The following is a 72089-nucleotide window of genomic DNA, read 5'->3' as shown; positions in this document are numbered from 1 at the left end:
CCCATCCCCACACACTGAAACCCCTTCCCCACACACTGAAACCCCTTCCCCACACACCGAAACCCTTCCCCACACACTGAAACCCCTTCCCCACACACTGAAACCCTTCCCCACACACTGAAACACCTTCCCCACAAACTGAAACACATTCCACACACAGTGAAATCCCTCCCCACACACTGAAACAACGTCCCCACACACTGAAACGCCTTCCCCACACACTGAAACTCCTTCCCCACACACTGAAACCCCTTCTCCACACACTGAAACACCTTCCCCACACTCTGAAACCCTTCCACACAAACTGAAGCCCCTTCCCCACACTCTGAAACCCTTCCCCACATACTGGAAGCATTCCCCACACACTGAAACCCCTTCCCCACACAGTGAAACCCCTTCCCCAAACACTGAACCACATTCCCCACACACTGAAACCCCTTCCACACAAACTGAAACCCCTTCCCCACAAACTGAAACCATTCCCAACACACTGAAACCCCTTCCACACACAATGAAACACCTTCCCCACACTCTGAAACCCCTTCCCCACACACTGAAACCATTCCCCACACACTGAAACCCCTTCCCCACACTGTGAAAGCCCTTCCCCACACACTGAAACACCTTCCACACACAGTGAAACCCCTACCCCACACACTGAAACCCTTTCCCCACACAGTGAAACCCGTTCCCCACACACTGAATCCCGTCCCCACACACTGAAACCATTCCCCACGCATTGAAACCCCTTCACCACACACTGAAACCCCTTCCCCACACACTGAAACAACGTCCCCACACACTGAAACCCCTTCCCCACACACTGAAACCCCTTCCGCACACACTGAAACCATTCCCACACACAGAATCCCCTACCCTACGCACTGAAACCCCTTCCCCACACAGTGACACCCCGTCCCCACACAGTCAAGTACCATCCCCACACACTGAAACCCCATCCACACACACTGAAACCCCTTCCCCACACACTGAAAACCCTTCCCCACACACTGAAAACCCTTCCCCACACACCGAAACCCTTCCCCACACACTGAAACCCCTTCCCCACACACTGAAACCCTTCACCACACACTGAAACCCTTCCCCACACACTGAAACCCCTTCCCGACAAACTGAAACACATTCCACACACAGTGAAATCCCTCCCCACACACTGAAACAACGTCCCCACACACTGAAACCCCTTCCCCACACACTGAAACTCCTTCCCCACACACTGAAACCCCTTCTCCACACACTGAAACACCTTCCCCACACACAGAAACCCTTCCCCACACACTGAAGCCCCTTCCCCACACACTGAAACCCTTCCCCACACACTGAAACCCTTCCCCACACACTGAAGCCCCTTCCCCACACACTGAAACCCTTCCCCACACACTGAAACCCTTCCCCACACACTGAAATACTTCCCCACACACTGAAACCCCTTCCCCACACACTGAAACACATTCCACACACAGTGAAATCCCTCCCCACACACTGAAACAACGTCCACACACACTGAAACCCCTTCCCCACACAGTGAAACACCTTTACCACATACCGAAACTCCTTCCCCACACACTGAAACCCTTCCCCACACACTGAAACCCTTCCCCACACACTGATCCCCTTGCCCACACACTGAAAACCTTTCCACACACTGGAACCCTTCCCCACACACTGGAACCCTTCCCCAGACACTGAAATCACCTTCCCCACACGCTGAAACCCTTCCCCACGCACTGAAACCATTCCCCACACACTGAAACCCTTCTCCACACACTGAAACCCCTTCACCACACACTGAAACCCTTGCACACACACTGAAACCCTTCCGCACAAACTGAATCCCCTTCCCCACACACTGAAACACCTTTCCCACACAGTGAACCCCTTCCCCACACACTGAAACCCTTCCCCACACACTGAAACCACTTCCCCACACACTAAATCCCTTCCCCACACACTGAAACCCTTCCCCACCCACTGAAACCCCTTCCCCACACACTGAAAGCCCTTTTGCACACAGTGAAACCCCTTCCCCACACACTGAAACCCTTCCCCACACACTGAAAACCGTCCCCACACACTGAAATCATTCCACACACACTTAAACCCGTTCTGCACACACTGAAACCCCGTCCCCACACATTGAAACCCCTTCCCCACACTCTGAAAGCATTCCCCACACACTGAAACCCATTCCCCACACAGTGAAACCCCTTCCCCACACACTGAAACCATTCCCCACACACTGAAACCATCCCCAACACACTGAAACCCCTTCCCCACACACTGAAACCCCTTCCCCACACACTGAAACCATTCCCCACACACTGAAACCCCTTCCATACACAGTGAAACCCCTTCCCCACACACTGAAACCATTCCCCACACACTGAAACACCTTCCCCAAACACTGAACCACATTCCCCACACGCTGAAACCCCTTCCCCACACAGAGAATCCCCTTCCCCACACACAAAATCAGCTTCCCCACACACTGAAATCCTTTCCCCACACACTGAAACTATTCCCCACACACTGAAACCCCTTCCCCACACAGTGAAACCCCTTCCTCACACACTGAAACACGTTCCACACACAGTGAAACCCCTTCCCACACACTGAAACCCTTTCCCCACACAGCGAAACCCGTTCCCCACACACTAAATCCCGTCCCCACACACTGAAACCATTCCCCACGCATTGAAACCCCTTCCTCACACACTGAAACCGCTTCCCCACACACTGAAACCCCTTCCCCACACACTGAAACCTCTTCCCCACACAGTGTATCCCCTTCCCCACACACTGAAACCCTTTCCCCACACACTGAAACCATTCCCCACACACTGAAACCCCTTCCCCACACACTGAAACCCCTTCCCCACACTGCGAAGCCCCTTCCCCACACACTGAAACCCTTGCCCCAAACACTGAAACCCCTTCCCCACTCACTGAAACCCCGTCCGCACACACTGAAACCCCTTCCACACACACTGAAACCCCATCCCCACACACTGAAACCCCTTCCCCACACACTGAAACCCCTTCCACACACACTGAAACCCTTCCCACACACAGAAACCCCTACCCTACGCACTGAAACCCCTTCCCCACACAGTAAAACCCCGTCCCCACACAGTGAAACACCTTCCCTACACACTGAAACCCCATCCCCACACTGTGAAACCCCTTCCCCACACACTGTAACCTCTTCCCACAGACTGAAACCATTCCCCACACACTGAAACCCCTTCCCCACACACTGAAACCCTTCCCCACACACTGAAACCCTTCCCCACACACTGAATCCCCTTCCCCACACACTGAAACACATTCCACACACAGTGAAATCCTTCCCCACAGACTGAAACAACGTCCCCACACACTGAAACCCCTTCCCCACACACTGAAACTCCTTCCCCACACACAGAAACCCCTTCCCCACACACTGAAACACCTTCCCCACACACTGAAACCCTGTCCCCACACAGTGAAACACCTTTACCACACACCGAAACTCCTTCCCCACACACTGAAACATTTCCCCACAAACTGAAACGCATACCCACACACTGAAACCCTTCCCCACACACTGAAGCCCCTTCCCCACACACTGAAACCCCTTCCCCACACACGGAAACCCTTCCCCACTCACTGAAATACTTCCCCACACACTGAAATCACCTTCCCCACACGCTGAAACCATTCCCCACGCACTGAAACCATTCCCCAGACACTGAAACCCTTCCCCACACACTGAAACTCCTTCACCACACACTGAAACCCTTGCCCACACACTGAAACCCTTCCACACACACTGAATCCCCTTCCCCACACACTGAAACACCTTCCCCACACAGTCAAACCCTTCCCCACACACTGAAACCCTTCCCCACACACTGAAACCCCTTCCCCACACACTGAAACCCTTCCCCACACACTGAAACCCTTCCCCACACACTGAAACCCCTTTTGCACACAGTGAAACCACTTCCCCTCACACTGAAACCCGTCCCCACACACTGAAACCCGTCCCCACACACTGAAATCATTCCACACACACTGAAACCCGTTCCGCACACACTGAAACCCCGTCCCCACACATTCAAACCCCTTCCCCACACTCTGAAACCCTTCACCTCACACTGAAACCCCTTCCCCACACACTGAAAGCATTCCCCACACACTGAAACCCCATCCCCACACAGTGAAACCCTTCCACACACACTGAAACCATTCCCCACACTCTGAAACACTTTCCCTAAACACTTAACCACATTCCCCACACACTGAAACCCCTTCCACACACACTGAAACCCCTTCCCCACACACTGAAACCATTCCCCACACACTGAAACACCTTCCACACACAATGAAACCCCTTCCCCACACACTGAAACCCCTTCCCCACACACTGAAACCATTCCCCACACACTGAAACACCTTCCCCACACACTGAAACCCCTTCCCCACACACTGAAACCCCTTCCCCACACAGATAATCCCCTTCCCCACACACTGAAACACCTTCCCCACACACTGAAACCCTGTCCCCAAACGGTGAAACACCTTCACCACACACCGAAACTCCTTTCCCACACACTGAAACCCTTCCCCACACAGTGAAACACCTTCCCCACACACTGAGACCCCATCCCCACACTGTCAAACCCCTTCCCCACAGACTAAAACCATTCCCCACACACTGAAACCCCTTCCCCACACACTGAAACCCTTCCCCACACACTGAAACCCTTCCCCACACACTGAATCCCCTTCCCCACACACTGAAACACATTCCACACACAGTGAAATCCTTCCCCACGCACTGAAACAACGTCCCCACACACTGAAACCCCTTCCCCACACACTGAAACTCCTTCCCCACACACTGAAACCCTTCCCCACACACTGAAACACCTTCCCCACACACTGAAACCCTGTCCCCACACAGTGAAACACCTTTACCACACACCGAAACTCCTTCCCCACACACTGAAACATTTCCCCACACACTGAAACGCATACCCACACACTGAAACCCTTCCCCACACACTGAAGCCCCTTCCCCACACACTGAAACCCCTTCCCCACACACGGAAACCCTTCCCCACACACTGAAATACTTCCCCACACACTGAAATCATCTTCCCCACACGCTGAAACCATTCCCCACGCACTGAAACCATTCCCCAGACACTGAAACCCTTCCCCACACACTGAAACCCCTTCACCACACACTGAAACCCTTGCCCACACACTGAAACCCTTCCGCACACACTGAATCCCCTTCCCCACACACTGAAACACCTTCCCCACACAGTGAAACCCTTCCCCACACACTGAAACCCTTCCCCACACACTGAAACCCCTTCCCCACACACTGAAACCCTTCCCCACACATTGAAACCCTTCCCCACACACAGAAACCCGTTCCGCACACACTAAAACCCCTTTTGCACACAGTGAAACCACTTCCCCACACACTGAAACCCTTCCCCACACACTGAAACCCGTCCCCACACACTGAAATCATTCCACACACTGAAACCCGTTCCGCACTGACTGAAACCCCGTCCCCACACATTCAAACCCCTTCCCCACACTCTGAAACCCTTCACCTCACACTGAAACCCCTTCCCCACACACTGAAAGCATTCCCCACACACTGAAACCCCATCCCCACACAGTGAAACCCCTTCCAAACACACTGAAACCATTCCCCACACTCTGAAACACCTTCCCTAAACACTGAAACACATTCCCCAGACACTGAAACCCCTTCCACACACACTGAAACCCCTTCCCCACACACTGAAACCATTCCCCACACACTGAAACACCTTCCACGCACAATGAAACCCCTTCCCCACACACTGAAACCCCTTCCCCACACACTGAAACCATTCCCCACACACTGAAACACCTTCCCCACACACTGAAACCCCTTCCCTACACACTGAAACCGCTTCCCCACACAGAGAATCCCCTTCCCCACACACTGAAACACCTTCCCCACACACTGAAAACCTGTCCCCACACGGTGAAACACCTTCACCATACACCGAAACTCCTTTCCCACACACTGAAACCCTTCCCCACACACTGAAATACATACCCACATAGTGAAACCATTCCCCACACACTGAAACCCCTTCCCCACACACTGAAACCTTACCCCACACACTGAAATACTTCCCCACACACCGAAATCACCTTCCCCACATGCTGAAACCCTTCCCCAAGCTCTGAAACCCTTCCGCACACACTGAATCCCCTTCCCCACACACTGAATCACCTTCCCCACACAGTGAAACCCTTCCCCACACACTGAAACCCTTCCCCACACACTGAAACCCCTTCCCCACACACTGGAAACCTTCCCCACACACTGAAACCCTTCCCCACACACTGAAACCCCTTCCCCACACACTGAATCCCCTTTTGCACACAGTGAAACCCCTTCCCCACACACTGAAAACCTTCCCCACACACTGAAAGCCGTCCCCACACACTGAAATCATTCCACACACACTGAAACCCGTTCCGCACACACTGAACCCAGTCCGCACACATTGATACCCCTTCCCCACACTCTGAAACCCTTCACCTCACACTGAAACCCATTCCCCACACACTGAAACCATTCCCCACACACTGAAACACCTTCCCCACACACTGAAACCCTTCCCCACACACAGATACCCCTACCCTACGTACTGAAACCCCTTCCCCACACAGTGAAACCCCGTCCCCACACAGTGAAACACCTTCCCCACACACTGAAACCCCATCCCCACACAGTGAAACCCCTTCCCCACACACTGAATCCCCTTCACCACACACTGAAACCCTTCCCCACACACTGAAACATCTTCCCCACACACTGAAACCCTTCCCCACACACTGAAACCCTTCCCCACACACTGAAACCCCTGCCCCACACACTGAAACACATTCCACACACAGTGAAATCCCTCCCCACACACTGAAACAACGTCCCCACACACTGAAACCCCTTCCCCACACACTGAAACTCCTTCCCCACACACTGAAACCCCTTGCCCACACACTGAAACACCTTCCCCACACACTGAAACCCTGTCCCCACACAGTGAAACACCTTTACCAGTCCCCGATACTCCTTCCGCACACACTGAAACCCTTCCCCACACACTGAAACGCATACCCACACACTGAAACCCTTCCCCACACACTGAAACCCCTTCCCCACACACTGAAACCCCTTCCCCACACACTGAAACCCCTTCCCCACACACGGAAACCCTTCCCCACGCACTGAAACCATTCCTCACACACTGAAACCCTTCCCCACACACTGAAACCCCTTCACCACACACTGAAACCCTTGCCCACACACTGAAACCCTTCACCACACACTGAATCCCCTTCCCCACACACTGAAAGACCTTCCCCACACAGCGAAACCCTTCCCCACACACTGAAACCCTTCCCCACACACTGAAAACCATTTCCCACACACTGAAACCCTTCCCCACACACTGAAACCCTTCCCCACACACTGAAACCCCTTCCCCACACACTGAAACCCCTTTTGCACACAGTGAAATCCCTTCCCCACACACTGAAACCCTTCCCCACACACTGAAACCCGTGCCCACACACTGAAATCATTCCACACACACTGAAACCCGTTCCGCACACACTGAAACCCCGTCCCCACACATTGAAAACCCTTCCCCACACTCTGAAACCCTTCACCTCACACTGAAACCCCTTCCCCACACACTGAAAGCATTCCCCACAAACTGAAACCCCTTCCCCACACAGTGAAACCCCTTCCACACACATTGAAACCATTCCCCACACACTGAAACACCTTCCCCGAACACTGAACCACATTCCCCACACACTGAAACCCCTTCCCCACACACTGAAACCATTCCCCACACAATGAAATACCTTCCCCACACACTGAAACCCCTTCCCCACACAGAGAATCCCCTTCCCCGCACACTGAATCACCTTCCCCACACACTGAAATCCTTTCCCCACACACTGAAACCATTCCCCACACAACTGAAACACCTTCCCCACACACTGAAACCCTGTCCCCACACAGTGAAACACCATCAACACACACCGAAACTCCTTCCTCACACACTGAAACCCTTCCCCACACACTGAAACGCATACCCACACAGTGAAACCCTTCCCCACACACTGAAACCAATTCCCCACACACTGAAACCCTTCCCCACACACTGAAACCCTTCCCCACACACTGAAATACTTCCCCACACACTGAAATCACCTTCCCCACACGCTGAAACCCTTCCCCACGCAATGAAACCATTCCCCACACACTGAAACCCTTCCCCACACACTGAAACCCCTTTACCACACACTGAAACCCCTTCCCCACACGCTGAAACTCCTTCCCCACACACTGAAACCCCTTGCCCACACACTGAAACACGTTCCCCACACACTGAAACCGTGTCCCCACACAGTGAAACACCTTTACCAGTCCCCGAAACTCCTTCCGCACACACTGAAAACCTTCCCCACACACTGAAACGCATACCCACGCACTGAAACCCTTCCCCACACACTGAATCCCCTTCCCCACACACTGAAACCCCTTCCCCACACACTGAAACCCCTTCCCTACACACGGAAACCCTTCCCCACGCACTGAAACCATTCCTCACACACTGAAACCCTTCCCCACACACTGAAACCCCTTCACCACACACTGAAACCCTTGCCCACACACTTAAACCCTTCCGCACACACTGAATCCCCTTCCCCACACACTGAAAGACCTTCCCCACACAGTGAAACCCTTCCCCACACACTGAAACCATTCCCCACACACTGAAACCCCTTTTGCACACAGTGAAATCCCTTCCCCACACACTGAAACCCTTCCCCACACACTGAAAACCGTGCCCACACACTGAAATCATTCCACACACACTGAAACCCGTTCTGCACACACTGAAACCCCGTCCCCACACATTGAAACCCCTTCCCCACACTCTGAAACCCTTCACCTCACACTGAAACCCCTTCCCCACACACTGAAAGCATTCCCCACAAACTGAAACCCCTTCCCCACACAGTGAAACCCCTTCCACACACACTGAAACCATTCCCCACACAATGAAACACCTTCCCCGAACACTGAACCACATTCCCCACACACTGAAACCCCTTCCCCACACACTGAAACCATTCCCCACACACTGAAGCACATTCCCCACACACTGAAACCCCTTCCCCACACAGAGAATCCCCTTCCCCGCACACTGAATCACCTTTCCCACACACCGAAACTCCTTCCTCACACACTGAAACCCTTCCCCACACACTGAAACGCATACCCACACAGTGAAACCCTTCCCCACACACTGAAACCCCTTCCCCACACACTGAAACCCTTCCCCACACACTGAAACCCTTCCCCACACACTGAAATACTTCCCCACACACTGAAATCACCTTCCCCAATCGCTGAAACCCTTCCCCACGCAATGAAACCATTCCCCACACACTGAAACCCTTCCCCACACACTGAAACCCCTTCACCACACACTGAAACCCTTGCCCACACACTGAAACCCTTCCGCACACACTGAATCCCCTTCCCCACACACTGAAACACCTTACCCAGACAGTGAAACCCTTCCCCACACACTGAAACCCTTCCCCACACACTGAAACCCCTTCCCCACACACTGAAACCCTTCCCCACACACTGAAACCCTTCCCCACACACTGAAACCCCTTCCCCACACACTGAAACCCCTTCCGCACACAGTAAAACCCCTTCCCCACACACTGAAACCCTTCCCCACACACTGAAACCATTCCGCACACACTGAAACCCTTCCCCACACACTGAAACCCCTTCCTCACGCACTGAAACCCTTCCCCACAAAGTGAAACCCCTTCCCCACACACTGAAACCCCTTCCCCACACTGCGAAGCCCCTTCCCCACACACTGAAACCCTTGCCCCAAACACTGAAACCCCTTCCCCACTCACTGAAACCCCGTCCCCACACACTGAAACATCTTCCCCACACACTGAAACCACATCCCCACACACGGGAACCCCTTCCCCACACTCTGAAACCCCTTCCACACACACTGAAACCCTTCCCCACACACGGAAACCCCTACCCTACGCACTGAAACCCCTTCCCCACACAGTGAAGCCCCGTCCCCACACAGTAAAACCCCTTCCCCACACACTGAAACAATTCCCCACACACTGAAACCCCTTCCCCACACACTGAAACCCTTCCCCACACACTGAAACCCTTCCCCACACACTGAATCCCCTTCCCCACACACTGAAACACATTCCACACACAGTGAAATCCCTCCCCACACACTGAAACAACGTCCCCACACACTGAAACCCCTTCCCCACACACTGCAACTCCTTCCCCACACACTGAAACCCCTTCCCCACACACTGAAACACCTTCGCCACACACTGAAACCCTGTCCCCACACTGTGAAACACCTTTACCAAACACCGAAACACCTTCCCCACACACTGAAACCCTTCCCCACACACTGAAACGCATACCCACACACTAAAACACTTCCCCACACACTGAAACCCCTTCCCCACACACGGAAACCCTTCCCCACACACTGAAATACTTCCCCACACACTGAAATCACATTCCCCACACGCTGAAACCCTTCCCCACAAACTGAAACCCCTTCCCCACACACTGAAACCCCTTCCCCACACACTGAAACCCCTTCCCCACACTGATAATCCGCTTCCCAACACACTGAAATCCTTTCCCCACACACTGAAACCATTCCCCACACACTGAAACACCTTCCCTACACACTAAAAGCCTGTCCCCACACAGTGAAACAACTTCACCACACACCGAAACTCCTTCCCCACACACTGAAAACCTTCCCCACACACTGAAACGCATACCCACACAGTGAAACCCTTCCCCACACACTGAAACACCTTCCCCACACACTGAAACCCTTCCCCACACACTGAAACACTTCCCCACACACTGAAATACTTCCCCACACACTGAAATCACCTTCCCCACACGCTGAAACCCTTCCCCACGCACTGAAACCATTCCCCACACACTGAAACCATTCCCCACACACTGAAAACCTTCCCCACACACTGAAACCCCTTCACCACACACTGAAACCCTTGCCCACACACTGAAACCCTTCCGCACACACTGAATCCCCTTCCCCACACACTGAAACACCTTACCCAGACAGTGAAACCCTTCCCCACACACTGAAACCCTTCCCCACACACTGAAACCCCTTCCCCACAAACTGAAACCCTTCCTCACACACTGAAACACTTCCCCACACACTGAAACCCCTTCCCCACACACTGAAACCCCTTTTGCACACAGTGAAACCCCTTCCCCACACACTGAAACCCTTCCCCACACACTGAAACCCGTCCCCACACACTGAAATCATTCCACACACACTGAAACCCGTTCCGCACACACTGAAACCCCGTCCGCACACATTGAAAACCCTTCCCCACACTCTGAAACCCTTCACCTCACACTGAAACCCATTCCCCACACACTGAAAGCATTCCCCACACAGTGAAATCCCTTCCCCACACACTGAAACCATTCCCACACACTGAAACACCTTCCCCAAACACTGAACCACATTCCCCACACACTGAAACCCCTTCCACACACACTGAAACCCCTTTCCCACACACTAAAACCATTCCCAACGCACTGAAACCCCTTCCACACACAATGAAACACCTTCCCCACACACTGAAACCCCTTCCCCACACACTGAAACCCCTTCCCCACACAGAGAATCCCCTTCACTGCACACTGATTCAGCTTCCACACACACTGAAATCCTTTCCCCACACACTGAAACCAGTCCCCACGCACTGAAACCCCTTCCCCACACACTGAAACCATTCCCCACACACAGAAACCCCTTCCACACACAATGAAACCCCTTCCACACACACTGAAACCCCTTCCCCACACACTGAAACCATTCCCCACACACTGAAACACCTTCCCCACACACTGAAATCCCTTCCCCACACACTGAAACCCCTTCCCCACACAGAGAATCCCCTTCCCCACACACTGAAATCCTTTCCCCACACACTGAAACCATTCCCCACACACTGAAACACCTTCCCTACACACTAAAACCCTGTCCCCACACAGTGAAACACCTTCACACACACCGAAACTCCTTCCCCACACACTGAAAACCTTCCCCACACACTGAAACGCATACCCACACAGTGAAACCCTTCCCCACACACTGAAACACCTTCCCCACACACTGAAACCCTTCCCCACACACTGAAACCCTTCCCCACATACTGAAATACTTCCCCACACACTGAAATCACCTTCCCCACACGCTGAAACCATTCCCCACACATGAAACCATTCCCCACACACTGAAACCCTTCCCCACACACTGAAACCCCTTCACCACACACTGAAACCCTTGCCCACACACTGAAACCCTTCCGCACACACTGAATCCCCTTCCCCACACACTGAAACACCTTACCCACACAGTGAAACCCTTCCCCACACACTGAAACCCTTCCCCACACACTGAAACCCCTTCCCCACACACTGAAACCCTTCCTCACACACTGAAACACTTCCCCACACACTGAAACCACTTCCCCACACACTGAAACCCCTTTTGCACACAGTGAAACCCCTTCCCCACACACTGAAACCCTTCCCCACACACTGAAACCCGTCCCCACACACTGAAATCATTCCACACACACTGAAACCCGTTCTGCACACACTGAAACCCCGTCCGCACACATTGAAACCCCTTCCCCACACTCTGAAACCCTTCACCTCACACTGAAACCCATTCCCCACACACTGAAAACATTCCCCACACATAGAAATCCCTTCCCCACACACTGAAACCGTTCCCCACACACTGAAACACCTTCCCCAAACACTGAACCACATTCCCCACACACTGAAACCCCTTCCACACACACTGAAACCCCTTCCCCACGCACTGAAACCATTCCCCACACACTGAAACCATTCCCCACACACCGAAACCCTTCCCCACACACTGAAACCCATTCCCCACACACTGAAACCCCTTCCCCAAACAGAGAATCCCCTTCACGACACACTGAATCAGCTTCCCCACACACTGAAATCCTTTCCCCACAAACTGAAACCATTCCCCACGCACTGAAACCCCTTCCCCACACAGTGAAAACCCTTCCCCAAACACTGAAACACCTTCCACACACAGTGAAACCCCTTCCCCACACACTGAAACCCTTTCCCCACACAGTGAAACCCGTTCCCCACACACTGAATCCCGTCCCCACACACTGAAACCATTCCCCACGCATTGAAACCCCTTCCCCACACACTGAAACCCCTTCCCCACACACTGAAACAAAGTCCCCACACACGGAAACCCCTTCCCCACACACTGAAAGCCCTTCCCCACACAGTGAATCCCCTTCGCCACACACTGAAACACCTTCCCCACACACTGAAACCCTTTCCCCACACACTGAAACCATTCCCCACACACTGAAACCCCATCCCCAGCAAGTGAAACCCCTTCCCCACACACTGAAACCCCTTCCCCACACTGTGCAGCACCTTCCCCACACACTGAATCCCTTGCCCCATACACTAAAACCCCTTCCCCACACACTGAAACCACGTCCCCACACACTGAAACATCTTCCCCACACACTGAAACCCCAGCCCCACACACTGAAACCCCTTCCCCACACACTGAAACCCTTCCCCACACACAGAAACCCCTACCCTACGCACTGAAACCCCTTCCCCACACAGTGAAACCCCGTCCCTACACAGTGAAACACCTTCCCCACACACTGAAACGCCATCCCCACACAGTGAAACCCCTTCCCCACACACTGAAACACCTTCCCCACACACTGAAACCCTTCCCCACAGACTGAAACCCCTTCCCCACACACTGAAACCCCTTCCCCACACACTGAAACCCCTTCCCCACTCACTGAAACCCTTCCCCATACACTGAAACCCCTTCCCCACACACTGAAACACATTCCACACACACTGAAACACCTTCCCCACACACTGAAACCATTCCCCACACACTGAAATCCCTTCCCCACACACTGAAACCATTCCCCACGCACTGAAACCCCTTCCCCACACACTGAAACCATTCCCCACACACTGAAATCCCTTCCACACACAATGAAACCCCTTCCACACACACTGAAACCCCTTCCCCACACACTGAAACCATTCCCCACACACTGAAACACCTTCCCCACACACTGAAAACCCTTCCCCACACACTGAAACCCCTTCCCCACACAGACAATCCCCTTCCCCACACACTGAAATCCTTTCCCCACACACTGAAACCATTCCCCACACACTGAAACACCTTCCCTACACACTAAAACACTGTCCCCACACAGTGAAACACCTTCACACACACCGAAACTCCTTCCCCATACACTGAAAACCTTTCCCACACACTGAAACGCATACCCACACAGTGAAACCCTTCCCCACACACTGAAACACCTTCCCCACACACTGAAACCCTTCCCCACACACTGAAACCCTTCCCCACACACTGAAATACTTCCCCACACACTGAAATCACCTTCCCCACACGCTGAAACCATTCTCCACACACTGAAACCATTCCCCACACACTGAAACCCTTCCCCACACACTGAAACCCCTTCACCACACACTGAAACCCTTGCCCACACACTGAAACCCTTCCGCACACACTGAATCCCCTTCCCCACACACTGAAACACCTTACCCACACACTGAAACCCTTCCCCACACACTGAAACCCCTTTTGCACACAGCGAAACCCCTTCCCCACACACTGAAACCCTTCCCCACACACTGAAACCCGTCCCCACACACTGAAATCATTCCACACACACTGAAACCCGTTCCGCACACACTGAAACCCCGTCCGCACACATTGAAACCTCTTCCCCACACTCTGAAACCCTTCACCTCACACTGAAACCCATTCCCCACACACTGAAAGCATTCCCCACACAGTGAAATCCCTTCCCCACACACTGAAACCATTCCCCACACACTGAAACACCTTCCCCAAACACTGAACCACATTCCCCACACACTGAAACCCCTTCCACACACACTGAAACCCCTTCCCCACGCACTGAAACCATTCCCCACACACTGAAACCATTCCCCACACACCGAAACCCTTCCCCACACACTGAAACCCCTTCCCCACACACTGAAACCCCTTCCCCACACAGAGAATCCTCTTCACGACACACTGAATCAGCTTCCCCACACACTGAAATCATTTCCCCAAAAACTGAAACCATTCCCCACGCACTGAAACCCCTTCCCCAAACAGTGAAACCCCTTCCCCACACACTGAAACACCTTCCACACACAGTGAAACCCCTTCCCCACACACTGAAACCCTTTCCCCACACAGTGAAACCCGTTCCCCACACACTGAATCCCGTCCCCACACACTGAAACCATTCCCCACGCATTGAAACCCCTTCCCCACACACTGAAACCCCTTCCCCACACACTGAAACAAAGTCCCCACACAGGGAAACCCCTTCCCCACACACTGAAACCCCTTCCCCACACAGTGAATCCCCTTCGCCACACACTGAAACACCTTCCCCACACACTGAAACCCTTTCCCCACACACTGAAGCCATTCCCCACACACTGAAACCCCATCCCCACAAAGTGAAACCCCTTCCCCACACACTGAAACCCCTTCCCCACACTGTGCAGCCCCTTCCCCACACACTGAAACCCTTGCCCCACACACTAAAACCCCTTCCCTACACACTGAAACCACGTCCCCACACACTGAAACATCTTCCCCACACACTGAAACCCCAGCCCCACACACTGAAACCCATTCCCCACACACTGAAACCCTTCCCCACACACAGAAACCCCTACCCTACGCACTGAAACCCCGTCCCTGCACAGTGAAACACCTTCCCCACACACTGAAACGCCATCCCCACACACTGAAACCCCTTTTGCACACAGCGAAACCCCTTCCCCACACACTGAAACCCTTCCCCACACACTGAAACCCGTCCCCACACACTGAAATCATTCCACACACACTGAAACCCGTTCCGCACACACTGAAACCCCGTCCGCACACATTGAAACGTCTTCCCCACACTCTGAAACCCTTCACCTCACACTGAAACCCATTCCCCACACACTGAAAGCATTCCCCACACAGTGAAATCCCTTCCCCACACACTGAAACCATTCCCCACACACTGAAACACCTTCCCCAAACACTGAACCACATTCCCCACACACTGAAACCCCTTCCACACACACTGAAACCCCTTCCCCACGCACTGAAACCATTCCCCACACACTGAAACCATTCCCCACACACCGAAACCCTTCCCCACACACTGAAACCCCTTCCCCACACACTGAAACCCCTTCCCCACACAGAGAATCCTCTTCACGACACACTGAATCAGCTTCCCCACACACTGAAATCATTTCCCCAAAAACTGAAACCATTCCCCACGCACTGAAACCCCTTCCCCAAACAGTGAAACCCCTTCCCCACACACTGAAACACCTTCCACACACAGTGAAACCCCTTCCCCACACACTGAAACCCTTTCCCCACGCAGTGAAACCAGTTCCCCACACACTGAATCCCGTCCCCACACACTGAAACCATTCCCCACGCATTGAAACCCCTTCCCCACACACTGAAACCCCTTCCCCACACACTGAAACAAAGTCCCCACACAGGGAAACCCCTTCCCCACACACTGAAACCCCTTCCCCACACAGTGAATCCCCTTCGCCACACACTGAAACACCTTCCCCACACACTGAAACCCTTTCCCCACACACTGAAGCCATTCCCCACACACTGAAACCCCATCCCCACAAAGTGAAACCCCTTCCCCACACACTGAAACCCCTTCCCCACACTGTGCAGCCCCTTCCCCACACACTGAAACCCTTGCCCCACACACTAAAACCCCTTCCCTACACACTGAAACCACGTCCCCACACACTGAAACATCTTCCCCACACACTGAAACCCCAGCCCCACACACTGAAACCCCTTCCCCACACACTGAAACCCTTCCCCACACACAGAAACCCCTACCCTACGCACTGAAACCCCGTCCCTGCACAGTGAAACACCTTCCCCACACACTGAAACGCCATCCCCACACTGTGAAACCCCTTCCCCACAAACTGAAACCCATTCCCCACACACTGAAACCCTTCCCCACACACTGAAACCCCTTCCCCACACACTGAAACCCTTCCCCACTCATTGAAACCCTTCCCCATACACTGAAACCCCTTCCCCACACACTGAAACACATTCCACACACAGTGAAATCCCTCCCCACACACTGAAACAACCTTCCCACACACTGAAACCCCTTCCCCACACACTGAAACTCCTTCCCCACACACAGAAACCCCTTCCCCACACACTTAAACACCTTCCCCACACACTGAAACCCTGTCCCCACACAGGGAAACACCTTTACCACACACCGAAACTCCTTCCCCACTCACTGAAACCCTTCCCCACACACTGAAACGCATACCCACACAGTGAAACCCTTCCCCACAGACTGAAACCCTTCCCCACACACTGAAACCCCTTCCCCACACACTGAAACCTTTCCCCACACACTGAAAACCTTCCCCACACACTGAAACCCCATCCACACACACTGAAACCCCTTTTGCACACAGTGAATCCCCTTCCCCACACACTGAAACCCTTCCCCACACACTGAAACCCATCCCCACACACTGAAATCATTCCACACACACTGAAACCCGTTCTGCACACACTGAAACCCCGTCCCCACACATTGAAACCCTTTCCCCACACTCTGAAACCCTTCACCTCACACTGAAACCCCTTCCCCACACACTGAAAGCATTCCCCACACACTGAAACCCCATCCCCACACAGTGAAACCCCTTCCACACACACTGAAACCATTCCTCACACACTGAAACACCTTCCCCAAGCACTGAACCACATTCCCCACACACTGTAACCCCTTCCACACACACTGAAACGCCCTTCCCCACACACTGAAACCAGTCCCCACACACTGAAACCCCTTCCACACACAATGAAACCCCTTCCACACACACTGAAACGCCTTCCCCACACACTGAAACCATTCCCCACACACTGAAACACCTTCCCCACACACTGAAACCCCTTCCCCAAACACTGAAAACCCCTTCCCCACACAGAGAATCCCCTTCCCCACACAGAGAATCCCCTTCCCCACACACTGAATCACCTTCCCCACACACTGAAATCCTTTCCCCACACACTGAAACACCTTCCCTACACACTAAAACCCTGTCCCCACACAGTGAAACACCTTCACCACACACCGAACCTTCTTCCCCACACACTGAAAAACTTCCCCACACACTGAAACGCATACCCACACAGTGAAACCCTTCCCCACACACTGAAACACCTTCCCCACACACTGAAACCCTTCCCCACACACTGCAACCCTTCCCCACACACTGAAATACTTCCCCACACACTGAAATCACCTTCCCCACACGCTGAAACCCTTCCCCACGCACTGAAACCATTCCCCACACACTGAAACCATTCCCCACACACTGAAACCCTTCCCCACACACTGAAACCCCTTCACCACACACTGAAACCCTTGCCCACACACTGAAACCCTTCCGCACACACTGAATCCCCTTCCCCACACACTGAAACACCTTACCCAGACAGTGAAACCCTTCCCCACACACTGAAACCCTTCCGCACACACTGAAACCCCTTCCCCACACACTGAAACCCTTCCCCACACACTGAAACCCCTTCCACACACAGAGAATCCCCTTCCCCACACACTGAATCAACCTCCCCACTCACTGAAATCCTTTCCCCACACACTGAAACAATTCCCCACACACTGAAACCCCTTCCCCACACACGGAAACCACTTCCCCATACACTGAAACCCCGTCCCCACACACTGAAACCATTTCCCACACACTGAATCCCCTTCCCCACACACTGAAACCCTTCCCCACACAATGAAACCCCTTCCCCACACACTGAAACCAAGCCCCACACACTGAAACCCCTTCCCCACACAGAGAAACCCCTTCCCCACACACTGAAACCATTCCCCACACACTGAAACCCCTTCCCCACAGACTGAACCACAACTCCCCACACACTGAAACCCCTTCCACACACACTGAAGCCCCTTCCCCACACACTGAAACCCTTTCCCCACACACTGAAAGCATTCCCCACACACTGAAACACCTTCCCCACACACTGAAACCCCTTCCCCACACACTGAATCACCTTCCCCACACACTGAAACCCTTTCCCCACACACTGAAACCATTCCCCACACACTGAAACCCCTTCCCCACACACTGAAACCCCTTCCCCACACACTGAATCAATTCCCCACACACTGAAACCCCTTCCCCACACACGGAAACCCCTTCCCCACAGACTGAAACCCCATCCTCACACACTGAAACCCCTTCCCCACACACTGAAACCCATCCCCACACACTGAAACCCCTACCCTACACACTGAAACCCCTTCCCCACACACTGAACCCCGTCCCCACACAGTGAAACACCTTCCCACACACTGAAACTCCTTCCCCACACACTGAAACCATTCCCCACACACTGAAACCCATACCCACACACTGAAACCCTTCCCCACACACTGAAACCCCTTCCCCACACACTGAAACCCTTCCCCACACACTAAAACCCTTCCCCACACACTGAAACCATTCCACACACACTGAAACCCTTGCCCACACACTGAAACCCTTCCCCACACACTGAATCCCCTTCCCCACACACTGAAACACCTTCCCCACACAGTGAAACCCTTCCCCACACAGTGAAACCCCTTCCGCACACACTGAAACCATTCCCCACACACTGAATCCCCTTCCCCACACACTGACACCCCTTCCCCACACGCTGAAACCATTCCCCACACACTGAAACCATTCCCCACACACTGAAAACCTTCCCCACACACTGAAACCCTTCCCCACACACTGAATCCCCTTCCCCACACACTGAAACACCTTCCCCACACAGTGAAACCCTTCCCCACACACTGAAACCCCGTCCCCACACACTGAAACCCCTTCCACACACACTGAAAACCTTCCCCACACAGTGAAACCCCTTCCGCACACACTGAAACCATTCCCCACACACTGAAACCCCTTCCCCACACAGTGAAACCCCTTCCCCACACACTGAAACCATTCCCCACACACTGAAACCCCTTCCCCACACACTGAACCACATTCCCCACACACTGAACACCCTTCCACACACACTGAAACCCCTTCCCCACACACTGAAACTATTCCCCACACACTGAAACCCCTTCCACACACACTGAAACCGCTTCCCCACACAGTGAATCCCCTTCCCCACAGACTGAAACCATTCCCCGCACACTGAAACCCCTTCCCTACACACTGAAACCCCTTCCCCTCACAGAGAAACCCCTTCCCCACACACTGAAACCACTTCCCCACACAGTGAAACCCCTTCCCCACTCCCTGAAACCCTTTCCCCACACAGTGAAACCCCTTTCCCACACACTGAAACCCGTCCCCACACACTGATACCATTCCCCACGCACTGAAACCCCTTCCCCACACACTGAAACCCCTTCCCCACACACTGAAACCCCTTCCCCACGCACTGAAACAACGTCACCACACACCGAAACCCCTTCCCCAAACACTGAAACCCCTTCCCCACACAGTGAATCCCCTTCCCCACACACTGAAACCATTCCGCACACACTGAAACCCCTTCCCCACACACTCAAACCCCTTCCCCACACAGTGAAACCCCTTCCCCACACACTGAAACCCTTTCCCCACACACGGAAACCCCTTCCCCACACACTGAAACATCTTCCCCACACACTGAAAACCCATCCCCACACAGTGAAACCTATTACCCACACACTGAAACCCCTTCCCCACACACTGAAACCCTTTCCCCACACACGGAAACCCCTTCCCCACACACTGAAACATCTTCCCCACACACTGAAAACCCTATCCCCACACAGTGAAACACCTTCCCCACACACTGAAAATCCTTCCCCACACACTGAAACCCTTCCCCTCACACTGAAACCAATACCAACACACTGAAACCCCTCCCCACACACTGAAACTCCTTCTCCACACACTGAAACCCTTCCACACACATTGAAACCCCTCCACACACGCTGAAATCCTTCCCCACACACAGAAACCCCTTCCCCACACGCTGAAACCATTCCCCACACACTGAAACCCCGTCCCCACACAGTGTAACACCTTCCCCACACACTGAAAATCCATCCCCACACACTGAAACCCTTCCCCTCACACTGAAACCAATACCAACACACTGAAATCCTTCCCCACACACTGAAACTCCTTCTCCACACACTGAAACCCTTCCACACACATTGAAACCCCTCCCCACACACTGAAATCCTTCCCCAAACACAGAAACCCCTTCCCCACACGCTGAAACCATTCCCCACACACTGAAACCATTCCCCACACACTGAAACACTTCCCCACATACTGAATGCCCCTTCCCCACACACTGAATCCCTTCCCCACTAACTGAAACCCTTCCACACACACTGAATCCCCTTCACCCCACACTGAAACCCCTTCCCCACACACTGAAACCATTCCCCTCACACTGAAACCCCTTCCCTACACACTGAAACCCCTTCCCCACACAGAGAAACCCCTTCCCCACACACTGAAACCACTTCCCCACACAGTGAAACCCCTTCCCCACACACTGAAACCACTTCCCCACACAGTGAAACCCCTTCCCCACACACTGAAACCCGTCCCCACACACTGAAACCATTCCCCATGCACTGAAACCCCTTCCCCACACACTGAAACCCCTTCCCCACACACTGAAACCCCTTCCCCACGCACTGAAACAACGTCACCACACACCGAAACCCCTTCTGCAAACACTGAAACCCCTTCCCCACACAGTGAATCCCCTTCCCCACACACTGAAACACCTTCCCCACACACTGAAACCCTTGCCCCACACACTAAAACCATTCCGCACACACTGAAACCCCTTCCCCACACACTCAAACCCCTTCCCCACACAGTGAAACCCCTTCCCCACACACTGAAACCCGTCCCCACACACTGAAACCATTCCCCATGCACTGAAACCCCTTCCCCACACACTGAAACCCCTTCCCCACACACTGAAACCCCTTCCCCACGTACTGAAACAACGTCACCACACACCGAAACCCCTTCTGCAAACACTGAAACCCCTTCCCCACACAGTGAATCCCCTTCCCCACACACTGAAACACCTTCCCCACACACTGAAACCCTTGCCCCACACACTAAAACCATTCCACACACACTGAAACCCCTTCCCCACACACTCAAACCCCTTCCCCACACAGTGAAACCCCTTCCCCACACACTCAAACCCCTTCCCCACACACGGAAACCCCTTCCCCACACACTGAAACATCTTCCCCACCCACTGAAAACCCATCCCCACACAGTGAAACCTCTTCCCCACACACTGAAACCCCTTCCCCACACACTGAAACCCTTCCCCACAATCTGAAACCCCTAAACTACACACTGAAACCGCTTCCCCACACACTGAAACCCTGTCCCCACACAGTGAAACACCTTCCCCACACACTGAAAATCCTTCCCCGCACACTGAAACCCTTCCCCTCACACTGAAACCAATACCCACACACTGAAACCCTGTCCCCACACAGTGAAACACCTTCCCCACACACTGAAACCCCTTCCCCACACACTGAAACCCTTCCCCACAATCTGAAACCCCTAAACTACACACTGAAACTCCTTCTCCACACACTGAAACCCTTCCACACACATTGAAACCCCTCCCCACACACTGAAATCCTTCCTCACACACAGAAGCCCCTTCCCCACACGCTGAAACCATTCCCCACACACTGAAACCCCGTCCCCACACAGTGAAACACCTTCCCCACACACTGAAAATCCTTCCCCACACACTGAAACCCTTCCCCTCACACTGAAACCAATACCAACACACTGAAATCCTTCCCCACACACAGAAACCCCTTCCCCACACGCTGAAACCATTCCCCACGCACTGAAACCATTCCCCACACACTGAAACATTTCCCCACATACTGAAACCCCTTCCCCACACACTGAATCCCTTCCCCACACACTGAAACCCTTCCCCACACACTGAATCCCCTTCACCCCACACTGAAACCCCTTCCCCACACACTGAAACCATTCCCCACACATTGAAACCCCTTCCCTATACACTGAAACCCCTTCCCCACACAGAGAAACCCCTTCCCCACACACTGAAACCACCTCCCCACACACTGAAACCCCTTCCGCACACACTGAAACCCTTTCCCCACACAGTGAAACTCCTTCCCCACACACTGAAACCCGTCCCCACACACTGAAACCATTCCCCATGCACTGAAACCCCTTCCCCACACACTGAAAACTCTTCCCCACACACTGAAACCCCTTCCCCACGCACTGAAACAACGTCACCACACACCGAAACCCCTTCCCCATGCACTGAAACCCCTTCCCCACACACTGAAACCCCTTCCCCACACACTGAAACCCCTTCCCCACGCACTGAAACAACGTCACCACACACCGAAACCCCTTCTGCAAACACTGAAACCCCTTCCCCACACAGTGAATCCCCTTCCCCACACACTGAAACACCTTCCCCACACACTGAAACCCTTGCCCCACACACTAAAACCATTCCGCACACACTGAAACCCCTTCCCCACACACTCAAACCCCTTCCCCACACAGTGAAACCCCTTCCCCACACACTGAAACCCGTCCCCACACACTGAAACCATTCCCCATGCACTGAAACCCCTTCCCCACACACTGAAACCCCTTCCCCACACACTGAAACCCCTTCCCCACGCACTGAAACAACGTCACCACACACCGAAACCCCTTCTGCAAACACTGAAACCCCTTCCCCACACAGTGAATCCCCTTCCCCACACACTGAAACACCTTCCCCACACACTGAAACCCTTGCCCCACACACTAAAACCATTCCGCACACACTGAAACCCCTTCCCCACACACTCAAACCCCTTCCCCACACAGTGAAACCCCTTCCCCACACACTCAAACCCCTTCCCCACACACGGAAACCCCTTCCCCACACACTGAAACATCTTCCCCACCCACTGAAAACCCATCCCCACACAGTGAAACCTCTTCCCCACACACTGAAACCCCTTCCCCACACACTGAAACCCTTCCCCACAATCTGAAACCCCTAAACTACACACTGAAACCGCTTCCCCACACACTGAAACCCTGTCCCCACACAGTGAAACACCTTCCCCACACACTGAAAATCCTTCCCCGCACACTGAAACCCTTCCCCTCACACTGAAACCAATACCAACACACTGAAACCCTTCCCCACACACTGAAACTCCTTCTCCACACACTGAAACCCTTCCACACACATTGAAACCCCTCCCCACACACTGAAATCCTTCCTCACACACAGAAGCCCCTTCCCCACACGCTGAAACCATTCCCCACACACTGAAACCCCGTCCCCACACAGTGAAACACCTTCCCCACACACTGAAAATCCTTCCCCACACACTGAAACCCTTCCCCTCACACTGAAACCAATACCAACACACTGAAATCCTTCCCCACACACAGAAACCCCTTCCCCACACGCTGAAACCATTCCCCACGCACTGAAACCATTCCCCACACACTGAAACATTTCCCCACATACTGAAACCCCTTCCCCACACACTGAATCCCTTCCCCACACACTGAAACCCTTCCCCACACACTGAATCCCCTTCACCCCACACTGAAACCCCTTCCCCACACACTGAAACCATTCCCCACACATTGAAACCCCTTCCCTATACACTGAAACCCCTTCCCCACACAGAGAAACCCCTTCCCCACACACTGAAACCACCTCCCCACACACTGAAACCCCTTCCGCACACACTGAAACCCTTTCCCCACACAGTGAAACTCCTTCCCCACACACTGAAACCCGTCCCCACACACTGAAACCATTCCCCATGCACTGAAACCCCTTCCCCACACACTGAAAACTCTTCCCCACACACTGAAACCCCTTCCCCACGCACTGAAACAACGTCACCACACACCGAAACCCCTTCCCCAAACACTGAAACCCCTTCCGCACACAGTGAATACCCTTCCCCACACACTGAAACACCTTCCCCACACACTGAAACCCTTGCCCCACACACTGAAACCATTCCGCACACACTGAAACCCCTTCCCCACACACTCAAACCCCTTCCCCACACACTGAAACCCTTCCCCTCACACTGAAACCAATACCAACACACTGAAACCCTTCCCCACACACTGAAACTCCTTCTCCACACACTGAAACCCTTCCACACACATTGACACCCCTCCCCACACACTGAAATCCTTCCCCACACACAGAAACCCCTTCCCCACACACAGAAACCCCTTCCCCACACACTGAAACAATTCCCCACACACTGAAACACTTCCCAACATACTGAAACCCCTTCCCCTCACACTGAATCCCTTCCCCACACACTGAAACCCTTCCCCACACACTGAATCCCCTTCACCCCACACTGAAACACCTTCCACACACAGTGAAACCCCTTCCCCACACACTGAAACCATTCCCCACACAGTGAATCCATTCCCCACACACTGAAAACACTTCCCCTCACAGTGAGACACCTTCCCCACACACTGAATATCTACCCTACACACTGAAACCATTCCCCACACACTGAAACCATTCCCCACACACTGAAACCATTCCCCACATACTGAAACCCCTTCCCCACACACTGAATCCCTTCCCCACACACTGAACCCCTTCCCCACACATTGAATCCCCTTCATCCCGCACTGAAACACCTTCCACACACAGTGAAACCACTTATCCACACACTGAAAGCCCTTCCCCACACAGTGAAACACCTTCCCCACACACTGAATGCCCTTCCCCACACACTGAAACCCCTTCCCCACACACTGAAACCCTTCACCACACACTGAAACCCCTTCCCCACACACTGAAACCATTCCCCACACACTGAAACCCCTTCCCCACACACTGAACCATTCCCGACACACTGACACCACTTCCACACACACTGAAATCCGTTCCCCACACAATGAAACCATTCCCCACACACTGAAACCATTCCCCACACACTGAAACCCTTCCCCACACACTGAAACCCTTCCCCACACACTGAAATCCTTCCCCACAAACTGAAACCCCTTCCCCACACGCTGAAACCATTCCCCACACACTGAAACCCCTTCCACACACACTGAAACCCTTCCCCACACACTGAAACCCTTCCCCACACACTGAATCCCCTTCCCCACACACTGAAACACCTTCCCCGCACAGTGAAACCCTTCCCCACACACTGAAACCCCGTCCCCACACACTGAAACCCCTTCCCCACACACTGAAACCCTTCCCCACACACTGAAACCCCTTCCCCACGCACTGAAACCATTCCCCACACAGAGAAACCCCTACCCCACACAGTGAACCCCCTTCCTCACACACTGAAACCATTCCCCACACACTGAAACCCCTTCCCCACACACTGAACCACATTCCCCACACACTGAAACCCCTTCCACACACACTGAAACCCCTTCCCCACACAATGAAACCATTCCCCACACACTGAAACCCGTTCCACACACACTGAAACCCCTTCCCCACATACTGAAACCCCTTCCCCACACACTGAAACCTCTTGCCCACACACTGAAACCCCTTCCCCACACACTGAAACCCCTTCCACAAACAGATAATCCCCTTCCCCACACACTGAATCACCATCCCCACACACTGAAATCCTTTCCCCACACACTGAAACAATTTCCCACACACTGAAACCCCTTCCCCACACACGGAAACCCCTTCCCCACTCACTGAAACCCCGTCCCCACACACTGAAACCATTTCCCAAACACTGAATCCCCTTCCCCACACACTGAAACCCCGTCCACACAAACTGAAACTCCCTCCCCACACACTGAAACCCTTCCCCACACACTGAAACCCCTTCCCCACACAATGAAACCAAGCCCCACACACTGAAACCCCTTCCCCACACAGAGAAACCCCTTTCCCACACACTGAAACAATTCCCCACACACTGAACCACAATTCCCCACACACTGAAACCCCTTCCACACACACTGAAACCCCTTCCCCACACATTGAATCCATTCCCCATACACTGAAACCCCTTCCACACACACTGAAACCCCTTCCCCACACACTGAAACCCTTTCCCCACACACTGAAACCATTCCCCACACACTGAAACCCCTTCCCCACACACTGAAACCCCGTCCCCACACACTGAAACCCCTTCCCCACCCAGAGAATCCCCTTCCGCACACACTGAATCACCTTCCCCACACACTGAAAACCTTTCCCCACACACTGAATCAATTCCCCACACACTGAAACCCCTTCCCCACACACGGAAACCCCTCCCCACAGACTGAAACCACATCCCCACACACAGAAACCCCTTCCCCACACACTGAAACCCATCCCCACACACTGAAACCCCTACCCTACACACTGAAACCCCTTCCCCACACACTGAACCCCGTCCCCACACAGTGAAACACCTTCCCACACACTGAACCTCCTTCCCCACACACTGAAACCATTCCCCAAACACTGAAACCCATACCCACATACTGAAACCCTTCCCCACACACTGAAACACCTTCCCCAAACATTGAAACCCTTCCCCACACACTGAAACCCTTCCCCACATACTGAAATCCTTCCCCACACACTGACACCCCTTCCCCACACGCTGAAACCATTCCCCACACACTGAAACCATTCCCCACACACTGAAACCCTTCCCCACACACTGAATCCCCTTCCCCACACACTGAATCCCCTTCTCCACACACTGAAACACCTTCCCCACACAGTGAAACCCTTCCCCACACACTGAAACCCCGTCCCCACACACTGAAACCCCTTCCACACACACTGAAACCCTTCCCCACACACTGAAACTCCTTCCACACACAATGAAACCATTCCCCACACACTGAAACCCCTTCCCCACACAGTGAAACCCCTTCCCCACACACTGAAACCATTCCCCACACACTGAAACCCCTTCCCCACACACTGAACCACATTCCCCACACACTGAACCCCGTTCCACACACACTGAAACCCCTTCCCCACACACTGAAACCATTCCCCACACACTGAAACCTCTTCCACACACACTGAAACCCCTTCCCCACACTCTGAAAGCATTCCCCACACAGTGAATCCCCTTCCCCACACACTGAAACACCTTCCCCACCCACTGAAACCCATGCCCCACACACAAACCATTCCGCACACACTGAAACCCCTTCCCCACACACTCAAACCCCTTCCCCACACAGTGAAACCCCTTCCCCACACACTGAAACCCTTTCCCCACACACGGAATCCCCTTCCCCACACACTGAAACATCTTCCCCTCACACTGAAAACCCATCCCCACACAGTGAAACCTCTTCCCCACACACTGAAACCCCTTCCCCACACACTGAAACCCTTCCCCACACGCTGAAACCCCTAAACTACGCACTGAAACCGCTTCCCCACACACTGAAACCCCGTCCCCTCACACTGAAACCCATACCAACACACTGAAACCCTTCCCCACACACTGAAACTCCTTCTCCACACACTGAAACCCTTCCCCACACACTGAAACTCCTTCCCCACACACTGAAACCCTTCCCCTCACACTGAAACCCATACCAACACACTGAAACCCTTCCCCACACACTGAAACTCCTTCTCCACACACTGAAACCCTTCCACACACATTGAAACCCCTCCCCACACACTGAAATCCTTCCCCACACACAGACACCCCTTCCCCACACGCTGAAACCATTCCCCACACTCTGAAACCATTCCCCACACACTGAAACACTTCCCCACATACTGAAACCCCTTCCCCACACACTGAATCCCTTCCCCACACACTGAAACCCTTCCCCACACACTGAATCCCCTTCACCCCACACTGAAACACCTTCCACACACAGTGAAACCCCTTCCCCACACACTGAAACCATTCCCCACACAGTGAATCCATTCCCCACACACTGAAAACACTTCCCCTCACAGTGAGACACATTCCCCACACACTGAATATCTACCCTACACACTGAAACCATTCCCCACACTCTGAAACCATTCCCCACACACTGAAACCCTTCCCCACATACTGAAACCCCTTCCCCACACACTGAAACCATTCCCCACACACTGAAACCCTTCCCCACACACTGACATCCTTCCCCACACACTGAAACCCCTTCCCCACACGCTGAAACCATTCCCCACACAGTGAACCCCCTTCCTCACACACTGAAACCCGTTCCACACAAACTAAAACCCCTTCCCCACACACTGAATCCCCTTCCCCACACACTGAAACCTCTTGCCCACACACTGAAACCCCTTCCCCACACACTGAAACCCCTTCCACACACAGAGAATCCCCTTCCCCACACACTGAAACCATTCCCCACACACTCAAACAATTCCCCACACACTGAAACCCCTTCCCCACACACGGAAACCCCTTCCCCACACACTGAAACCCCGTCCCCACACACTGAAACCATTTCCCACACACTGAATCCCCTTCCCCACACACTGAAACCCCGTCCCACACACTGAAACACCTACCCCACACACTGAAACCCTTCCCCACACACTGAAACACCTTCCCCACACACTGAAACCAAGCCCCACACACTGAAACCCCTTCCCCACACAGAGAAACCCCATCCCCACACACTGAAACCATTCCCCACACACTGAAACCCCTTCCCCACACACTGAACCACAATTCCCCACACACTGAAACCCCTTCCACACACACTGAAACCCCTTCCCCACACATTGAAACCATTCCCCAAACACTGAAACCCCTTCCGCACACAGTGAATACCCTTCCCCACACACTGAAACACCTTCCCCACACACTGAAACCCTTGCCCCACACACTGAAACCATTCCGCACACACTGAAACCCCTTCCCCACACACTCAAACCCCTTCCCCACACACTGAAACCCTTCCCCTCACACTGAAACCAATACCAACACACTGAAACCCTTCCCCACACACTGAAACTCCTTCTCCACACACTGAAACCCTTCCACACACATTGACACCCCTCCCCACACACTGAAATCCTTCCCCACACACAGAAACCCCTTCCCCACACACAGAAACCCCTTCCCCACACACTGAAACAATTCCCCACACACTGAAACACTTCCCAACATACTGAAACCCCTTCCCCTCACACTGAATCCCTTCCCCACACACTGAAACCCTTCCCCACACACTGAATCCCCTTCACCCCACACTGAAACACCTTCCACACACAGTGAAACCCCTTCCCCACACACTGAAACCATTCCCCACACAGTGAATCCATTCCCCACACACTGAAAACACTTCCCCTCACAGTGAGACACCTTCCCCACACACTGAATATCTACCCTACACACTGAAACCATTCCCCACACACTGAAACCATTCCCCACACACTGAAACCATTCCCCACATACTGAAACCCCTTCCCCACACACTGAATCCCTTCCCCACACACTGAACCCCTTCCCCACACATTGAATCCCCTTCATCCCGCACTGAAACACCTTCCACACACAGTGAAACCACTTATCCACACACTGAAACCCCTTCCCCACACAGTGAAACACCTTCCCCACACACTGAATGCCCTTCCCCACACACTGAAACCCCGTCCCCACACACTGAAACCCCTTCCCCACACACTGAAACCCTTCACCACACACTGAAACCCCTTCCCCACACACTGAAACCATTCCCCACACACTGAAACCCCTTCCCCACACACTGAAACCCCTTCCCCACACACTGAACCATTCCCGACACACTGACACCACTTCCACACACACTGAAATCCGTTCCCCACACAATGAAACCATTCCCCACACACTGAAACCATTCCCCACACACTGAAACCCTTCCCCACACACTGAAACCCTTCCCCACACACTGAAATCCTTCCCCACAAACTGAAACCCCTTCCCCACACGCTGAAACCATTCCCCACACACTGAAACCCCTTCCACACACACTGAAACCCTTCCCCACACACTGAAACCCTTCCCCACACACTGAATCCCCTTCCCCACACACTGAAACACCTTCCCCGCACAGTGAAACCCTTCCCCACACACTGAAACCCCGTCCCCACACACTGAAACCCCTTCCCCACACACTGAAACCCTTCCCCACACACTGAAACCCCTTCCCCACGCACTGAAACCATTCCCCACACAGAGAAACCCCTACCCCACACAGTGAACCCCCTTCCTCACACACTGAAACCATTCCCCACACACTGAAACCCCTTCCCCACACACTGAACCACATTCCCCACACACTGAAACCCCTTCCACACACACTGAAACCCCTTCCCCACACAATGAAACCATTCCCCACACACTGAAACCCGTTCCACACACACTGAAACCCCTTCCCCACATACGGAAACCCCTTCCCCACACACTGAAACCTCTTGCCCACACACTGAAACCCCTTCCCCACACACTGAAACCCCTTCCACAAACAGATAATCCCCTTCCCCACACACTGAATCACCATCCCCACACACTGAAATCCTTTCCCCACACACTGAAACAATTTCCCACACACTGAAACCCCTTCCCCACACACGGAAACCCCTTCCCCACTCACTGAAACCCCGTCCCCACACACTGAAACCATTTCCCAAACACTGAATCCCCTTCCCCACACACTGAAACCCCGTCCACACAAACTGAAACTCCCTCCCCACACACTGAAACCCTTCCCCACACACTGAAACCCCTTCCCCACACAATGAAACCAAGCCCCACACACTGAAACCCCTTCCCCACACAGAGAAACCCCTTTCCCACACACTGAAACAATTCCCCACACACTGAACCACAATTCCCCACACACTGAAACCCCTTCCACACACACTGGAACCCCTTCCCCACACATTGAAACCATTCCCCATACACTGAAACCCCTTCCACACACACTGAAACCCCTTCCCCACACACTGAAACCCTTTCCCCACACACTGAAACCATTCCCCACACACTGAAACCCCTTCCCCACACACTGAAACCCCGTCCCCACACACTGAAACCCCTTCCCCACCCAGAGAATCCCCTTCCGCACACACTGAATCACCTTCCCCACACACTGAAAACCTTTCCCCACACACTGAATCAATTCCCCACACACTGAAACCCCTTCCCCACACACGGAAACCCCTCCCCACAGACTGAAACCACATCCCCACACACAGAAACCCCTTCCCCACACACTGAAACCCATCCCCACACACTGAAACCCCTACCCTACACACTGAAACCCCTTCCCCACACACTGAACCCTGTCCCCACACAGTGAAACACCTTCCCACACACTGAACCTCCTTCCCCACACACTGAAACCATTCCCCAAACACTGAAACCCATACCCACATACTGAAACCCTTCCCCACACACTGAAACACCTTCCCCAAACATTGAAACCCTTCCCCACACACTGAAACCCTTCCCCACATACTGAAATCCTTCCCCACACACTGACACCCCATCCCCACACGCTGAAACCATTCCCCACACACTGAAACCATTCCCCACACACTGAAACCCTTCCCCACACACTGAATCCCCTTCCCCACACACTGAATCCCCTTCCCCACACAGTGAAACCCTTCCCCACACACTGAAACCCCGTCCCCACACACTGAAACCCCTTCCACACACACTGAAACCCTTCCCCACACACTGAAACTCCTTCCACACACAATGAAACCATTCCCCACACACTGAAACCCCTTCCCCACACAGTGAAACCCCTTCCCCACACACTGAAACCATTCCCCACACACTGAAACCCCTTCCCCACACACTGAACCACATTCCCCACACACTGAACCCCGTTCCACACACACTGAAACCCCTTCCCCACACACTGAAACCATTCCCCACACACTGAAACCTCTTCCACACACACTGAAACCCCTTCCCCACACTCTGAAAGCATTCCCCACACAGTGAATCCCCTTCCCCACACACTGAAACACCTTCCCCACCCACTGAAACCCATGCCCCACACACAAACCATTCCGCACACACTGAAACCCCTTCCCCACACACTCAAACCCCTTCCCCACACAGTGAAACCCCTTCCCCACACACTGAAACCCTTTCCCCACACACGGAATCCCCTTCCCCACACACTGAAACATCTTCCCCTCACACTGAAACCCATACCAACACACTGAAACCCTTCCCCACACACTGAAACTCCTTCTCCACACACTGAAACCCTTCCACACACATTGAAACCCCTCCCCACACACTGAAACTCCTTCTCCACACACTGAAACCCTTCCCCACACACTGAAACTCCTTCCCCACACACTGAAACCCTTCCCCTCACACTGAAACCCATACCAACATACTGAAACCCTTCCCCACACACTGAAACTCCTTCTCCACACACTGAAACCCTTCCACACACATTGAAACCCCTCCCCACACACTGAAATCCTTCCCCACACACAGACACCCCTTCCCCACACGCTGAAACCATTCCCCACACTCTGAAACCATTCCCCACACACTGAAACACTTCCCCACATACTGAAACCCCTTCCCCACACACTGAATCCCTTCCCCACACACTGAAACCCTTCCCCACACACTGAATCCCCTTCACCCCACACTGAAACACCTTCCACACACAGTGAAACCCCTTCCCCACACACTGAAACCATTCCCCACACAGTGAATCCATTCCCCACACACTGAAAACACTTCCCCTCACAGTGAGACACATTCCCCACACACTGAATATCTACCCTACACACTGAAACCATTCCCCACACTCTGAAACCATTCCCCACACACTGAAACCCTTCCCCACATACTGAAACCCCTTCCCCACACACTGAAACCATTCCCCACACACTGAAACCCTTCCCCACACACTGACATCCTTCCCCACACACTGAAACCCCTTCCCCACACGCTGAAACCATTCCCCACACAGTGAACCCCCTTCCTCACACACTGAAACCCGTTCCACACAAACTAAAACCCCTTCCCCACACACTGAATCCCCTTCCCCACACACTGAAACCTCTTGCCCACACACTGAAACCCCTTCCCCACACACTGAAACCCCTTCCACACACAGAGAATCCCCTTCCCCACACACTGAAACCATTCCCCACACACTCAAACAATTCCCCACACACTGAAACCCCTTCCCCACACACGGAAACCCCTTCCCCACACACTGAAACCCCGTCCCCACACACTGAAACCATTTCCCACACACTGAATCCCCTTCCCCACACACTGAAACCCCGTCCCACACACTGAAACACCTACCCCACACACTGAAACCCTTCCCCACACACTGAAACACCTTCCCCACACACTGAAACCAAGCCCCACACACTGAAACCCCTTCCCCACACAGAGAAACCCCATCCCCACACACTGAAACCATTCCCCACACACTGAAACCCCTTCCCCACACACTGAACCACAATTCCCCACACACTGAAACCCCTTCCACACACACTGAAACCCCTTCCCCACACATTGAAACCATTCCCCACACACTGAAACCCCTTCCACACACACTGAAACCCCTTCCCCACACACTGAAACCCTTTCCCCACACACTGAAACCATTCCCCACACACTGAAACCCCTTCCCCACACACTGAAACCCCGTCCCCACACACTGAAACCCCTTCCCCACCCAGAGAATCCCCTTCCAAACACACTGAATCACCTTCCCCACACACTGAAAAACTTACCCCACACACTGAATCAATTCCCCACACACTGAAACCCCTTCCCCACACACGGACACCCCTTCCCCACAGACTGAAACCCCATCCCCACACACAGAAACCCCTTCCCCACACACTGAAACCCCATCCCCACACAATGAACCCCGTCCCCAAACAGTGAAACACCTTCCCACACACTGAACCTCCTTCCCCACACACTGAAACCATTCCCCACACACTGAAACCCATACCCACATACTGAAACCCTTCCCCACACACTGAAACCCCTTCCCCACACACTGAAACCCTTCCCCACACACTGAAATCCTTCTCCACACACTGACACCCCTTCCCCACACGCTGAAACCATTCCCCACACACTGAAACCATTCCCCACACACTGAAGCCCTTCCCCACACAATGAAGCCCTTCCCCACACACTGAATCCCCTTCCCCACACACTGAAACACCTTCCCCACACAGTGAAACCCTTCCCCACACACTGAAACCCTGTCCCCACACACCGAAACCCCTTCCACACACACTGAAACCCTTTCCCACACAGAGAAACCCCTTCCCCACACACTGAAACCATTCCCCACACACTGAAACCATTCCCCACACACTGAAACCCCTTCCCCACACAGTGATACCCCTTCCCCACACACTGAACCACATTCCCCACACACTGGACCACCTTCCACACACACTGAAACCCCTTCCCCACACACTGAAACCATTCCCCACACACTGAAACCTCTTCCACACACACTGAAACCCCTTCCCCACACACTAAAACCCCTTCCCCACACACTGAAAGCATTCCCCACACAGTGAATCCCCTTCCCCACACACTGAAACACCTTCCCCACACACTGAAACCCATGCCCCACACACTGAAACCATTCCGCACACATTGAAACCCCTTCACCCCACACTCAAACCCCTTCCCCACACAGTGAAACCCCTTCCCCACACACTGAAACCCTTTCCCCACACACGGAAACCCTTCCCCACACACTGAATCCCCTTCACCCCACACTGAAACCCCTTCCCCACACACTGAAACACCTTCCCCACACAGTGAAACCCCTTCCCTACACACTGAAACACCTTCCCCACACAGAGAAACCCCTTCCCCACACACTGAAACCACTTCCCCACACAGAGAAACCCCTTCCCCACACACTGAAACCACTTCCCCACACAGTGAAACCCCTTCCCCACACACTGAAACCCTTTCCCCACACAGTGAAACCCCTTCCCCACACACTGAAACCCGTCCCCACACACTGAAACCATTCCCCATGCACTGAAACCCCTTCCCGACACACTGAAACCCCTTCCCCACACACTGAAACCCCTTCCCCACGCACTGAAACAACGTCACCACACACCGAAACCCCTTCCCCATCCACTGAAACCCCTTCCACACATAGTGAATCCCCTTCCCCACAAACTGAAACACCTTCCCCACACACTGAAACCCTTGCCCCACACACAGAAACCATTCCGCACACACTGAAACCACTTCCCCACACACTCAAACCCCTTCCCCAGACAGTGAAACCCCTTTCCCACACAGTGAAACCCCCTCCCCACACAATCAAACACCTTCCCCACACAGTGAAGCCCCTTCCCCACACACTGAAACCCTTTCCCCACACACGGAAACCCCTTCCCCACACACTGAAACATCTTCCCCACACACTGAAAACCCATCCCCACACAGTGAAACCTCTTCCCCACACACTGAAACCCCTTCCCCACGCACTGAAAGCCTTCCCCACACGCTGAAATCCCTAAACTACACACTGAAACAGCTTCCCCACACACTGAAACCCTGTCCCCACACAGTGAAACACCTTCCCCACACACTGAAAATCCTTCCCCACACACTGAAACGCTTCCCCTCACACTGAAACCAATACCAACACACTGAAACCCTTCCCCACACACTGAAACTCCTTCTCCACACACTGAAACCCTTCCACACTCATTGAAACCCCTCCCCACACACTGAAATCCTTCCCCACACACAGAAACACCTTCCCCACACGCTGTAACCATTCCCCACACACTGAAACCCCGTCCCCACACAGTGAAACACCTTCCCCACACACTGAAAATCCTTCCCCACACACTGAAACCCTTCCCCTCACACTGAAACCAATTCCAACACACTGAAATCCTTCCCCACACACTGAAACTCCTTCTCCACACACTGAAACCCTTCCACACACATTGAAACCCCTCCCCACACACTGAAATCCTTCCCCACACACAGAAACCCCTTCCCCACACGCTGAAACCATTCCCCACACACTGAAACCATTCCCCACACACTGAAACACTTCCCCACATACTGAAACCCCTTCCCCACACACTGAATCCCTTCTCCACACACTGAAACCCTTCCCCACACACTGAATCCCCTTCACCCCACCCTGAACCCCTTCCCCACACACTGAAACCATTCCCCACACACTGAAACCCCTTCCCTACACACTGAAACCCCTTCCCCACACAGAGAAACACCTTCCCCACACACTGAAACCACATCCCCACACAGTGAAACCCCTTCCCCACACACTGAAACCCTTTCCCCACACAGTGAAACCCCTTCCCCACACACTGAAACCCTTTCCCCACACAGTGAAACCCCTTCCCCACACACTGAAACCCGTCCCCACACACTGAAACCATTCCCCATGCACTGAAACCCCTTCCCGACACACTGAAACCCCTTCCCCACACACTGAAACCCCTTCCCCACGCACTGAAACCCTTCCCCACACACTGAATCCCCTTCACCCCACCCTGAACCCCTTCCCCACACACTGAAACCATTCCCCACACACTGAAACCCCTTCCCTACACACTGAAACCCCTTCCCCACACAGAGAAACCCCTTCCCCACACACTGAAACCACTTCCCCACACAGAGAAACCCCTTCCCCACACACTGAAACCACTTCCCCACACAGTGAAACCCCTTCCCCACACACTGAAACCCTTTCCCCACACAGTGAAACACCTTCCCCACACACTGAAACCCGTCCCCACACACTGAAACCATTCCCCATGCACTGAAACCCCTTCCCGACACACTGAAACCCCTTCCCCACACACTGAAACCCCTTCCCCACGCACTGAAACAACGTCACCACACACCGAAACCCCTTCCCCATCCACTGAAACCCCTTCCACACATAGTGAATCCCCTTCCCCACACACTGAAACACCTTCCCCACACACTGAAACCCTTGCCCCACACACAGAAACCATTCCGCACACACTGAAACCACTTCCCCACACACTCAAACCCCTTCCCCACACAGTGAAACCCCTTTCCCACACAGTGAAACCCCCTCCCCACACAATCAAACACCTTCCCCACACAGTGAAGCCCCTTCCCCACACACTGAAACCCTTTCCCCACACACGGAAACCCCTTCCCCACACACTGAAACATCTTCCCCACACACTGAAAACCCATCCCCACACAGTGAAACCTCTTCCCCACACACTGAAACCCCTTCCCCACGCACTGAAAGCCTTCCCCACACGCTGAAATCCCTAAACTACACACTGAAACAGCTTCCCCACACACTGAAACCCTGTCCCCACACAGTGAAACACCTTCCCCACACACTGAAAATCCTTCCCCACACACTGAAACGCTTCCCCTCACACTGAAACCAATACCAACACATTGAAACCCTTCCCCACACACTGAAACTCCTTCTCCACACACTGAAACCCTTCCACACTCATTGAAACCCCTCCCCACACACTGAAATCCTTCCCCACACACAGAAACCCCTTCCCCACACGCTGAAACCATTCCCCACACACTGAAACCCCGTCCCCACACAGTGAAACACCTTCCCCACACACTGAAAATCCTTCCCCACACACTGAAACCCTTCCCCTCACACTGAAACCAATTCCAACACACTGAAATCCTTCCCCACACACTGAAACTCCTTCTCCACACACTGAAACCCTTCCACACACATTGAAACACCTCCCCACACACTGAAATCCTTCCCCACACACAGAAACCCCTTCCCCACACGCTGAAACCATTCCCCACACACTGAAACCATTCCCCACACACTGAAACACTTCCCCACATACTGAAACCCCTTCCCCACACACTGAATCCCTTCCCCACACACTGAAACCCTTCCCCACACACTGAATCCCCTTCACCCCACCCTGAACCCCTTCCCCACACACTGAAACCATTCCCCACACACTGAAACCCCTTCCCTACACACTGAAACCCCTTCCCCACACAGAGAAACCCCTTCCCCACACACTGAAACCACATCCCCACACAGTGAAACCCCTTCCCCACACACTGAAACCCTTTCCCCACACAGTGAAACCCCTTCCCCACACACTGAAACCCGTCCCCACACACTGAAACCATTCCCCATGCACTGAAACCCCTTCCCCACACACTGAAACCCCTTCCCCACACACTGAAACCCCTTCCCCACACAGTGAAACCCCTTCCCCACACACTGAAACACTTTCCCCACACACGGAAACCCCTTCCCCACACACTGAAACATCTTCCCCACACTCTGAAAACCCATCCCCACACAGTGAAACAACGTCACCACACACCGAAACCCCTTCCTCAAACACTGAAACCCCTTCCCCACACAGTGAATCCCCTTCCCCACACACTGAAACACCTTCCCCACACACTGAAACCCTTGCCCCACACACTGAAACCCCTTCCCCACACACTGAAACCCCTTCCCCACACACTCAAACCCCTTCCCCACTCACTGAAACAACGTCACCACACACCGAAACCCCTTCCCCAAACACTGAAACCCCTTCCCCACACAGTGAAACCCCTTCCCCACACACTGAAACACTTTCCCCACACACGGAAACCCCTTCCCCACACACTGAAACATCTTCCCCACACTCTGAAAACCCATCCCCACACAGTGAAACCTCTTCCCCACACACTGAAACCCCTTCCCCAAACACTGAAACCCTTCCCCACATGCTGAAACCCCTAAACTACTCACTGAAACCGCTTCCCCACACACAGAAACCCCGTCCCCACACAGTGAAACACCTTCCCCACACACTGAAAACCCTTCCCCACACACTGAAACCCTTACCAACACACTGAAACCCTTCCCCACACACTGAAACTCCTTCTCCACACACTGAAACCCTTCCACACACATTGAAACCCCTCCCCACACACTGAAATCCTTCCCCACACACAGAAACCCCTTCCCCACACGCTGAAACCATTCCACACACACTGAAACCATTCCACACACACTGAAACACTTCCCAACATACTGAAACCCCTTCCCCTCACACTGAATCCCTTCCCCACACACTGAAACCCTTCCCCACACACTGAATCCCCTTCACCCCACACTGAAACACCTTCCACACACAGTGAAACCACTTCCCCACACACTGAAACCATTCCCCACACAGTGAATCCATTCCCCACACACTGAAAACACTTCCCCTCACAGTGAGACACCTTCCCCACACATTGAATATCTACCCTACACACTGAAACCATTCCCCACACACTGAAACCATTCCCCACACACTGAAACCCTTCCCCACATACTGAAACCCCTTCCCCACACACTGAATCCCTTCCCCACACACTGAAACCCTTCCCCACACACTGAATCCCCTTCACCCCACACTAACCCTTTCAGTGCAGCAGCTTTTTCGGGAGCAGCGTGTGAGCGAGTGAGCAGCTGGGAAAGTCCGTTTGAAAGTAAATTTAATTTCCTTTTGTTTTTCGGCGGAGGCCAGGGGGCTGCTGGGTAAGTAAAACACTATATATTTGGGCGGTATCTGAACCCGAGACACCACACTTGTCGTGTCTCCAACCCGCCCTCCTCTAACCAAAAAAAAAGGACTCGGTGGGGTGTTTATAAGGTAAGGTTTTTTCGATTTCTCTGGTTTATTGTGATTGGTAAAAACTTTTCGTTCCTTTTTCATTTAACTAAGTTAAGCTTAAGATTATTAATGGCAGGAGATCTCAGACCCGTGTCATGCTCCTCTTGCTCAATGTGGGAGCTCAGGGACATGGCTGATGTCCCTGACTCCTTCACGTGCAGGAAGTGTGTCCAACTGCAGCTCTTGTTAGACCGCATGACGGCTCTCGAGCTGCGGATGGGCTCACTTTGGAGCATGCGCGATGCTGAGGAGGTCGTGGATAGCACGTTTAGTGAATTGGTCACACCGCAGATTAGGATTGCTGAGAGAAAGGGAATGGGTGACCAAAAGGCAGAGAAAGAGCAGGAAGGCAGCGCAGCAGTCCCCTGCGGTCATCTCCCTCCAAAACAAGTATACCGTTTTGGATACTGTTGGGGGAGATGGCTCACCAGGGGAAGGCAGCAGTAGCCAGGTCCATGGCACCGTGGCTGGCTCTGCTGTTCAGAAGGGCGGGAAAAAGAGTGGAAGGGCTATAGTCGTAGGGGATTCGATTGTAAGGGGAGTAGATAGGCGGTTCTGTGGTCGAAAACGAGGCTCCAGAATGGTATGTTGCCTCCCAGGTGCACGGGTCAGGGAAGTCTCAGATCGGCTGCAGAACATTCTAAAGGGGGAGGGTGAACAGCCAGTTGTCATTGTGCACATAGGCACTAATGATATAGGTAAAAAACGGGATGAGGTCCTACAAGCAGAGTTTAGGGAGTTAGGAGCCAAGTTAAAAAGTAGGACCTCAGAGGTAGTAATCTCAGGATTACTACCAGTGCCACGTGATAGTCAGAGTAAAAATGAAAGAATAGTCAGGATGAATGCGTGGCTTGAGAGATGGTGCAGGAAGGAGGGGTTCAGATTTTTGGGACATTGGGACCGGTTCTGGGGGAGGTGGGACTATTACAAATTGGACGGTCTACACCTGGGCCGGACTGGAACCAATGTCCTTGGAGGTGCTTTTGCTAACGCTGTTGGGGAGGGTTTAAACTAATGTGGCAGGGGGATGGGAACCAATTGAGGTCAGTTGACAGTAAGGAGGTAGTAACAAAAGCCTGTAAGGAACTAGATAATGAAGTCAGTGTGACTAAGGGGAAGAGCAGGCAGGGAGCAGATGATGAATATAAAGGGACTGGTGGTCTGAGGTGCATTTGTTTTAATGCAAGAAGTGTAGTAGGTAAGGCAGATGAACTTAGGGCTTGGATTAGTACCTGGGAGTATGATGTTATTGCTATTACTGAGACTTGGTTGAGGGAAGGGCATGATTGGCAACTAAATATCCCAGGATATCGATGCTTCAGGCGGGATAGAGAGGGAGGTAAAAGGGGTGGAGGAGTTGCATTACTGTCAAAGAGGATATCACAGCTGTGCTGAAGGAGGGCACTATGGAGGACTCGAGCAGTGAGGCAATATGGACAGAACTCAGAAATCGGAAGGGTGCGGTAACAATGTTGGGGCTGTACTACAGGCCTCCCAACAGCGAGCGTGAGATAGAGGTACAAATATGTAAACAGATTATGGAAAGATGTAGGAGCAACAGGGTGGTGGTGATAGGAGATTTTAATTTTCCCAACATTGACTGGGATTCGCTTAGTGTTAGAGGTCCAGATGGAGCAGAATTTGTAAGGAGCAGCCAGGAAGGTTTTCTAGAGCAGTATGTAAATAGTCCAACTCGGGAAGGGGCCATACTGGACCTGGTGTTGGGGAATGAGCCCGGCCAGGTTGTTGAAGTTTCAGTAGGGGACTACTTTGGGAATAGTGATCACAATTCCGTAAGCTTTAAAATACTCATGGACAAAGACGAGAGTGGTCCGAAAGGAAGAGTGCTAAATTGGGGAAAGGCCAACTATACCAAAATTCGGCAGGAGCTGGGAAATGTAGATTGGGAGCAGCTGTTTAAAGGTAAATCCACATGTGATATGTGGGAGGCTTTTAAAGAGAGGTTGATTAGCGTTCAGGAGAGACATGTTCCTGTGAAAATGAGGGATAGAAATGGCAAGATTAGGGAACCATGGATGACAGGTGAAATTGTGAGACTAGCTAAGAGGAAAAAGGAAGCATACATAAGGTGTAGGCGGCTGATGAAAGACGAAGCTTTGAAAGAATATCGGGAATGTAGGACAAATCTGAAACGAGGAATTAAGAGGGCTAAAAGGGGTCATGAAATATCTTTAGCAAACAGGGTTAAGGAAAATCCCAAAGCCTTTTATTCAGATATAAGAAGAAAGAGGGTAACTAGAGAAAGGATTGGCCCACTAAAGGACAACGGAGGAATGTTATGCTTGGACTCAGAGAAAATGGGTGAGATTCTAAACGAGTACTTTGCATCGGTATTCACCGAGGAGAGGGACATGACGGATGTTGAGGTTAGGAACAGATGTTTGATTACTCTAGGTCAAGTCGGCATAAGGAGGGAGGAAGTGTTGGGTATTCTAAAGGGCATTAAGGTGGACAAGTCCCCAGGTCCGGACGGGATCTATCCCAGGTTACTGAGGGAAGCGAGAGAGGAAATAGCTGGGGCCTTAACAGATATCTTTGCAGCATCCTTAAACACGGGTGAGGTCCCGGAGGACTGGATAATTGCTAATGTTGTCCCCTTGTTTAAGAAGGGTAGCAGGGATAATCCAGGTAATTATAGACCGGTGAGCCTGACGTCAGTGGTAGGGAAGCTGCTGGAGAAGATACTGAGGGATAGGATCTATTCCCATTTGGAAGAAAATGGGCTCATCAGTGATAGGCAACATGGTTTTGTGCAGGGAAGGTCATGTCTAACCAACTTAATAGATTTCTTTGAGGAAGTGACAAAGTTGATTGATGACGGAAGGGCTGTCGATGTCATATACATGGACTTCAGTAAGGCGTTTGATAAGGTTCCCCATGGCAGGCTGATGGAGAAAGTGAAGGCGCTTGGGGTCCAAGGTGTACTAGCTAGATGGATAAAGAACTGGCTGGGCAACAGGAGACAGAGAGTAGCAGTAGAAGGGAGTTTCTCAAAATGGAGACGTGTGACCAGTGGTGTTCCACAGGGATCCGTGCTGGGACCACTGTTGTTTGTGATATACATTAATGATTTGGAGGAAAGTATAGGTGGACTGATTAGCAAATTTGCAGACGACACTAAGATTGGTGGAGTAGCAGATAGTGAAGGGGACTGTCAGAGAATACAGCAGAATATAGATAGATTGGAGAGTTGGGCAGAGAAATGGCAGATGGAGTTCAATCAGGGCAAATGCGAGGTGATGCATTTTGGAAGATCCAATTCAAGAGTGAACTATACAGTAAATGGAAAAGTCCTGGGGAAAATTGATGTACAGAGAGATTTGGGTGTTCAGGTCCACTGTTCCCTGAAGGTGGCAACGCAGGTAAATAGAGTGGTCAAGAAGGCATACGGCATGCTTTCTTTCATCGGACGGGGCATTGAGTACAAGAGTTGGCAGGTCATGTTACAGTTGTATAGGACTTTGGTTCGGCCACATTTGGAATACTGCGTACAGTTCTGGTCGCCACATTATCAAAAGGATGTGGATGCTTTGGAAAGGGTGCAGAGGAGGTTCACCAGGATGTTGCCTGGTATGGAGGGCGCTAGCTATGAAGAGAGGTTGAGTAGATTAGGATTATTTTCATTAGAAAGACGGAGGTTGAGGGGGGACCTGATTGAGGTGTACAAAATCATGAGAGGTATAGACAGGGTGGATAGCAAGAAGCTTTTTCCCAGAGTGGGGGTTTCAATTACTAGAGGACACAAGTTCAAAGTGAAAGGGGAAACGTTTAGGGGGGATATGCGTGGAAAGTTCTTTACGCAGAGGGTGGTGGGCACCTGGAACGCATTGCCAGCGGAGGTGGTAGATGCGGGCACGATAGAGTCTTTTAAGATGTATCTAGACAGATACATGAATGGGCAGGAAGAAGAGATACAGAAGCTTAGAAAATAGGCGACATGTTTAGAGAGAGGATCTGGATCGGCGCAGGCTTGGAGGGCCGAAGGGCCTGTTCCTGTGCTGTAATTATCTTTGTTCTTTGTTCTTTGTTCTTATGTCAAAATACTTGGTGTAAGTGTATGTCTTTGTTACTTGGTGTAATTGTCTGTCTTTGTTACTTGGTGTAAGTGTATGTCTTTGTTACTTGGTGTCAGTGTATGTCTTTGTTACTTGGTGTAAGTGTGTGTCTTTGTTACTTCGTGTAATTGTATGTCTGTGTTACTTGGTGTCAGTGTCTGTCTGTGTTACTGGGCATCAGTGTACGTCTTTGTGACTTGGTATCAGTGTATGCCTTTGTGACTTGGTGTCAGTGTATGTCTTTTTTACTGGGTATCAGTGCATGTCTTTGTTACTTGGTGTCAGTGTATGTCTGTGTTACGAGGTGTAAGTGTGTGACTCAGTTACTGGGTGTCAGTGTGTGTCTGTGTTACATGGTGTAAGTCTGTGTCTTTGTTACTTGGTGTCCGTGTGTGTCTGTGTTACTGGTTGCCAGTGTATGTCTTTGTTACTGGGTGTCAGAGTATGTCTTTGTTACTTGGTGTAAGTGTGTGTCTGTGTTACTGGGTGTCAGTGTGTGTCTGTTACTATTTGTAAGTCTGTGTATTTGTTACTTGGTGTCCGTGTTTGTCTGTGTTACTGGGTGTCAGTGTATGTCTGTGTTACATGGTGTAAGTGTGTGTCTGTGTTACTGGGTATCAGTGTATGTCTTTGTGACTTGGTGTCAGTGTGTGTCTTTGTGACTTGGTGTCAGTGTATGTCTTTGTTACTTGGTGTAAGTGTGTGTCTGTGTTCCTGGGTATCAGTGTATGTCTTTGTTACTTGGTGTCAGTGTATGTCATAATAATTGGTGTAAGTGTATGTCTTTGTTACTTGGTGTCAGTGTATGTCTGTGTTACTTGGTGTCAGTGTGTTTGTTTGTGTTACTGGGTGTCTGTGTGTGTCTGTGTTACTTGGTGTCCGTGTGTGTCTGTGTTACTGGGTGCCAGTGTATGTCTTTGTTAATGGGTGTCATTGTATCTCTTTGTTACTTGGTGTAAGTGTGTGTCTGTGTTACTGGGTATCAGTGCATGTCTTTGTTACTTGGTGTCAGTGTATGTCTGTGATACTTGGTGTGAGTGTGTGTCTGTGTTACTGGGTATCAGTGTATGTCTTTGTGACTTGGCGTCAGTGTATGTCTTTGTTACTGGGTGTCAGTGTGTGTCTTTGTGACTTGGTGTCAGTGTATGTCTTTGTTACTTGGTGTAATTGCCTGTCTTTGTTACTTGATGTAAGTGTATGACTTTGTTACTTGGTGTCAGTGTTTGTCTGTGTTACTTGGTGTCAGTGTGTGTCTTTGTTACTTGGTGTAAGTGTATGTCTTTGTTACTTGGTGTCATTGCATGTCTTTGTTACTTGGTGTCAGTGTTTGTCTGTGTTACTGGGCATCAGTGTATGTCTTTGTGACTTGGTATCAGTGTATGTCTTTGTGACTTGGTGTCAGTGTATGTCTTTTTACTGGGTATCAGTGTATGTCTTTGTTACTTGGTGTCAGTGTATGTCTGTGTAACTTGGTGTAAGCGTGTGTCTGTGTTACTGGGCGTCAGTGTGCGTCTGTGTTTCTTGGTGTAAGTCTGTGTGTTTGTTACTTGGTGTCCTTGTGTGTCTGTGTTACTGGGTGTCAGTGCATGTCTTTGTTACTGGGTGTCAGTATATGTCTTTGTTACTTGGTGTAAGTGTGTGTCTGTGTTACTGGGCGTCAGTGTATGTTTGTGTTACTTGGTGTAAGTGTGTGTCTGTGTTACTGGGTATCAGTGTATGTCTTTGTGACTTGGTGTCAGTGTATGTCTTTGTTACTGGGTGTCAGTGTGTGATTTTGTGACTTGGTGTCAGTGTATGCCTTTGTTACTTGGTGTAAATGTGTGTCTGTGTTACTGGGTATCAGTGTATGTATTTGTTACTTGGTGTCAGTGTATGTCAAAATACTTGGTCTAAGTGTATGTTTTTGTTACTTGGTGTCAGTGTATGTCTGTGTTACTTGATGTCAGTGTGTTTGTTTGTGTTACTGGGTGTCTGTGTGTGTCTGTGTTACTTGGTGTAAGTGTGTGTCTTTGTTACTTGGTGTCCGTGTGTGTCGGTGTTACTGGGTGCCAGTGTATGTCTTTGTTACTGGGTGTCAGTGTATCTCTTTGTTACTTGGTCTAAGTGTGTGTCTGTGTTACTGGGTATCAGTGTCTGTCTTTGCTACTTGGTGTAAGTGTGTGTCTGTGTTACTGGGTATCAGTGCATGTCTTTGTTACTTGGTGTCAGTGTATGTCTGTGTTACTTGGTGTCAGTGTGTGTCTGTGTTACTGGGTGTCAGTGTATCTCTTTGTTACTTGGTCTAAGTGTGTGTCTGTGTTACTGGGTATCAGTGTCTGTCTTTGTTACTTAGTGTAAGTGTGTGTCTGTGTTACTGGGTATCAGTGTATGTCTTTGTGACTTGGCGTCAGTGCATGTCTTTGTTACTGGGTGTCAGTGTGTGTCTTTGTGACTTGGTGTCAGTGTATGTCTTTGTTACTTGGTGTAAGTGTGTGTCTGTGTTCCTGGGTATCAGTGTATGTCTTTGTTACTTGGCGTCAGTGTATGTCAAAATAATTGGTGTAAGTGTATGTCTTTGTTACTTGGTGTCAGAGTATGTCTGTGTGACTTGGTGTCAGTGTGTTTGTTTGTGTTACTGGGTGTCAGTGTGTGTCTGTGTTACTTGGTGTCCGTGTGTGTCTGTGTTACTGGGTGCCAGTGTATGTCTTTGTTAATGTTTGTCATTGTATCTCTTTGTTACTTGGTGTAAGTGTGTGTCTGTGTTACTGGGTATCAGTGCATGTCTTTGTTACTTGGTGTCAGTGTATGTCTGTGATACTTGGTGTGAGTGTGTGTCTGTGTTACTGGGTATCATTGTATGTCTTTGTGACTTGGCGTCAGTGTATGTCTTTGTTACTGGGTGTCAGTGTGTGTCTTTGTGACTTGGTGTCAGTGTATGTCTTTGTTACTTGGTGTAATTGCCTGTCTTTGTTACTTGATGTAAGTGAATGTCTTTGTTACTTGGTGTCAGTGTTTGTCTGTGTTACTTGGTGTCAGTGTCTGTCTGTGTTACTGGGTATCAGTGTATGTCTTTGTTACTTGGTGTCAGTGTTTGTCTGTATTACTTGGTGTAAGTGTGTATCTGTGCTACTGGCTGTCAATGTGTATCTGTGTTACTTGGTGTAAGTCTGTGTCTTTGTTACTTGGTGTCCGTGTGTGTCTGTGTTTCTGGGTGTCAGTGTATGTCTTTGTTACTGGGTGTCAGTGTATGTCTTTGTTACTTGGTGTAAGTGTGTGTCTGTGTTTCTGTGTGTCAGTGTATGTCTGTGTTACTTGGTGTAGGTGTGTGTCTGTGTTACTGGGTATCAGTGCATGTCTTTGTGACTAGGTGTCAGTGTATGTCTTTGTTACTGGGTGTCAGTGTGTGTCTTTGTGACGTGGTGTCAGTGTATGTCTTTGTTACTTGGTGTAATTGTGTGTCTGTGTTACTGGGTATCAGTGTATGTCTTTGTTACTTGGTGTCAGTGTATGTCAAAATACTTGGTGTAAGTGTATGTCTTTGTTACTTGGTGTAATTGTCTGTCTTTGTTACTTGGTGTAAGTGTATGTCTTTGTTACTTGGTGTCAGTGTATGTCTTTGTTACTTGGTGTAAGTGTGTGTCTTTGTTACTTTGTGTAAGTGTATGTCTGTGTTACTTGGTGTCAGTGTCTGTCTGTGTTACTGGGCATCAGTGTATGTCTTTGTGACTTGGTATCAGTGTATGCCTTTGTGACTTGGTGTCAGTGTATGTCTTTTTTACTGGGTATCAGTGCATGTCTTTGTTACTTGGTGTCAGTGTATGCCTGTGTTACGAGGTGTAAGTGTGTGACTCAGTTACTGGGTATCAGTGCATGTCTTTGTTACTTGGTGTCAGTGTATGTCTGTGATACTTGGTGTGAGTGTGTGTCTGTGTTACTGGGTATCATTGTATGTCTTTGTGACTTGGCGTCATTGAATGTCTTTGTTACTGGGTGTCAGTGTGTGTCTTTGTGACTTGGTGTCAGTGTATGTCTTTGTTACTTGGTGTAATTGCCTGTCTTTGTTACTTGATGTAAGTGAATGTCTTTGTTACTTGGTGTCAGTGTTTGTCTGTGTTACTTGGTGTCAGTGTCTGTCTGTGTTACTGGGTATCAGTGTCTGTCTTTGTTACTTGGTGTCAGTGTTTGTCTGTATTACTTGGTGTAAGTGTGTATCTGTGCTACTGGCTGTCAGTGTGTATCTGTGTTACTTGGTGTAAGTCTGTGTCTTTGTTACTTGGTGTCCGTGTGTGTCTGTGTTTCTGGGTGTCAGTGTATGTCTTTGTTACTGGGTGTCAGTGTATGTCTTTGTTACTTGGTGTAAGTGTGTGTCTGTGTTTCTGTGTGTCAGTGTATGTCTGTGTTACTTGGTGTAGGTGTGTGTCTGTGTTACTGGGTATCAGTGCATGTCTTTGTGACTTGGTGTCAGTGTATGTCTTTGTTACTGGGTGTCAGTGTGTGTCTTTGTGACGTGGTGTCAGTGTATGTCTTTGTTACTTGGTGTAATTGTGTGTCTGTGTTACTGGGTATCAGTGTATGTCTTTGTTACTTGGTGTCAGTGTATGTCAAAATACTTGGTGTAAGTGTATGTCTTTGTTACTTGGTGTAATTGTCTGTCTTTGTTACTTGGTGTAAGTGTATGTCTTTGTTACTTGGTGTCAGTGTATGTCTTTGTTACTTGGTGTAAGTGTGTGTCTTTGTTACTTTGTGTAAGTGTATGTCTGTGTTACTTGGTGTCAGTGTCTGTCTGTGTTACTGGGCATCAGTGTATGTCTTTGTGACTTGGTATCAGTGTATGCCTTTGTGACTTGGTGTCAGTGTATGTCTTTTTTACTGGGTATCAGTGCATGTCTTTGTTACTTGGTGTCAGTGTATGTCTGTGTTACGAGGTGTAAGTGTGTGACTCAGTTACTGGGTGTCAGTGTGTGTCTGTGTTACTTGGTGTAAGTCTGTGTCTTTGTTACTTGGTGTCCGTGTGTGTCTGTGTTACTGGTTGCCAGTGTATGTCTTTGTTACTGGGTGTCAGAGTATGTCTTTGTTACTTGGTGTAAGTGTGTGTCTGTGTTACTGGGTGTCAGTGTGTGTCTGTTACTTGGTGTAAGTCTGTGTCTTTGTTACTTGGTGTCCGTGTTTGTCTGTGTTACTGGGTGTCAGTGTATGTCTTTGTTACTGGGTGTCAGAGTATGTCTTTGTTACTTGGGGTAAGTGTGTGTCTGTGTTACTGGGTGTCAGTGTATGTCTGTGTTACATGGTGTAAGTGTGTGTCTGTGTTACTGGGTATCAGTGTATGTCTTTGTGACTTGGTGTCAGTGTGTGTCTTTGTGACTTGGTGTCAGTGTATGTCTTTGTTACTTGGTGTAAGTGTGTGTCTGTGTTCCTGGGTATCAGTGTATGTCTTTGTTACTTGGTGTCAGTGTATGTCATAATAATTGGTGTAAGTGTATGTCTGTGTTACTTGGTGTCAGTGTATGTCTGTGTTACTTGGTGTCAGTGTGTTTGTTTGTGTTACTGGGTGTCAGTGTGTGTCTGTGTTACTTGGTGTCCGTGTGTGTTTGTGTTACTGGGTGCCAGTGTATGAATTTGTTAATGGGTGTCATTGTATCTCTTTGTTACTTGGTGTAAGTGTGTGTCTGTGTTACTGGGTGTCAGTGTATGTCTTTGTGACTTGGCGTCAGTGTATGTCTTTGTTACTGGGTGTCAGTGTGTGTCTTTGTGACTTGGTGTCAGTGTATGTCTTTGTTACTTGGTGTAATTGCCTGTCTTTGTTACTTGATGTAAGTGTATGTCTTTGTTACTTGGTGTCAGTGTTTGTCTGTGTTACTTGGTGTCACTGTGTGTCTTTGTTACTTGGTGTAAGTGTATGTCTTTGTTACTTGGTGTCATTGCATGTCTTTGTTACTTGGTGTCAGTGTGTGTCTGTGTTACTGGGCATCAGTGTATGTCTTTGTGACTTGGTATCAGTGTATGTCTTTGTGACTTGGTGTCAGTGTATGTCTTTTTACTGGGTATCAGTGTATGTCTTTGTTACTTGGTGTCAGTGTATGTCTGTGTAACTTGGTGTCAGCGCTTGTCTGTGTTACTGGGTGTCAGTGTGCGTCTGTGTTACTTGGTGTAAGTCTGTGTGTTTGTTACTTGGTGTCCTTATGTGTCTGTGTTACTGGGTGTCAGTGCATGTCTTTGTTACTGGGTGTCAGTATATGTCTTTGTTACTTGGTGTAAGTGTGTGTCTGTGTTACTGGGCGTCAGTGTATGTTTGTGTTACTTGGTGTAAGTGTGTGTCTGTGTTACTGGGTATCAGTGTATGTCTTTGTGACTTGGTGTCAGTGTATGCCTTTGTTACTTGGTGTCAGTGTATGTCAAAATACTTGGTCTAAGTGTATGTCTTTGTTACTTGGTGTCAGTGTATGTCTGTGTTACTTGATGTCAGTGTGTTTGTTTGTGTTACTGGGTGTCTGTGTGTGACTGTGTTACTTGGTGTAAGTGTGTGTCTTTGTTACTTGGTGTCCGTGTGTGTCGGTGTTACTGGGTGCCAGTGTATGTCTTTGTTACTGGGTGTCAGTGTATCTCTTTGTTACTTGGTCTAAGTGTGTGTCTGTGTTACTGGGTATCAGTGTCTGTCTTTGCTACTTGGTGTAAGTGTGTGTCTGTGTTACTGGGTATCAGTGCATGTCTTTGTTACTTGGTGTCAGTGTATGTCTGTGTTACTTGGTGTCAGTGTGTGTCTGTGTTACTGGGTGTCAGTGTATCTCTTTGTTACTTGGTCTAAGTGTGTGTCTGTGTTACTGGGTATCAGTGTCTGTCTTTGTTACTTAGTGTAAGTGTGTGTCTGTGTTACTGGGTATCAGTGTATGTCTTTGTGACTTGGCGTCAGTGCATGTCTTTGTTACTGGGTGTCAGTGTGTGTCTTTGTGACTTGGTGTCAGTGTATTTCTTTGTTACTTGGTGTAAGTGTGTGTCTGTGTTCCTGGGTATCAGTGTATGTCTTTGTTACTTGGTGTCAGTGTATGTCAAAATAATTGGTATAAGTGTATGTCTTTGTTACTTGGTGTCAGAGTATGTCTGTGTTACTTGGTGTCAGTGTGTTTGTTTGTGTTACTGGGTGTCTGTGTGTGTCTGTGTTACTTGGTGCCCGTGTGTGTCTGTGTTACTGGGTGCCAGTGTATGTCTTTGTTAATGGGTGTCATTGTATCTCTTTGTTACTTGGTGTAAGTGTGTGTCTGTGTTACTGGGTATCAGTGCATGTCTTTGTTACTTGGTGTCAGTGTATGTCTGTGATACTTTGTGTGTGTGTGTGTCTGTGTTACTGGGTATCAGTGTATGTCTTTGTGACTTGGCGTCAGTGTATGTCTTTGTTACTGGGTGTCAGTGTGTGTCTTTGTGACTTGGTGTCAGTGTATGTCTTTGTTACTTGGTGTAATTGCCTGTCTTTGTTACTTGATGTAAGTGTATGTCTTTGTTACTTGGTGTCAGTGTTTGTCTGTGTTACTTGGTGTCAGTGTGTGTATTTGTTACTTGGTGTAAGTGTATGTCTTTGTTACTTGGTGTCATTGCATGTCTTTGTTACTTGGTGTCAGTGTGTGTCTGTGTTACTGGGCATCAGTGTATGTCTTTGTGACTTGGTATCAGTGTATGTCTTTGTGACTTGGTGTCAGTGTATGTCTTTTTACTGGGTATCAGTGTATGTCTTTGTTACTTGGTGTCAGTGTATGTCCGTGTAACTTGGTGAAAGCGTGTGTCTGTGTTACTGGGTGTCAGTGTGCGTCTGTGTTACTTGGTGTAAGTCTGTGTGTTTGTTACTTGGTGTCCTTGTGTGTCTGTGTTACCGGGTGTCAGTGCATGTCTTTGTTACTGGGTGTCAGTATATGTCTTTGTTACTTGGTGTAAGTGTGTGCCTGTGTTACTGGGCGTCAGTGTATGTTTGTGTTACTTGGTGTAAGTGTGTGTCTGTGTTACTGGGTATCAGTGTATGTCTTTGTGACTTGGTGTCAGTGTATGTCTTTGTTACTGGGTGTCAGTGTGTGACTTTGTGACTTGGTGTCAGTGTATGCCTTTGTTACTTGGTGTAAATGTGTGTCTGTGTTACTGGGTATCAGTGTATGTATTTGTTACTTGGTGTCAGTGTATGTCTGTGTTACTTGATGTCAGTGTGTTTGTTTGTGTTACTGGGTGTCTGTGTGTGTCTGTGTTACTTGGTGTAAGTGTGTGTCTTTGTTACTTGGTGTCCGTGTGTGTCGGTGTTACTGGGTGCCAGTGTATGTCTTTGTTACTGGGTGTCAGTGTATCTCTTTGTTACTTGGTCTAAGTGTGTGTCTGTGTTACTGGGTATCAGTGTCTGTCTTTGCTACTTGATGTAAGTGTGTGTCTGTGTTACTGGGTATCAGTGCATGTCTTTGTTACTTGGTGTCAGTGTATGTCTGTGTTACTTGGTGTCAGTGTGTGTCTGTGTTACTGGGTGTCAGTGTATCTCTTTGTTACTTGGTCTAAGTGTGTGTCTGTGTTACTGGGTATCAGTGTCTGTCTTTGTTACTTAGTGTAAGTGTGTGTCTGTGTTACTGGGTATCAGTGTATGTCTTTGTGACTTGGCGTCAGTGCATGTCTTTGTTACTGGGTGTCAGTGTGTGTCTTTGTGACTTGGTGTCAGTGTATGTCTTTGTTACTTGGTGTAAGTGTGTGTCTGTGTTCCTGGGTATCAGTGTATGTCTTTGTTACTTGGTGTCAGTGTATGTCAAAATAATAGGTGTAAGTGTATGTCTTTGTTACTTGGTGTCAGAGTATGTCTGTGTTACTTGGTGTCAGTGTGTTTGTTTGTGTTACTGGGTGTCAGTGTGTGTCTGTGTTACTTGGTGTCCGTGTGTGTCTGTGTTACTGGGTGCCAGTGTATGTCTTTGTTAATGGGTGTCATTGTCTCTCGTTGTTACTTGTTGTAAGTGTGTATCTGTGTTACTGGGTATCAGTGTCTGTCTTTGTTACTGGGTGTAAGTGTGTGTCTGTGTTACTGGGTATCAGTGCATGTCTTTGTTACTTGGTGTCAGTGTGTGTCTGTGTTACTTGGTGTAAGTGTGTGTCTGTGTTACTGGATATCAGTGTATGTCTTTGTGACTTGGCGTCAGTGTATGTCTTTGTTACTGGGTGTCAGTGTGTGTCTTTGTGACTTGGTGTCAGTGTATGTCTTTGTTACTTGGTGTAATTGTCTGTCTTTGTTACTTGATGTAAGTGTATGTCTTTGTTACTTGATGTAAGTGTATGTCTTTGTTACTTGGTGTCAGTGTATGTCTTTGTTACTTGGTGTCAGTGTGTATCTTTGTTACTTGGTGTAAGTGTATGTCTTTGTTGCTTGGTGTCAGTGCATGTCTTTGTTACTTGGTGTCAGTGTGTGTCTGTGTTACTGGGCTTCAGTGTATGTCTTTGTGACTTGGTATCAGTGTATGTCTTTGTGACTTGGTGTCAGTGTATGTCTTTTTACTGGGTATCAGTGTATGTCTTTGTTACTTGGTGTCAGTGTATGTCTGTGTAACTTGGTGTAAGTGTGTGTCTGTGTTACTGGGTGTCAGTGTGCGTCTGTGTTACTTGGTGTAAGTCTGTGTCTTTGTTACTTGGTGTCCGTGTGTGTCTGTGTTACTGGGTGTCAGTGTATGTCTTTGTTACTGGGTGTCAGTGTATGTCTTTGTTACTTGGTGTAAGTGTGTGTCTGTGTTACTGGGCGTCAGTGTATGTTTGTGTTACTTGGTGTAAGTGTGTGTCTGTGTTACTGGGTATCAGTGTATGTCTTTGTGACTTGGTATCATTGTATGTCTTTGTTACTGGGTGTCAGTGTATGTCTTTGAAACTTGGTGTCAGTGTATGTCTTTGTGACTTGGTGTCAGTGTATGTCTTTTTACTGCGTATCATTGTATGTCTTTGTTACTTGGTGTCATTATAAGTCTTTGTAACTTGGTGTAAGTGTTTGTCTGTGTTACTGGGTGTCAGTGTGCGTCTGTGTTACTTGGTGTAAGATTGTGTCTGTGTTACTGGGTATCAGTGTATGTCTTTGTGACTTGGCGTCATTGTATGTCTTTGTTACTGGGTGTCAGTGTGTGTCTTTGTGACTTGGTGTCAGTGTATGTCTTTGTTACTTGGTGTAAGTGTGTGTCTGTGTTACTGTGTATCAGTGTATGTCTTTGTTACTTAGTGTCAGTGTATGTCAAAATACTTGGTGTAAGTGTATGTCTGTGTTACTTGGTGTCAGTGTGTTTGTTTGTGTTACTGGGTGTCTGTGTGTGTCTGTGTTACTTGGTGTAAGTGTGTGTCTTTGTTACTTGGTGTCCGTCTGTGTCGGTGTTACTGGGTGTCAGTGGATGTCTTTGTTACTGGGTGTCAGTGTATCTCTTTGTTACTTGGTCTAAGTGTGTGTCTGTGTTACTGGGTATCAGTGTCTGTCTTTGTTACTTGGTGTAAGTGTGTGTCTGTGTTACTGGGTATCAGTGCATGTCTTTGTTACTTGTTGTCAGTGTATGTCTGTGTTACTGGGTGTCAGTGTATCTCTTTGTTACTTGGTCTAAGTGTGTGTCTGTGTTACTGGGTATCAGCGTCTGTCTTTGTTACTCAGTGTATGTGTGTGTCTGTGTTACTGGGTATCAGTGTATGTCTTTGTGACTTGGCGTCAGTGCATGTCTTTGTTACTGGGTGTCAGTGTGTGTCTTTGTGACTTGGTGTCAGTGAATGTCTTTGTTACTGGGTGTAAGTGTGTGTCTGAGTTGCTGGGTATCAGTGTATGTCTTTGTTACTTGGTGTCAGTGTATGTCTTTTTTACTTGGGGGAAGTGTGTGTCTTTGTTACTTGGTGTAAGTGTATATCTTTGTTACTTGGTGTCAGTGTATGACTTTGTTACTTGGTGTCAGTGTATGTCTTTGTTACTAGGTGTTAGTGTATTTCTTTGTTACTGGGTGTCAGTGTAAGTCTTTGTGACTTGGTGTCAGTGTATGTCTTTGTTACTTGGGGGAAGTGTGTGTCTTTGTTACTTGGTGTAAGTGTATATCTTTGTTACTTGGTGTCAGTGTATGACTTTGTTACTTGGTGTCAGTGTATGTCTTTGTTACTAGTTGTTAGTGTATTTCTTTGTTACTGGGTGTCAGTGTAAGTCTTTGTGACTTGGTGTCAGTGTATGTCTTTGTTACTTGGTGTCAGGGTATGTCTTTGTTACTTGGGGTAAGTGTATGTCTTTGTTACTTGGTGTCAGTGTATGTCTTTGTTACTTGTTGTAAGTGTGCGTCTGTGTTACTGGGTATCAGTGTATGTCTTTGTTCATTGGTGTCAGTGTATGTCTTTGTGACTTGGTGTCAGTGTATGTCTTTGTTACTTGGTGCCAGTGTATGACTTTGTTACTTGGTGTCAGTGTATGTCTTGGTTACTTGGTGTAAGTGTGTGTCTGTGTTACTGGGTATCAGTGGATGTCTTTGTAACTTGGTGTAAGTGTATGTCTGTGTTACTTGGTGTAAGTGTATGTCTTTGTTACTTGGTGTCAGTTTATGACTTTGTTACTTGGTGTAAGTGTGTGTCTGTGTTACTGGGTATCAGTGTATGTCTTTGTTATTTGGTGTCAGTGTATGTCTTTGTGACTTGGTGTCAGTGTATGTCTTTGTTACTGGGTGTAAGTGTGTGTCTGAGTTGCTGGGTATCAGTGTATGTCTTTGTTACCTGGTGTCAGTGTATGTCTTTTTTACTGGGTGTCAGTGTGTGTCTGTATTACTTGGTGTCAGTGTATGTCTTTGTTACTTGGTGTCAGTGTACTTCTTTGTTACTTGGGGGAAGTGTGTGTCTTTGTTACTTGGTGTAAGTGTATATCTTTGTTACTTGGTGTCAGTGTATGACTTTGTTACTTGGTGTCAGTGTATGTCTTTGTTACTAGGTGTCAGTGTATTTCTTTGTTACTGGGTGTCAGTGTAAGTCTTTGTGACTTGGTGTCAGTGTATGTCTTTGTTACTTGGTGTCAGGGTATGTCTTTGTTACTTGGGGAAAGTGTATAACTTTGTAACTTGGTGTCAGTGTATGTCTTTGTTACTTGTTGTAAGTGTGCGTCTGTGTTACTGGGTATCAGTGTATGTCTTTGTTCCTTGGTGTCAGTGTATGTCTTTGTGACTTGGTGTCAGTGTATGTCTCTGTTAATTGGTGCCAGTGTATGACTTTGTTACTTGGTGTCAGTGTATGTCTTTGTTACTTGGTGTAAGTGTGTGTCTGTGTTACTGGGTATCAGTGGATGTCTTTGTAACTTGGTGTAAGTGTATGTCTGTGTTACTTGGTGTAAGTGTATGTCTTTGTTACTTGGTGTCAGTGTATGATATTGTTACTTGGTGTAAGTGTGTGTCTGTGTTACTGGGTATCAGTGTATGTCTTTGTCACTTGGTGTCAGTGTATGTCTTTGTGACTTGGTGTCAGTGTATGTCTTTGTTACTTGGTGTAAGTTTGTGTCTTTGTTACTTGGTGTCAGTGGATGTCTGTGTTACTTTGTGTAAGTGTATGTCTTTGTTACTTGGTGTCAGTGTATGTCTTTGTTACTTAGTGTATGTGTGTGTCTGTGTTACTGGGTAACAAAGTATGTATTTGTTCCTTGGTGTCAGTGTATGTCTTTGTGACTTGGTGTCAGTGTATGTCTTTGTTACTCGTTGTCAGTGTATGGCTTTGTTATTTGGTGTCAGTGTATGTCTTTGTTACTGGGTGTCATTGTATGTCTTTGTTACTTGTGTAAGTGTGTGTCTGTGTTACTGGGTATCAGTGCATGTCTTTGTTACTTGGTGTCAGTGTATGTCTGTTTTTTTGGTGTAAGTGTGTGCCTTTGTTACTTGGTGTCAGTGGATGTCTGTGTTACTTTGTGTAATTGTATGTCTTTGTTACTTGGTGTCAGTGTATGTCTTTGTTACTTGGTGTATCTGTGTGTCTGTGTTACTGGGTATCAAAGTATGTCTTTGTTCCTTGGTGTCAGTGTATGTCTTTGTGACTTGGTGTCTGTGCATGTCTTTGTTACTCGTTGTCAGTGTATGTCTTTGTTACTTGGGGTCAGTGTATGTCTTTGTTACTGTGTGTCATTGTATGTCTTTGTTACTTGGTGTCAGTGTATGACTTTGTTACTTGGTATCAGTGTATGTCTTTGTTACTTGGCGGAAGTGTGTGTCTTTGTTACTGTGTATCAGTGTATGTCTTTGTTACTTGCTGTAAGTGTGTGTCTGTGTTACTGGGTATCAGTGGAAGTCTTTGTTACTTGGTGTCAGTGCTTGTCTTTGTTACTTGGTGTAACTGTATGTCTTTGTTACTTGGTGTCAGTGTATGACTTTGTTACTTGGTGTAAGTGTGTGTCTGTGTTACTGGGTATCAGTGTATGTCTTTGTTACTTGGTGTCAGTGTACGTCTTGTTTACATGGTGTAAGTGTGTGTCTGTGTTACTGGGTATCAGTGTATGTCTTTGTTACTTTGTGTCAGTGTATGTCTTTGTTATTTTGTGTATGCGTATGTCTTTGTTACTTGGTATCAGTGTATGTATCTGTTACTTGGTGTATGTGTGTGTCTGTGTTACTGGGTATCAGTGTATGTCTTTGTTACTTGGTGTAAGTGTGTGTCTGTGTAACTGGGTATCAGTGTATGACTTTGTTACTTGGTGTTAGTGTATGTCTGTGTTATTTGGTGTAAGTTTGTGTCTTTGTTACTTGGTGTCAGTGGATGTCTGTGTTAGTTTGTGTAAGTGTATGTCTTTGTTACTTGGTGTCAGTGTATGTCTTTGTTACTTGGTGTATGTGAGTGTCTGTGTTACTGGGTATCAAAGTATGTCTTTGTTCCTTGGTGTCAGTGTATGTCTTTGTTACTCGTTGTCAGTGTATGTCTTTGTCATTTTGTGTCAGTGTATGTCTTTGTTACTGGGTGTCATTGTATGTCTTTGTTACTTGGTGTCAGTGTATGACTTTGTTACTTGGTGTCACTGTATGTCTTTGTTACTTGGTGTAAGTGTGTGTCTGTGTTACTGTGGATCAGTGCATGTCTTTGTTACTTGGTGTAAGTGTGTGTCTGTGTTACTTGGTATCAGTGGATGTCTTTGTTACTTGGTGTCAGTGCATGTCTTTGTTACTTGGTGTAAGTATATATCTTTGTTACTTGGTGTCAGTGTATGACTTTGTTACTTGGTGTCAGTGTATGTCTTTGTTACTAGGTGTCAGTGTATTACTTTGTTACTGGGTGTCAGTGTATGTCTTTGTTACTTGGTGTCAGTGTATGTCTTTGTGACTTGGTGTCAGTGCATGTCTTTGTTACTTGGTGTAAGTGTGTGTCTGTGTTACTGGGTATCAGTGTATGTCTTTGTTACTTGGTGTAAGTGTATGTCTTTGTTACTTGGTGTCAGTGTATGTCTTTGTTACTCGGTGTCAGTGTATGTCTTTGTTACTTGGTGTAAGTGTATGTCTTTGTTACTTGGTGTCAGTGTATGTCTTTGTTACTTGGTGTATGTGTGTGTCTGTGTTACTTGGTATCACTGTATGTCTTTGTTCCTTGGTGTCAGTGTATGTCTTTGTGACTTGGTGTCAGTGTATGTCTTTGTTACTTGGTGTCAGTGTATGTCTTTGTTACTTGGTGTACGTGTGTGTCTGTGTTGCTGGGTATCAGTGTATGTCTTTGTTACTTGGTGTCAGTGTATGTCTTTGTTACTTGGTGTCAGTGTATTTCTTTGTTACTGGGTGTCAGTGTATGTCTTTGTGACTTGGAGTCAGTGTACGTCTTTGTTACTTGGTGTAAGTGTATGTCTTTGTTACTTGGTGTAAGAGTGTGGCTGTGTTACTGGGTATCAGTGTATGTCTTTGTTACTTGGTGTAAGTGTGTGTCTCTGTTACTGGGTATCAGTGGATGTCTTTGTTACTTGTTGTCAGTGCATGTCTCTGTTACTTGGTGTAAGTGTTTGTCTGTGTTACTGGGTATCAGTGTATGTCTTTGTTACTTGGTGTCAGTGTATGTCTTTGTTACTTGGTGTCAGTGTATTTCTTTGTTACTGGGTGTCAGTGGATGTCTTTGTGACTTGGTGTCAGTGTATGTCTTTGTTACTTGGTGTCAGGGTATGTCTTTGTTACTTGGTGTAAGAGTATTTCTTTCTTATTTGGTGTCAGTGTATGTCTTTGTTACTTGTTGTAAGTGTGTGTCTGTGTTACTGGGTATCAGTGTATGTCTTTGTTACTTGTTGTCAATGTAAGTCTTTGTTAATTGGTGTAAGTGTGTGTCTGTGTTACTTGGCGTAAGTGTATGTCATTGTTACTTGGAGTCAGTGCATGTCTTTGTTACTTGGTGTATGTGTTTGTCTGTGTTACTGGCTATCATTGTATGCCTTGTTCCTTGGTGTCAGCGCTTGTCTTTGTTACTTGGTGTAAGTGTATGTCTTTGTTACTTGGTGTCAGTGTATGACTTTGTTACTTGGTGTAAGTGTGTGTCTGTGTTACTGGGTATCAGTGTATGTCTTTGTTACTTGGTGTCAGTGTATTTCTTGTTTACTTGGTGTAAGTGTGTGTCTGTGTTACTGGGTATCAGTGTATGTCTTTGTTACTTTGTGTCAGTGTATGTCTTTCTTATTTGGTGTAAGCGTATGTCTTTGTTACTTGGTGTCAGGGTATGTATCTGTTACTTGGTGTATGTGTGTGTCTGTGTTACTGGGTATCAGTGTATGACTTTGTTACTTGGTGTAATTGTGTGTCTGTGTAACTGGGTATTAGTGTATGTCTTTGTTACTTGGTGTCAGTGTATGTCTGTGTTATTTGGTGTAAGTTTGTGTCTTTGTTACTTGGTGTCAGTTAATGTCTGTGTTACTTTGTGTAAGTGTATGTCTTTGTTACTTGGTGTCAGTGTATGTCTTTGTTACTTGGTGTATGTGAGTGTCTATGTTACTGGGTATCAATGTATGTCTTTGTTCCTTGGTGTCAGTGTATGTCTTTGTGACTTGGTGTCAGTGTATGTCTTTGTTACTCGTTGTCAGTGTATGTCTTTGTCATTTGGTGTCAGTGTATGTCTTTGTTACTGGGTGTCATTGTATGTCTTTGTTACTTGGTGTCAGTGTATGACTTTGTTACTTGGTGTAAGTGTGTGTCTGTGTTACTGTGGATCAGTGTATGTCTTTGTTACTTGGTGTAAGTGTGTGTCTGTGTTACTTGGTATCAGTGGATGTCTTTGTTACTTGGTGTCAGCGTATGTCTTTGTTACTTGTTGCAAGTGTGTGTCTGTGTTACTGGATATCAGTGTGTGTCTGTGTTACTGGGTATCAGTGTATGTCTTTGTTGCTTGGTGTCTGTGCATGTCTGTCTTACTTGGTGTCAGTGTCTGTCTTTGTTACATGGTGTCAGTGTATGTCTTGTTTACTTGGTGTCAGTGTGTGTCTGTGTTACTGGGTATCAGTGTATGTCTTTGTTACTTGGTGTCAGTGTTTGTCTTTGTTACTTCGTGTAAGTGTATGTCTTTGTTACTTGGTGTCAGTGTATTTCTTTGTTACTTGGTATAAGTGTGTGTCTGTGTTCCTGGGCATCAGTGTATGTCTTTGTTACTTGTGTAAGTGTGTGTCTGTGTTACTGGGTATCAGTGCATGTCTTTGTTACTTGGTGTCAGTGTATGTCTGTTTTTTTGGTGTAAGTGTGTGCCTTTGTTACTTGGTGTCAGTGGATGTCTGTGTTACTTTGTGTAATTGTATGTCTTTGTTACTTGGTGTCAGTGTATGTCTTTGTTACTTGGTGTATCTGTGTGTCTGTGTTACTGGGTATCAAAGTATGTCTTTGTTCCTTGGTGTCAGTGTATGTCTTTGTGACTTGGTGTCTGTGCATGTCTTTGTTACTCGTTGTCAGTGTATGTCTTTGTTACTTGGGGTCAGTGTATGTCTTTGTTACTGTGTGTCATTGTATGTCTTTGTTACTTGGTGTCAGTGTATGACTTTGTTACTTGGTATCAGTGTATGTCTTTGTTACTTGGAGGAAGTGTGTGTCTTTGTTACTGTGTATCAGTGTATGTCTTTGTTACTTGCTGTAAGTGTGTGTCTGTGTTACTGGGTATCAGTGGAAGTCTTTGTTACTTGGTGTCAGTGCTTGTCTTTGTTACTTGGTGTAACTGTATGTCTTTGTTACTTGGTGTCAGTGTATGACTTTGTTACTTGGTGTAAGTGTGTGTCTGTGTTACTGGGTATCTGTGTATGTCTTTGTTACTTGGTGTCAGTGTATGTCTTGTTTACATGGTGTAAGTGTGTGTCTGTGTTACTGGGTATCAGTGTATGTCTTTGTTACTTTGTGTCAGTGTATGTCTTTGTTATTTTGTGTATGCGTATGTCTTTGTTACTTGGTATCAGTGTATGTATCTGTTACTTGGTGTATGTGTGTGTCTGTGTTACTGGGTATCAGTGTATGTCTTTGTTACTTGGTGTAAGTGTGTGTCTGTGTAACTGGGTATCAGTGTATGACTTTGTTACTTGGTGTTAGTGTATGTCTGTGTTATTTGGTGTAAGTTTGTGTCTTTGTTACTTGGTGTCAGTGGATGTCTGTGTTAGTTTGTGTAAGTGTATGTCTTTGTTACTTGGTGTCAGTGTATGTCTTTGTTACTTGGTGTATGTGAGTGTCTGTGTTACTGGGTATCAAAGTATGTCTTTGTTCCTTGGTGTCAGTGTATGTCTTTGTTACTCGTTGTCAGTGTATGTCTTTGTTACTTGGTGAAAGTGTGTGTCTGTGTTACTGTGGATCAGTGCATGTCTTTGTTACTTGGTGTAAGTGTGTGTCTGTGTTACTTGGTATCAGTGGATGTCTTTGTTACTTGGTGTCAGTGCATGTCTTTGTTACTTGGTGTAAGTATATATCTTTGTTACTTGGTGTCAGTGTATGACTTTGTTACTTGGTGTCAGTGTATGTCTTTGTTACTAGGTGTCAGTGTATTACTTTGTTACTGGGTGTCAGTGTATGTCTTTGTTACTTGGTGTCAGTGTATGTCTTTGTGACTTGGTGTCAGTGCATGTCTTTATTACTTGGTGTAAGTGTGTGTCTGTGTTACTGGGTATCAGTGTATGTCTTTGTTACTTGGTGTAAGTGTATGTCTTTGTTACTTGGTGTCAGTGTATGTCTTTGTTACTCGGTGTCAGTGTATGTCTTTGTTACTTGGTGTAAGTGTATGTCTTTGTTACTTGGTGTCAGTGTATGTCTTTGTTACTTGGTGTATGTGTGTGTCTGTGTTACTTGGTATCACTGTATGTCTTTGTTCCTTGGTGTCAGTGTATGTCTTTGTGACTTGGTGTCAGTGTATGTCTTTGTTACTTGGTGTCAGTGTATGTCTTTGTTACTTGGTGTACGTGTGTGTCTGTGTTGCTGGGTATCAGTGTATGTCTTTGTTACTTGGAGGAAGTGTGTGTCTTTGTTACTGTGTATCAGTGTATGTCTTTGTTACTTGCTGTAAGTGTGTGTCTGTGTTACTGGGTATCAGTGGAAGTCTTTGTTACTTGGTGTCAGTGCTTGTCTTTGTTACTTGGTGTAACTGTATGTCTTTGTTACTTGGTGTCAGTGTATGACTTTGTTACTTGGTGTAAGTGTGTGTCTGTGTAACTGGGTATCAGTGTATGACTTTGTTACTTGGTGTTAGTGTATGTCTGTGTTATTTGGTGTAAGTTTGTGTCTTTGTTACTTGGTGTCAGTGGATGTCTGTGTTAGTTTGTGTAAGTGTATGTCTTTGTTCCTTGGTGTCAGTGTATGTCTTTGTTACTCGTTGTCAGTGTATGTCTTTGTCATTTGGTGTCAGTGTATGTCTTTGTTACTGGGTGTCATTGTATGTCTTTGTTACTTGGTGTCAGTGTATGACTTTGTTACTTGGTGTCACTGTATGTCTTTGTTACTTGGTGTAAGTGTGTGTCTGTGTTACTGTGGATCAGTGCATGTCTTTGTTACTTGGTGTAAGTGTGTGTCTGTGTTACTTGGTATCAGTGGATGTCTTTGTTACTTGGTGTCAGTGCATGTCTTTGTTACTTGGTGTAAGTATATATCTTTGTTACTTGGTGTCAGTGTATGACTTTGTTACTTGGTGTCAGTGTATGTCTTTGTTACTAGGTGTCAGTGTATTACTTTGTTACTGGGTGTCAGTGTATGTCTTTGTTACTTGGTGTAAGTGTATGTCTTTGTTACTTGGTGTCAGTGCATGTCTTTGTTTCTTGGTGTATGTGTGTGTCTGTGTTACTTGGTATCAGTGTATGTCTTTGTTACTTGGTGTCAGTGTATGTCTTTGTGACTTGGTGTCAGTGTATGTCTTTGTTACTTGGTGTCAGTGTATGTCTTTGTTACTTGGTGTACGTGTGTGTCTGTGTTGCTGGGTATCAGTGTATGTCTTTGTTACTTGGTGTATGTGTATGTCTTTGTTACTTGGTGTCAGTGTATTTCTTTGTTACTGGGTGTCAGTGTATGTCTTTGTGACTTGGAGTCAGTGTATGTCTTTGTTACTTGGTGTAAGTGTATGTCTTTGTTACTTGGTGTAAGAGTGTGGCTGTGTTACTGGGTATCAGTGTATGTCTTTGTTACTTGGTGTAAGTGTGTGTCTCTGTTACTGGGTATCAGTGGATGTCTTTGTTACTTGTTGTCAGTGCATGTCTTTGTTACTTGGTGTAAGTGTTTGTCTGTGTTACTGGGTATCAGTGTATGTCTTTGTTACTTGGTGTCAGTGTATGTCTTTGTTACTTGGTGTCAGTGTATTTCTTTGTTACTGGGTGTCAGTGGATGTCTTTGTGACTTGGTGTCAGTGTATGTCTTTGTTACTTGGTGTCAGGGTATGTCTTTGTTACTTGGTGTAAGAGTATTTCTTTCTTATTTGGTGTCAGTGTATGTCTTTGTTACTTGTTGCAAGTGTGTGTCTGTGTTACTGGGTATCAGTGTATGTCTTTGTTACTTGTTGTCAATGTAAGTCTTTGTTACTTGGTGTAAGTGTGTGTCTGTGTTACTTGGCGTAAGTGTATGTCATTGTTACTTGGTGTCAGTGTATGTCTTTGTTACTTGGTGTATGTGTTTGTCTGTGTTACTGGCTATCATTGTATGTCTTTGTTCCTTGGTGTCATTGTATGTCTTTGTTACTTGGTGTAAGTGTATGTCTTTGTTACTTGGTGTCAGTGTATGACTTTGTTACTTGGTGTAAGTGTGTGTCTGTGTTACTGGGTATCAGTGTATGTCTTTGTTACTTGGTGTCAGTGTATGTCTTGTTTACTTGGTGTAAGTGTGTGTCTGTGTTACTGGGTATCAGTGTATGTCTTTGTTACTTTGTGTCAGTGTATGTCTTTCTTATTTGGTGTAAGCGTATGTCTTTGTTACTTGGTGTCAGGGTATGTATCTGTTACTTGGTGTATGTGTGTGTCTGTGTTACTGGGTATCAGTGTATGACTTTGTTACTTGGTGTAATTGTGTGTCTGTGTAACTGGGTATTAGTGTATGTCTTTGTTACTTGGTGTCAGTGTATGTCTGTGTTATTTGGTGTAAGTTTGTGTCTTTGTTACTTGGTGTCAGTTAATGTCTGTGTTACTTTGTGTAAGTGTATGTCTTTGTTACTTGGTGTCAGTGTATGTCTTTGTTACTTGGTGTATGTGAGTGTCTATGTTACTGGGTATCAATGTATGTCTTTGTTCCTTGGTGTCAGTGTATGTCTTTGTGACTTGGTGTCAGTGTATGTCTTTGTTACTCGTTGTCAGTGTATGTCTTTGTCATTTGGTGTCAGTGTATGTCTTTGTTACTGGGTGTCATTGTATGTCTTTGTTACTTGGTGTCAGTGTATGACTTTGTTACTTGGTGTAAGTGTGTGTCTGTGTTACTGTGGATCAGTGTATGTCTTTGTTACTTGGTGTAAGTGTTTGTCTGTGTTACTTGGTATCAGTGGATGTCTTTGTTACTTGGTGTCAGTGCATGTCTTTGTTACTTGGTGTTAGTGTATACCTTTGTTACTTGGTGTCAGTGTATGTCTTTTTTACTAGGTGTCAGTGTATTTCTTTGTTCCTGGGTGTCAGTGTATGTCTTTGTTACTTGGTGTCAGTGTATGTCTTTGTGACTTGGTGTCAGGGTATGTCTTTGTTACTTGGGGTAAGTGCATGTCTTTGTTACTTCGTGTCAGTGTATGTCTTTGTTACTTGTTGTAAGTGTGTGTCTGTTACTGGGTATCAGTGTATGTCTTTGTTACTTGGTGTCAGTGTATGTCTTTGTTACTTGGCGTAAGTGTGTGTCTGTGTTACTTGGTGTAAGTGTATGTCTTTGTTACTTGGTGTCAGTGTATGTCTTTGTTACTTGGTGTATGTGTGTGTCTGTGTTACTGGTTATCACTGACTGTCTTTGTTCCTTGCTGTCGGTGTATGTCTTTGTGACAGGGTGTCAGTGTATGTCTTTGTTACTTGGTGTAAGTGTGTGTCTGTGTTGCTGGGTATCAGTGTATGTCTTTGATACTTGGTGTCAGTGTATGTCTTTGTTACTTGGTGTCAGTGTATTTCTTTGTTACTGGGTGTCAGTGCATGTCTTTGTGACTTGGTGTCAGTGCATGACTTTGTTACTTGGTGTCAGTGTATGTCTTTGTTACTTGGTGTAAGTGTGTGTCTGTGTTACTGGGTATCAGTGTATGTCTTTGTTACTTGGTGTCAGTGTATGTCTTTGTTACTCGGTGTCAGTGTATGTCTTTGCTACTTCGTGTAAGTGTATGTCTTTGTTACTTGGTGTCAGTGTATGTCTTTGTTACTTGGTGTATGTGTGTGTCTGTGTTACTGGGTATCACTATATGTCTTTGTTCCTTGGTGTCAGTGTATGTCTTTGTTACTTGGTGTCAGTGTATGACTTTGTTACTTGGTGTCAGTGTATGTCTTTGTTACTTGGTGTAAGTGTGTGTCTGTGTTGCTGGGTATCAGTGTATGTCTTTGTTACTTGGTGTCATTGTATGTCTTTGTTACTTGGTGTCAGTGTATTTCTTTGTTACTGGGTGTCAGTGCATGTCTTTGTGACTTGGTGTCACTGTATGTCTTTGTTACTTGGTGTAAGTGTATGTCTTTGTTACTTGGTGTAAGAGTGTGTCTGTGTTACTTGGTGTAAGAGTGTGTCTGTGTTCCTGGGTATCAGTGTATGTCTTTGTTACTTGGTGTAAGTGTGTGTCTGTGTTACTGGGTATCATTGGATGTCTTTGTTACTGGGTATCAGTGTATGTCTTTGTTACTTGTTGTCAGTGTATGTCTTTGTTACTTGGTGTAAGTGTGTGTCTGTGTTACTGTGGATCAGTGTATGTCTTTGTTACTTGGTGTCAGTGCATGTCTTTGTTACTTGGTGTAAGTGTATATCTTTGTTACTTGGTGTCAGTGTATGACTTTGTTACTTGATGTCAGTGTATGTCTTTGTTACTAGGTGTCAGTGTATTTCTTTGTTACTGTGAGTCAGTGTACGTCTTTGTGTCTTGGTGTCAGTGTATGTCTTTGTTACTTGGTGTCAGGGTATGTCTTTGTTACTTGGTGTAAGTGTATGTCTTTGTTACTTGGTGTCAGTGTATGTCTTTGTTACTTGGTGTATGTGTGTGTCTTTGTTACTGGGTATCACTGTATGTCTTTGTTCCTTGGTATCAGTGTATGTCTTTGTGACTTGGTGTCAGTGTATGTCTTTGTTACTTGGTGTCAGTGTATGACTTTGTTACTTGGTGTCAGTGTATGTCTTTGTTACTTTGTGTAAGTGTGTGTCTGTGTTGCTGGTTATCAGTGTATGTCTTTGTTACTTGGTGTCAGTGTATGTCTTTGTTGCTTGGTGTCAGTGTATTTCTTTGTTACTGGGTGTCAGTGCATGTCTTTGTGACTTGGTGTCAGTGTATGTCTTTGTTACTTGGTGTAAGTGTATGTCTTTGTTACTTGGTGTAAGAGTGTGTCTGTGTTACTGGGTATCAGTGTATGTCTGTGTTACTTGGTGTAAGTGTGTGTCTGTGTTACTGGGTATCAGTGGATGTCTTTGTTACTTGGTGTCAGTGCATGTCTTTGTTACTTGGTGTAAGTGTATGTCTTTGTTACTGGGTATCAGTGTATGTCTTTGTTACTTGTTGTCAGTGTATGTCTTTGTTACTTGATGTAAGTGTGTGTCTGTGTTACTGTGGATCAGTGTATGTCTTTGTTACTTGGTGTCAGTGCATGTCTTTGTTACTTGGTGTAAGTGTATATCTTTGTTACTTGGTGTCAGTGTATGACTTTGTTACTTGATGTCAGTGTATGTCTTTGTTACTAGGTGTCAGTGTATTTCTTTGTTACTGTGTGTCAGTGTATGTCTTTGTGTCTTGGTGTCAGTGTATGTCTTTGTTACTTGGTGTCAGGGTATGTCTTTGTTACTTGGGGTAAGTGTATGTCTTTGTTACTTGGTGTCAGTGTATGTCTTTGTTACTTGTTGTAAGTGTGTGTCTGTGTTACTGGGTATCAGTGTATGTCTTTGTTACTTGGTGTCATTGTATGTCTTTGTTACTTGATGTAAGTGTGTGTCTGTGTTACTTGGTGTAAGTGTATGTCTTTGTTACTTGGTGTCAGTGTATGTCTGTGTTACTTGGTGCATGTGTGTGTCTGTGTTACTGGGTATCACTGTATGTCTTTGTTCCTTGGTGTCAGTGTATGTCTTTGTGACTTGGTGTCAGTGTATGTCTTTGTTACTTGGTGTCAGTGTATGACTTTGTTACTTGGTGTCAGTGTATGTCTTTGTTACTTGGTGTAAGTGTGTGTCTGTGTTACTGGGTATCAGTGTATGTCTTTGTTACTTGGTGTAAGTGTATGTCTTTGTTACTTGGTGTCAGTGTATGTCTTTGTTACTCAGTGTCAGTGTATGTCTTTGTTACTTGGTGTAAGTGTATGTCTTTGTTACTTGGTGTCAGTGTATGTCTTTGTTACTTGGTGTAAGTGTGTGTCTGTGATACTGGGTATCAGTGTATGTCTTTGTTACGTGGTGTAAGTGTGTGTCTGTGTTACTGGGTATCAGTGGATGTCATTGTAACTTGGTGTCAGTGCATGTCTTTGTTACTTGGTGTAAGTGTATGTCTTTGTTACTTGGTGTCAGTGTATGACTTTCTTACTTGGTGTAAGTGTGTGCCTGTGTTACTGGGTTTCAGTGTATTTCTTTGTTACTGGGTGTCAGTGTATTTCTTTGTTACTGGGTGTCAGTGTATGTATTTGTGACTTGGTGTCAGTGTATGTCTGTGTTACTTTGTGTAAGTGTATGTCTTTGTTACTTGGTGTCAGTGTGTGTCTGTGTTACTGGGTATCAAAGTATGTCTTTGTTCCTAGGTGTCAGTGTATGTCTTTGTGAGTTGGTGTCAGTGTATGCCTTTGTTACTCGTTGTCAGAGAATGTCTTTGTTATTTGGTGTCAGTGTATGTCTTTGTTACGGGCTGTCATTGTATGTCTTTGTTACTTGGTGTAAGTGTGTGTCTTTGTTACTGTGGATCAGTGTATGTCTTTGTTACTTGGTGTAAGTGTGTGTCTGTGTTACTTGGTATCAATGGATGTCTTTGTTACTTGGTGTCAGTGCATGTCTTTGTTACGTGGTGTAAGTGTATATCTTTGTTGCTTGGTGTCAGTGTATGACTTTGTTACTTGGTGTCAGTGTATGTCTTTGTTACTAGGTGTCAGTATATTTCTTTGTAACTGGGTGTCAGTGTCTGTCTTTGTGACTTGGTGTCAGTGTATGTCTTTGTTACTTGGTGTCGGGGTATGTCTTTGTTACTTGGGGTAAGAGTATGTCTTTGTTACTTGGTGTAAGTGTATGTCTTTGTTATTTGTTGTAAGTGTGTGCCTGTGTTACTGGGTTTCAGTGTATGTCTTTGTTACTGGGTGTCAGTGTATTTCTTTGTTACTGGGTGTCAGTGTATGTATTTGTGACTTGGTGTCAGTGTATGTCTGTGTTACTTTGTGTAAGTGTATGTCTTTGTTACTTGGTGTCAGTGTGTGTCTGTGTTACTGGGTATCAAAGTATGTCTTTGTTCCTAGGTGTCAGTGTATGTCTTTGTGAGTTGGTGTCAGTGTATGCCTTTGTTACTCGTTGTCAGAGAATGTCTTTGTTATTTGGTGTCAGTGTATGTCTTTGTTACGGGCTGTCATTGTATGTCTTTGTTACTTGGTGTAAGTGTGTGTCTTTGTTACTGTGGATCAGTGTATGTCTTTGTTACTTGGTGTAAGTGTGTGTCTGTGTTACTTGGTATCAATGGATGTCTTTGTTACTTGGTGTCAGTGCATGTCTTTGTTACGTGGTGTAAGTGTATATCTTTGTTGCTTGGTGTCAGTGTATGACTTTGTTACTTGGTGTCAGTGTATGTCTTTGTTACTAGGTGTCAGTATATTTCTTTGTAACTGGGTGTCAGTGTCTGTCTTTGTGACTTGGTGTCAGTGTATGTCTTTGTTACTTGGTGTCGGGGTATGTCTTTGTTACTTGGGGTAAGAGTATGTCTTTGTTACTTGGTGTAAGTGTATGTCTTTGTTATTTGTTGTAAGTGTGTGTCTGTGTTACTGGGTATCAGTGGATGTCTTTGTTACTTGTTGTCAGTGTATGTCTTTGTTACTTGATGTAAGTGTGTGTCTGTGTTACTGTGGATCAGTGTATGTCTTTGTTACTTGGTGTCAGTGCATGTCTTTGTTACTTGGTGTAAGTGTATATCTTTGTTACTTGGTGTCAGTGTATGACTTTGTTACTTGATGTCAGTGTATGTCTTTGTTACTAGGTGTCAGTGTATTTCTTTGTTACTGTGTGTCAGTGTATGTCTTTGTGTCTTGGTGTCAGTGTATGTCTTTGTTACTTGGTGTCAGGGGATGTCTTTGTTACTTGGGGTAAGTGTATGTCTTTGTTACTTGGTGTCAGTGTATGTCTTTGTTACTTGTTGTAAGTGTGTGTCTGTGTTACTGGGTATCAGTGTATGTCTTTGTTACTTGGTGTCATTGTATGTCTTTGTTACTTGATGTAAGTGTGTGTCTGTGTTACTTGGTGTAAGTGTATGTCTTTGTTACTTGGTGTCAGTGTATGTCTGTGTTACTTGGTGCATGTGTGTGTCTGTGTTACTGGGTATCACTGTATGTCTTTGTTCCTTGGTGTCAGTGTATGTCTTTGTGACTTGGTGTCAGTGTATGTCTTTGTTACTTGGTGTCAGTGTATGTCTTTGTTACTTGGTGTAAGTGTGTGTCTGTGTTACTGGGTATCAGTGTATGTCTTTGTTACTTGGTGTAAGTGTATGTCTTTGTTACTTGGTGTCAGTGTATGTCTTTGTTACTCAGTGTCAGTGTATGTCTTTGTTACTTGGTGTAAGTGTATGTCTTTGTTACTTGGTGTCAGTGTATGTCTTAGTTACTTGGTGTAAGTGTGTGTCTGTGATACTGGGTATCAGTGTATGTCTTTGTTACTTGGTGTAAGTGTGTGTCTGTGTTACTGGGTATCAGTGGATGTCATTGTAACTTGGTGTCAGTGCATGTCTTTGTTACTTGGTGTAAGTGTATGTCTTTGTTACTTGGTGTCAGTGTATGACTTTGTTACTTGGTGTAAGTGTGTGCCTGTGTTACTGGGTATCAGTGTATGCCTTTGTTACTGGGTGTCAGTGTATTTCTTTGTTACTGGGTGTCAGTGTATGTATTTGTGACTTGGTGTCAGTGTATGTCTGTGTTACTTTGTGTAAGTGTATGTCTTTGTTACTTGGTGTCAGTGTGTGTCTGTGTTACTGGGTATCAAAGTATGTCTTTGTTCCTAGGTGTCAGTGTATGTCTTTGTGAGTTGGTGTCAGTGTATGCCTTTGTTACTCGTTGTCAGAGAATGTCTTTGTTATTTGTTGTCAGTGTATGTCTTTGTTACTGGGTGTCATTGTATGTCTTTGTTACTTG

The sequence above is a fragment of the Heterodontus francisci genome, chromosome 35 (assembly GCF_036365525.1).
Source record: "Heterodontus francisci isolate sHetFra1 chromosome 35, sHetFra1.hap1, whole genome shotgun sequence".
Lineage (NCBI taxonomy): Eukaryota > Metazoa > Chordata > Chondrichthyes > Heterodontiformes > Heterodontidae > Heterodontus > Heterodontus francisci.
The sequence above is the reverse complement of the archived record's forward strand: the minus strand, read 5'-3'. Positions refer to the sequence as shown.